Source organism: Bufo gargarizans, chromosome 1 (assembly GCF_014858855.1).
Source record: "Bufo gargarizans isolate SCDJY-AF-19 chromosome 1, ASM1485885v1, whole genome shotgun sequence".
Lineage (NCBI taxonomy): Eukaryota > Metazoa > Chordata > Amphibia > Anura > Bufonidae > Bufo > Bufo gargarizans.
Window position 1 is genome coordinate 656,758,685 of NC_058080.1, and position 72,089 is coordinate 656,830,773.

A 72,089-nucleotide genomic window follows, 5' to 3' on the forward strand; every position below is an offset into this window, starting at 1 on the left:
ATCCCTGGCGACGAGTTCCCCGAGATAGACCCCAAGGCCTCCTGGAGCTCCGAGAGAGACAACTCCTCTTCCAGATACTCTATTTGGGCGTCACTTAAAGTAGAAAGTGGAATCCTCTCCAAGAATCGCGTCGCCAGATCGGATGAGAAGCCAAGAGAGGAGCTATATATATGAGAGAAATATTGTAAAAAAGCATCCCTAATTCCTTCTGGATCTGTTATAGTTTCCCCCACTGTGTTACGAATCGAGACAATAGATTGATTTTTCTTATCTTGTTGTGTGATTATCCTGGCTAAAAGCTTACCAGGGCGTCCAGACTCCGAAAAATATTTTAAGCCCTTAAAGAATACTCTATGGTTTGCTTTCTCTATTATATATTTCTCCAGAGAACAACTGGCCTTCTGCATCTCTTCCCTGTTATGCTCAGTAGATTGACTGGTAAATCGCTCAGTTGTGTCTGCAACAGCCTTGGCCAGTTCCTCCTCTTTTTTCTTAAATGTTCTCTTTACTGCAGCAATCTCGCTTATAAAGACCCCCCTCAGATATGCTTTCAGGGCATCCCATACTATATTGATGTCAGCAGAGGGGAGATTCACCTCCCAAAAGGAGGATATCAATGATTTAATAGACTGAGGGTTATCCATAATAGTAAGCCAATATGGGTTCAGCTTAAATCCTAGCCCCCTGTTATCCTTATTCTCCCCAATGCAAACCTCAACCAGTACGGGTGAGTGGTCCGAGACTGTTCTTACCCCATATCGTATCTTCCGGATATTGCTCAAATTGCTCTCATTGGTAAATGCTAAATCAATCCTAGACATTGCTCTGCCACCCCGGCTAACACAAGAGTATACTTTCTTTCCTCCGCCAAGATGTTCCCATATGTCCACCACTCCAACCTCCGAACAAAACTGTGGCAACGGTGATTTACATAAATTCCTCCCTTGATCTACATCTAATGTGAATCTATCTCTATTGGGGTCCATGACCGCATTAAAGTCCCCCATCAGGACTAACCGGCATTCTGGTCTCCTTTCAGAAAAAAGCATCAACTGGGTCAGTGGGTACATTGAAAAAGGCGGAGGTATATAAAAAAAGGCAAGAATGTAACTATGACCATGCAGCTTGCCATGCAGAAAGATGAATCTGCCCTGATCATCTATGTAGGATTCTATGAGGATAAAGTCCACAGAATTATGAATCAGAACTGAAACGCCCCTAGAGGAACTGCTAAAAGTGGAATGGTAAGATTGAGAATACCATCCCGTTGTCAGACGGGACACGGTTTCTTTAGTAAGATGAGTTTCTGCTATGCAAATAATTGCTGGAAGGTATCTTTTTAATGCATCCATAATAGCTTGCCTTTTGACCCTTTCCCCGAGCCCTCTAACATTCCAAGTTACAATTCTAGTGGCCATCCTTCACTACTGCGGAAACAGACACGGGACAAACAAAAAAAAAAAAAAAAAAGAACCCATACCTGCAAGGTGGGTTCCCTCTCCCCCCTCCCCTTTCCCTCCCATCCCCCCTCTCTATTGATCCGCCCAATCAGCGAACCTCTAACCTCAGGCCATTCTCCCCCTCCCCTGCTCCATCCCCCCTCCAACATTTCAATCCTAATAGTGCACAATTTCAAATACCCCTTTGCTCCATCCAATCTAACACTTGCGGTGGTGTTTCAAAAAAAAGAGAGGTCCCATTATGGATCACTCTTAATTTCGCTGGATACTGTAGGGAATATTTAATCTCCTTTGACGCCAGGCGTTTCTTTATCTCTATGAAATTTCTTCTTTTTTCTGCCGAGCAAAGTCAGGAAAAAAGAGCAGCCTAGTGCCCTGATACTCAACAGGAGTACATTCTCTTGCTCTTTTCAGTATCATGTCTCTATCAACGGATGATAACAATTTCATTAAAATTGCTCGCGGCGGCCTCCCTGGAATAGGTTTCCCTCCTGGGATACGATGAGCTCTTTCTATCTGAAACGTGGAGGAAAAATAGTCACTACCCAGGTTGTGCAAGACCACACCTTTAAGTTGTTCCTCTAAGTGTCGGCCTTCCGCTCCCTCTGGGAAGCCAATTATGCGGACATTGTTTCGCCTTGACCTATTTTCAAAGTCCTCTAGCTTATTTTGTAGTGCTTGATTTTCTGAAGCAAGAGACAAAGTTTTAGATTTTAACATATTAATATCGGTTTGCAAAGAGTCCACTATTTTTTCCACATTAAGGACTCGATCGCGGATCTTTACCAGGTTCTCTCTTATTAGAGAAATGTCGCTCTGCACAGACCCTAATTGGATGGCCATCTCTTGCACTAAAGTGCCGTTGTTCTCCACGGCAGAGAGAATTTTGTCCAGAACGGAAGGGTCATATTCGGTTCGCATCTGAGCAGATAGATCTTCCCCCCCTACTTCCTGATCTACCTCCGCTAAACCGTCCTCAGAAAGTTCATCAGTTTGGGGAGTTTTAACAGATTTTTTCAGATTAGCAGAGGATTTTGTTTTAGCAGAGTTCTTTTCATTTAGGAAGGGCGACTTCAAGAACTTATCGATTTTATTCTCTGGGGTCTTGGAACCCAACTTTGTTACAGAGGAGTCAATCGACCGTCGTTTTGGGGCCATTCCTTTTCCTTTTTCCTTTTTTTTTTTTTTCCATCTCTCCCTTCCCCCTCTTTCCTTACCTTTTTTTTATTTTAAATTTATACTCTTCTTTATATCCCCTTTACTTCTTTCCCCTCTGCTCCTATTCCTCCCTTTTTACTTCTCTTTATTGGCCCTTTCCTTTCCTCTCTTACCCCTCTATTCACCCCTTTATCCCTCCCTCTCCACCACCACACAGGGAAGGGGAACACCAAATTTCGGCTCTGTACAACCGGAAAACTTAGCCGAATAACTGTAAAGTCACAGTAATTATTTTCTCACCTGGCCCGACGAGGGGGGCGAGGATCCTCAGGACGGCAAAAGATCCAGATGACAAATAGGCAGATGGTCCAGTGGCCGCTTCGGGAGAGAGAAAAAAAAGACTGCAAGCAAAAAAAATTTCCGAGAAAAAAAAAAAAAGTCCCACCGATCACCAGCAGAGGGAGCCGGCAGCAAACAAGCCAGCAAGCTAGTGAACAGCTGAGCAGAGCGACCAGGTCCGGACACACGCCACACCACGCACCACAGAGGAGAGAGGCCAGCCAAGGAAGGAGACGGAAGGTCCAGGCGAGTCAAGACCCAGGAGCAAAGAGGAACACACCAGTAGCAGGAACCAGGGGCCAGGAGGGAACGATGACAGCCAGCAGCCAGGTCGGTAAGTAGATCGCAGGACCCCCGACGCTCCAGGGCAGCTTGAAGAGATCTTAACAACGCTGCAGCATGGCAGCACACAGAGGCGGTCAGCGCTCAGGATCGGACGGAGCCGGGAGCATGGAGGGGAGGAGGCCAGCAGGAGAGAGTGAAACGTGACGTGTTCACGTCATCACGCCCAGCACCTCTGTGGCCACCTAGATGTACATATGTCTTTTTGATTGCTTGGAATTACACTTTTTGTGATGTAAGGTGACAAAAAATATAATTTTTTTGCTCAGTTTTTTTTTTTTTTTTTTTTTTTTTTTTTACGGCATTCACCTGAGGTGGTAGATTATGTGACATTTTTATAGAGCACGTCGTTACGGATATGGCAATACCTAGTATGTCTGTTTTTTATTTATTTTTTAAACACTATTTTATAGTGAGGGTGCTCTTTTCTTTTTCTTTTTTTTTACTTGAAACTAATTATTTTAACATAAAAAAACACTTTTTTTTTACTTTTTATATTTGTCCCACTGTGGGACTTCACCTTTTCAGGGTTTGATCCCTCTTTCAATTCAGTACAATACATTATGTATTGTACTGAATTGAACTGTCATCGTCTTACACAGTGAGACGCTGACAGTTGCCTCCTAGGAGACCCAGCCCTCAGGCTGGATCTCCTGGGCTTCCGTAACTGGCAGGCTCCAATGCCTGTGGAAGGCAACGGGGCTGCCATGGCAACCATCGGCCCCCTGTCAGCCCGATCAAATCGCATACATGCACGTGAGGATGCGGCAAGAAGCCGCATTCCCTCACGTACATGTACGTGAAAATGCGTGAAGGGGTTAAGCACTTAATGAGGTTGTGTCCTTAAAGTTTTTTTTTAAACCAGCACCTGGATCTGAATACTTTTGTAACTGCATGTAATTAAAACTTTAGTATAGCCAGTGAGCTAGTCAATAAAATGTATGTGTATAGCGCCACCTGCTGTTTGTTGTTTTCCTTATTTTTTGTCCATCTCACTGAGTTGATCGATCGTGCTCAGTTTAAATCTTCAACTGCCACATGTTCTGTTACAATCTGTGACAGTTACAGGGAGAGAGCTGCAGCAGAAAGGACATGCCCCTGAGCTGCCAGGCTGAAGATAATCTAGTGGAACAATTGAAAGAGAGAATGTGGAGATCTCTAGACCCATGTGAGGTACAGGGCTGATTTTAGCTTTGTTAGAAATGTATTGTCATGTACTATATGATGTCTGATTTTCATTTTTTACATCAGTCATGGCATAACCCCTTTAAGGTGTTAAAGGAAAATAATATTTCTAAATGATGTTATGACGCTTATAAATGGAGGGTTGTCATCATCCTTTTAATCCTAGACTTGCACTGGCTCAGTCACCTCCCTCCAGCTCCTCCACATTCCTCCCTTTTCCCTTTCATTGTTCACATATGAGTGAATGATCCGGTGATAACATCTGGCACGCACAAACCTTCACTTACTGTATGAATAGAGGCTCGTGGAATCGGCTTTATAAATTAGTGATTGTGTTTTGTACTCATGCCAAGGATCTCATAGAGCGTCGCTGTATTACTAGAAATTACAGGCTGCACTGAGCATCGCGAGTGTAAAGCGCTGGTTACTGTATGATGGGGATGAATTCAATAAATTACCATATTACCTTTCAGGCTTAATGCTTGTGCTGGCTGACACGCTGCAATCACGTAATATACCGTCAGTGCTGTTATAAGACTGAGCGATTACATTGCTTACAGCCCAGGAATGACTATTATAGTCCACAAAAGAGAGGGAACCGGATATCTGTCCTGCCTTTGGCCAATTCATTTTTCAACAACTGAGGTGCAGACTTCCCCCAACCATCAGGTCACAACCATGCTTGTCTGTGTTTGGTGGCAGCGTTGCATGGGAGCAGGGCCAGGTAAGTACTACTGGTGCACAGTGTGGCCATCTCTGGAATCCCCATGTAATAGCAGAATGGGGGTTTCTTGACCCCTGTGTGGCACCCCCATAAATGAGCGGAGAACTGGTCATTCATTCATGCAGTATTATAGTCTCATTATACTTTGGAGACATTCATACACGGTCTCTTCCTTCCTGGATTGTGAATGGACATGTAGGGCACACCCATTTTCCAAATATGTGGGAGTTCTGAGAGACATTGATGGCAAAGACTTTTGATATGCCATGAATGTCTCAGATGGTAATGTGGTCCTTGAACCAGAACAGGTTATAAATATTGTGAATTTCACGTAATGAATTTCAGGAAAAATTTACTTGTGGTGTTTTTATTGGTACCATTTTAAATCTTACTCTTTATGGGTCAAGGTAACCAAAAAAAGTGGTTGTTTTGACACAGTTTTTATTTTACTGTTTTACGCCATTCACCTGAAGGGCTAGACCATGTGATATTTTTATAGAGCAGGTCGTTACAAATTCAGCGATACCTAATATGGCAACAGTTTTACACAATGAAAGCATTTTAAAAAATAAATTCATGTTTCAGTGTATCCTTTTTCTGAAAGACATATTTTTTGGGGGGGCGATTGTCTTATGTAGGGGCTCATTTTTTGCAGGATAAGATGATGGTTTTATTGGTACTATTTTGGGGTACATATGACTTTTTGATCGTTTTATATTATGCTTTTTGTTAGGCAAGGGAACCAAAAATGGCTGACAGTTCATCTGACAGTTTAGATCATGTGCTCTTTTTATAGAGCAGGTTGTTACGGATGCGACGTATATGTCTACTCTCTTTGTTTCAGTTTTACATAATATTGGGGTGTCTCCATTTTCTGAAAGGCATATATTTTCTATTTTTCTGCCAATCATCTTGTGCAGGGGCTTATTTTTTGCGGGAAGAGTTGAAATTTACATTGGTCCCCATTTTGGGTACATAATATTTTTTGAGCATTCAATATTACACTTTATTGGGCAAATAGACCAATAAAATAGGTTGTTTTGACACACTTTTTATTTTATTTTTTTACGGCATTTACCTTTTGGCGGAAGAGTGTGTGATATTTTTAAAGAGCAAGTCGTTATGGATGCAGCGATACCTAATTTGTCTATTTATTTTGGCTTTACACAATAAAAGCATTTTAGAAACAAAAAACGTTTTTCATGTTTTTATTTCTCCATTTTCTGAAGGCCATATTTTTTTCATTTTTTGGGCGATTGTCTCATGTAGGGGCTCATTTTTTTCAGGATGAGGTGACGGTTTGATTGGTACTATTTTGGGGTACATACGACTTTTTTGATTACTTTTAATACCTTTTTGGGGAAATGAGGTGGGAAAAATTTAAATTCCATCATAGTTTTTCTCATTTTTTTTAATGGCGTTCACCGTGCAATTCTATTATAGATCGGGTTGTTACAGATGCGATGATACCAAATACGTGTAGTGTATTTTTATTTTTATTTTTTTATCAATTATAAATGTGTGGCTATAAGAAGAAATGTGATATTTATTTTTACTTTTTTTGACCCAAACCCACTTGGTTCTTGAAGATCCAGTGGGTCTGATGGTTTACAATACACTGCAGTACACTGTATAGTGTACTGCAGTGCATTGTCACTCACAGTAAGGCCTCTTGCACACAAATGTTTTTTTCCATTTTTTGCGTTCCGTATACGGAACCATTAATTTCAATTGATCCACCAAAAAAACGGAAGGTACTCCGTATGCCTTCCGTTTCCATTTTTCCGTTCTGTTTAAAGATAGAACATGTCCTATTATTGTCCGCATAACGGACAAGGATAGTACTGTTCTATCAGGGGCCAGCTGTTCTGTTCCGCAAAAAATGGAATGCACACAGACGTCATCCGTATTTTTTGCGGATCAGTTTTTTGCGGACCACAAAATACTGAAAAAGCCATACAATCGTGTGCAAGAGGCCTTAGCTCCGTGGCCATATTGCAGATTCTCAATACACTGGCACCGTTCAGTGTGCATTCTGCATCATGGATGCGGACCCATTCACTTCAAATCCAGAGATGCGGAATGGTACGTAACGGAAGCACGGAACGGAACCCTATGGAAGCACTACAGAGGAAGAGGTGGTAGCAACGGCCGATCAGCCCAAGGAGGGTGGTTCCCGCTGTTGCTGCCTACTCCGAGATCTCTAATGTCGATGGACGTCACGTGGGTGCCCACAAGAGAGGAAGAGGAGGGGAGTTCAGAGGGAGCAGCCGATAGGGATGAGAAGGAGGAGAAGCAGGCAGAACTTGCAGTGCACAGGAGGCAAAAAGCAGACTGCAAATATATCTGGAGAGAGCCATCCACCAGGCACGGTCACATGTGGTGCTCCCAGGACACTGGCACATGGCTCCGCAGTGTGGGCTTTTTTTTTACGTGTCAACTGCTGACAATAGTGTTGCCATCTGCAGCCTGTGCTGTCAACGCATAAGTCGTGGTAAGCCCAACACTCACCTAGGGACGACCTACTTAAGAAGGCACCTAGCCTTCCATCACCGAGCCCAGTGGGATCAACACCGTCATAACCCACAAATCTACACTCCCGGCGCTCCATGTCCTGCCTCTTCTCCTTCTCCTCTCTCCTCGCATTTGTCCTACACTCCACTTTCCACTGTGCCGTCGTCGCATTCATCTGGCAAAAGGCAGGCTTCCGTGGCCCAAATGTTCGAACGTAAAAAGTTGATGACGCCGGATAACCCTCTTGCCCAATGGCTGACTGCCAGCTTGTCGGAACTGCTAGCCCACCAACTACTGCCATATAAACTGGTGGACTTGAAGGCCTTTAGTAAATTTGTGGCCATTGGAAGACCGCAAAGGAAGGTCCCCGGAAGGAAATATTTCTCCCAGAAGGGCATCCTAGAGCTATATGGCCATGTTCAGCAGCAAGTGAATGTATCTCTGGCACACAGTTTCGGTGCCAAGATATATCTAGACACGTGGTCTAGCAAACACAGGTAGGGAAGGTACATAACTTTTACTGCCCACTGGGTGAACGTTCTGACAGCTGTCAAGCATGGAACCCGTGGCACCCGTGTGGATTTGGTGTTACCGCCTGCCTCTTCTTCTCCTCCTCCTAATCCATCCTTCATCTCCTCCTCTTCCACTGCTACCGCCTCTATCGCTGCACCCCCCCAGCTGCCCAGAACCTATTCGATGTGCCAGGCGAGACGTTGCCATGCTGTGCCTCTGCTGTTGTGCCTGGAAGCCAAGAGCCACACTGGTCCTACACTTCTTTCAGCTCTGCGGTCACAGGCCGATCAGTGGCTAACCCCTCTCAATTCTGACAGTTGGTAAAGAGGTGTGCGACAACGGTGCCAATCTGCTGAGCGTGCTGAAACAGGGCAAAATGACACACGTGCATGGCACATGTCCTGGACTTAGTCGTGCAGCGATTCATTGCTAAATACTCTTTTGGTCCAGGACGTCTTGCAGCAGGCCATTTTAGCAGCCATGGCTCACCTTGCTGACGTTCAGTGGCGACACCACTTGCCTGTCAGACGTCTGATTGGTGACAGCCCGACGCGCTGGAACTCCACCTTGTATATGCTTGATAGGCTGCTGCAGCAAAAACGTGCCATTAACGACTACCTGTACGAACTCTGCGGAAGGACAGGTTCTGGGAGCTTGTTTTTTTTTCACCACTCCAGTGACTGCTGATACACAAATGCAGACTTCTGCCGCCATTTCATTAGATCAAACTGGTCAGTCGCAGCCAGGGCACCATCAGTGACATCGCACCTTATGCCTTCTTTCCTGAGCGCACATTGTGTCATCTCATTGATCAAGCCGTTGAGGAGCAGGAAGATGAGGAAGTCGCAATGCTGAATGAATTCCCAGAGGGGGCTACTCCATCTGAGACAAGTCAGCAGGAGTCTGAAGAGGAGACAGAGGAGGATGGTGCCTGGGAGGAGGAGTAGCAAGAAGAGCAGGCTTTAAACTTTTCTGGGATCCCTGGTGTTGTCCGTGGATGAGGGGAGGAGACCGAAGACGGCATTCTCCTGGGCGATGAGCAAGAGCCAGTCTGCTCCACCGCTTCCAATTTAGTGCAAATGGGGGCCTTCATGCTCAAGTGTTTGAAGAGGGACCCCTGCTGTATAAAAAGCATAAACGGCAAGGACCATTACTGGGTTGCAAACGTAATTAGACCCCCGGTACAAACATAAAATGGCGGACATGTTACCAGCATCACAGAGGGCTGTCAGAATGCAGCATTCAGGCCTTGCTTCAAGAGATGCTGCATTCTGCTTTTGCGGGCGCTTGAAGAGGAATTTCCACCCATAGTGAAACAGTTGTGGATACGAATCCTACCGCGCATGCAAGAAGAGGGCGGTTTGAAGATGTGTTGGTCACTTCGGATATGAGATCATTCTTACAGCCGCCCTCCGGATCCAGCCTCAGGGAACGCCTAGACTAACAGGTGTCCGACTACATCGGGTTAACGACCGATGTGGATGCTCTGAGAAGTGAGGAATCCCTTGTCTCTTGGTTGTGCAGGCTTGACCTGTGTTCAGACCTGGCACAATTTGCCATAGAAGTTTTGGCTTGCCCCTCGAGTGTCCTGTCCAAAAGGACGTTCAGCGCAGGGGGGTCGTGACCGATAAGCACACTCGCGCCTAGCTCACGGCAGTGTGGACTAACTCGCATTTCTAAAAATGAATGAGGCTTGGATCTCAGAGGAATTCAACACCTGTGACAACCGCGTTAAATTGAATTTCACCTCTTACCAATGTTTTTTTTTTTTCAAGTTGGGGGATTTCGTTAGCCATGTTTTTAATCCAATTTTATATTTTTAGTTCTTTTAAACATATGTATTTGTACAGCTAATTATTAGGGCAATGTATGTTAATATTTATTTGAGGCAGTTTAGTATTACACACCTTAAAGAGGAAAGTACCCAAGTCCCAAACTTCCCTGCTAACTAATTAAATGGGCTTAGAGGGAAAGGGGGTAATACCACTATGTACTATTATATAAAGTATTCACCCCCTTGACTTTTTTTTTGTATTTTGTTACATTACACCCTTAAATTCAATGTTTTGTTAATCTGAATTTTATGTGATGGATCAGAAAACAATAGTCTAAGTTAGTGAAGTGAAATGGGAAAAATATATAAATAAAAGTATTGTTTAGAACTAGAAAACAGAAAATTGTCATGTGCGTATGTATTCACCCCCTTTGTTAGGAAGCCCATAAAAAGCTCTGGTGTAACCATTTACCTTCAGAAGTCACATAATTAGTGAAATGATGTCCACCTGTGTGCAATCTAAGTGTCACTTGATCTGTCATTACATATACACACCTTTTTTGAAAGGCCCCAAAGGCTGCGACACCTAGGCAAGAGGTATCACTAACCAAACACTGCCATGAAGACTAAGGAACTCTCCAAACAAGTAAGGGACAATGTTGTTGAGAAGTATAAGTCAGGGTTAGGTTATAAAAAAAATATCTAAATCTTTGATGATCCCCAGGAGCACCATTAAATCTATCATAACCAAATGGGAAGAACAACAGTAAACCAGCCTCGAGACGGCCGCCAACCAAAACACACGGACCGGGCAAGGAGAGCATTAATCAGAGAGGCAGCACAGGGACCTAAGGTAACCCTGGAGGAGCTGCAGAGTTCCATATCAGAGACTGGAGTATCTGTACATAGGACAACAATAAGCCGTACACTCCATAGAGTTGGGCTTTATGGCAGAGTGGTCAGAACAAGGCCATTACTTTCAGCTAAAAACAAAAAGTTGAGTTTGCGAAAAGGCATGTGGGAGACTCCCAAAATGTATGGAGGAAGGTGCTCTGGTCTGATGAGACTAAAATAGAATTTTTCGGCCATCAAAGAAAATGCTATGTCTGGCGCAAACCCAACACATCACCCAAAGAACACCATCCCCACAGTGAAACATGGTGGTGGCAGCATCATGCTGTGGGGATGTTTTTCAGCAGCCGGGACTGGGAAACTGGTCAGAGTTGAGGGAAAGATGGATGGTGCTAAATACAGGGATATTCTTGAGCAAAACCTGTACCACTCTGTGCGTGATTTGAGACTAGGACGGAGGTTCACCTTTCAGCACGATGACCCCAAACACACTGCAGTGCTAAAGCAACACTTGAGTGGTTTAAGGGGAAACATGTAAATGTGTTGGAATGGCCTAGTCAAAGCCCAGATCTCAATCCAATAGAAAATCTGTGGTCAGACTTAAAGATTGCTGTTTACAAGTGCAAACCATCCAACTTGAAGGAGCTGGAGCAGTTTTGCAAGGAGGAATGGGCAAACATCCTAGTGGTAAGATGTGGTAAGCTCATAGAGACTGATCCAAAGCGACTTGGAGATGTGATTGCTGCAAAAGGTGGCTCTACAAAGTATTGACTTTAAGGGGGTGAATAGTTATGCATATTGACTTTTTCTGTTATTTTGTCCTTTTTGTTGTTTGCTTCACAATAAAAAACATACAAACATCTTCAAAAGTTGTGGACATGTTCTGTAAATTAAATTATGCAAATCCTCAAACAATCCATGTTAATTCCAGGTTGTGAGGCACCAAAATACGGAAAAAGTCAAGGGGGTGAATACTTTTGCAAGGCACTGTAAATGTACACAAATGTAGCTTTTAGAAGTTAGGTTGTTATTATACTGTATATTGTGTACATAACTAATAATAAGGGAATTCCGTAGCAGAACATGGAAGCTGTCTCATCATCCTGTTCCTGAGATATACTCCTAATACATTTATGAAGTTCATTCAAACTGGACTTACCAGCTTGGGCTCATTCTTATATAGTACTAATAGTACATAATGCTACCTGGAATATCTGGTGAGAAGACTGCAGAACTTTTCAAAAAGGACCAGAGATCCCCTTCAATGAAGGTGTGTATTTATATGATATAATGATATAGCCACCATTTTCCTTTTTTCTTTTCCAAGTGTTTTTAGATAAACGTCTTGTCCCTGCAGTTCCTTCCATGTAAATGAACTATTTGGACTTGTGTGTTAATATCTATTAAATCATTTCATGAATGGCAGGCACTATAAAAATATTACATGCTCCAAAAAATTGCTATAAATGTCTTAACTACATTCTTTTCCCTGTACAGCTACAGCTTAACTACATTCTTTTCCCTGTTCCCTTTTCACATGATACAAGAAAGCGGAATCTTCATTTTGGCAAAAATGCAGAACATTGCCGAAGCAGGTTAAACGCTAATGAATCTACTTACGAAAAAGTCAGCTTTGCCAGGGAAGCGACAGAAAAATAAGTAATTCCTATGAAGTTTGAATAATTTAATCCCAACATTTTATATAAATTATAGTAAATTCTTATATTATGGTAAACGTCTTACTGTATTACAAATATAAAGATCTGAATTATAGTTCTGACCTTTCTTACCTGGGATATATTGTTTCTCACTAAAGATATTGATGGCATATCTCTCTGGAAATTACTTTCAGTCGGTGGGAATTCAGATGACCCCTGCCAGTTGCTAAGCTAGGAAACTGCTATGCCGCTGTGTGTGTGTTGGGAGGGTGGAGGTTCATATGAATTTCTGGTTTCATACACCAAACTTGATCTAGTTTGCGCTGGAGTGATCAGGCCTCTTAATAAATTAGACGCATCTTTGGCCCTCTGTGCCGGAAACACAAATCTACGATAGCTAACAAAGTATAATTTATAGTTAATTTGCTGCGCTGTGGGAGATCACACCCCTCCCCTAAGCCCCATACACTTTTCAGGAAAGTGGTTAGCGCAATATAAACCCCCAAAAACTCATAACTTATTTTTTGTGCAAATGGTACTTGTGAAAAAAATTCTACTTTTTGCCGCCACTTTACTTGCGCATAGAGTTTGATAAATTCCTTCCCCCCTTACGTAGACATATTTCGAATTTTAAATAGCAGCAGACGTCTGGCCGCATTATTCTTTTGAAAAGAAAATAAATTACTGAAATTAGATTATGTATAGGCTAAAACCCCCATTCTAATATGCTAAAATCTGAGATTTTTAGCCAATATCATTTGATCTAAACACATCTGTGCCTGCCTACCACAGCAAGGTGATCTCAGTCAGGCAGAAACCAACTCTATTTAATACCTGTCTCTATGCCAGTGGGCATCTACATTCAGGATAGCATACCCTGCATAATGTACTGCTACTTGTTACCTCTATGTGCATTCGAGCATCCAATGAAAGGAAGAGCAAACACAGCTAAAAGTCCTAACCAAAGCAGTCTGTGGAATATGCGCACTGGAGACAGCCAATCCTTAGGTGGGATAATAGGAGTGCATTCAGTATATACCAATATTTTTTTTTTTTTCATTATTCTTTTGAAACCAACCTTATAGTCAACCAACAAGCATGCAGCTTCGTAATCTGGAGCCTCACACTTCTAGCTTTAATGTATTCTTTCTGTAATTTGCTACATTACATACTATCGCTAGCTTTTTCCATACTGCTGTTATTCTGCGGGCCATTTGCTGAATTTGTCATGCAGCATGCATTTTCATCTCCGCTGCACACAGGTTGGCTGCGGACTGTTCTGCTCAGATTGGATATGTTCCCAAGTCTTCCTGTTCATCTACATATACTGAATATACAACTGAACAGAAAGACTCCGGAACGCATCCGGTATACAGTATGCAGCTGAACAGTAAGTTTGGGAACACATCCAGACAGGAACTGACTGGAAAAGCCCACAGCCAGTCTGGTCAAAGCAGAGATGGCAGCAGCTCATCAGATGGGTAAGTACCGGAGAAACAATCTTTCATCCACAGGTGAGAAGACTACAGAACTTTTCTATATGATCTAATGATATAACCACCATGTCACAGCAACCATTTTCCTTTTAATCTTTCTTATCTTTTTAGATAAAAGTTTCATGTAAATGGACTATTTAGACTTGTTTATTAATATCTACTTAATTGCTTCATGAATGGCAGAGGCTGTAAAATGTTTCCTGCCCCATAAAATAGCTTTAAATGTCTTAGGGTGCATTCACATCACTGTTTAGCTTTCTGTTCTTCTGATCCGTGGGAATCCATCGGCGGACGCTACTTCCACCAGCACCTGCATGCCGCGGACACAGGTCGTGCTACATCATTATCTGGCCATGTATTTTTCATATCTAAACGCGAGTACAGATAATTATCTGACCACATCATGTATTGAGGGCTATATTTGCCTCCTGATTATTCAGTTTGTGATTGAATTTACTACAAATATACATGTCCGTCATTCAATTTTAACAGGTGTCTGTTAACATCTCTTGATAACCATATGCCGACATCCTTAGTGAAATTGTGCTCTCTTCCTTCTTTTTTTGCTATTGGTAGTGGACTACTTTCTCTGTATCTACAGATCTTTAGGTCCCCTGATAAGCCCTGAAACTACTGGGTGAAACGCGCCCAGAGACATGGATACTATCTGATATATTCCACAGACTAGCTTCTTTAGCCGACTCTCCACATTATTCTCCATTTCTGTAGATCTTATCCACCTTTCTTTTTTCTTGTTTGATCCATTTTGGCATAATTTCTGTTTATTATTTTTGGTACCATTTGACACATATGCGTTTGGCTACTAGTTATTTTTTACCAATGTAATCATTGGATAATCACCCCGATATCAGGGCCATCCCAGGGATCATAGGAGGTTCGAGACATGGGTTCTCCCCTATCGGGGTGGCTATTCCGTTTATAGGTAGGGTATCAAGTACAGGGTGATAAATAGGGATAGCACCCCATACATTCATCTCTCTACCATTACCCACCTATGTCCAACAACAGTCGGAAGTAGCTTGTATTTATTATTTTCTTTTGATTTTCATTTTTTCTATTATCTCGTATTGGGGGTTATTGTTTTAGTTAAGATATTAAAGGTTATATTTTATAACGGTGGTTTTCTGAGATTCTCCAATTGTAATGGCCATACTTGATAATTGTACCCTCTGACGGGTTACTGTTCTAGCTGTGAAGTCATTCTTCTGATCCATCAGAAGAATAGAGAGAGGAAAAAAAAACAGGATCCAGTAACATTTTTTATCCTGTTGCCTTAGTTGTCATCCGTTTGAGCCATTTCCGTCTGAGATCCGTTTTTTATACGGGGAAAAACTGCATTCAGTACTTTTGTTTCCATTAAAAAAAAAAAGGATCTCAGATGGAAATGACTCAAACGGATGACAACTGATGCCACAGGATCCGTTTTTTTTACTGGATCCTGTAAAAAAACAATCCTATGCAATCCTATGCATAACTGATGCAACAGGATCCGTTTTTTTACAGGATCCTGTTTTTTCTCTCTCTCTTCTTCTTACGAATCAGAAGAATGGAAAGCTAAACTGTGATGTGAATGCACCCTCAGCTACATTCTCCTCCCTGTACAGCAGATTCACATGATAGAAGAAATCTTCATTTTGGCAGAAATGTAGAACTTTGCCGGAGCAGGTTAAACGTTAATGAATCCTCTTACTAAAAGTCAGCTTTGCCAAAGCAGCGGAAGAAAAAGAATTTGCAGTGAAACTTAAGGGAAAAAAGCCTTTACTTGGCTCTGTGCTTATAACAGTACCTCCTGCTGCTAGAAAGTGTTTGATGTAAGATAGAAATAGCAGCTGCAACCCGTGTGGTCTGTGCGCTCTTTAATGTCCTTGACATCTATAGCAGAATCTTATCTTATAAAAATTTTCGTAAAGGACTCAGCCCTGCATGAATGGAATAGACAGATGTGTGGGACAACCAGTAATAGAAATAGACTATGTACATGATGATGGTATATACTGCTACCTTCCATTCTGTCATTAATACTACTTATTTCCTATTAATAATTGATGTGATATATATAAATTAGCATAAACTACGGTACTTCTTTTGAGGTCTAGTTCCTGGGACAACTAATAGCACTAATGGCAAGTATGGAATTATCAGGATTTGTTCCGTGTGTTTACCACCTGATACGTATACCCATCAAAAATTACCAGACCACATGAGATATAGATATAATTTATTAACACAATTCATAATTAACAATCCATACATAAAAATAAGTGCAGGGAAAAGGCGACATCCACATCAGGAGACACAAATGGTGACTCAATTCCACACATGAACAATAATAAAGTGCAAGTGCATATTGCATATAAATATCAAATCTATATAATGCAAAGAGTCTATTTACCCATTATGTGTCCCCTCTGGGATGGCGCCAGCCCCGACGCTCGTTTCGGCAAACCTTTGGGGCCGGCGTCATCTCCAAGGGACACACATTAAATGCAATGACCAACCAATCCTGAACCCCATAACCTAATTAAAAGATATATAACATCTGAATACATGGTGCTAGAACGAGAGGGAAGGAAAGGATGGAGGCGCATTAGTGAAACACGAAGTATCGCGCGATGTCAGCGGTGACGTTACAGTCACATGACTACCCGTCAAAGCACGTGATATCCCGGCAAACCCGCGATACTCAGATCGCGAAAATGCCCATGGGCTCAAGCATGGTATAACGCATGCGCAGGCCCAATGCATGTCAACATTTCAAGCAGAATGGTAGTAGTTGGAATATCATGATCGAGCTTAGTGGGTATATCATAAAGCACATTTTCGTCTCCGCTTTTCACCAAATAGTCTCTCAGATTCTTAGATCTCCTTGCCACCAGAGAAGGGCCTGAAGAGACATATTTCGCCATGACCGGGTCTGTTAAAAGAACTGGCCATAACTTCTCCAAACACAGTCTCATTTCATGCCATCTAGAATGGTAATCTGTTTTAAACCTTGTTTTGTTATCCTCTGGTCTCATCTTCCTGGAATAAAGTAGGTGTGAACGGGTACACGACTTTTCCCTTTTATATGCAGTCTTGATAGAACGTTGGCTGTATGCCTTGTTAGAGAAAAGTTGCCTCAATTCTTGCGCACGTTCTTTAAATGTATCTTCAGTAGAACATATCCTGCGCACCCGTAAAAACTGCCCAACTGGAATAGATCTAATAATCTGTGGGGGGTGAGATGAAGAAGCATGTAAATACAAATTAACTGCTGTAGATTTCTGCTAAAGACATTTGTCTGAATCAAACCGTCTGTTGCCCTCCAGAGTTGTACATCTAAAAAATCTATGACATCTTTATAAAATTTGTACGTAAGTTTGATGTTCTTCGTTTTCTCGATCAAAGTAGCAAAGAATGTCTGTAACTGTAGTTAATCACCCTGCCAGATCAGAAACACATCGATGTACCGCGCCCAAAAAATGGCGCGGTCCATCAATGGATGCTGGTCTGACAGGAAAAGTCTCTCTCCCACAGCCCCAGGGACAGATTAGCATACAAGGGCGCACATGGCGCCCCCATCACTGTCCCCTGAAGCTGTAGGTAGAAGGACCCGTCAAAAATAAAAGAGAATTGAAGATCAGGGTGCGCAAACATGTTCAGGATATTATATCTGCTAGAAATGAAACAGATGAGTCCAAGTTGAAACCAGTTGCTAGGCATTTCAAATTCCATCATTGTTGTGACCCGGCCGGGTTAAAGGTTCGTTAGAGAAGTGGACGTGCCTAAGGCTCAAGAAAGTGCACAATAGGGTAGTACGTTCGATTAGATGGTAACAAAGGTGTACACTAAAGGCTCACCTTGTGGGGTTGTACTAATATAGGCACAACCCTATTGAAGGCTTGTCAGTGTCACACAAGAGTCGGTCCTTGGGTGTTTCCGCAGGTCGGGGTTCCTTCAGTAGGGATGTCCATTCCCTCTGGAAAGGTGCTTTAGGTAAAAAGGAAATCCTGCTCTGGTGCTTAAAACCCAATTCTGATAGTCTTGAATGTACAAAGGTTTCTTTATTCCATAAAAAATGTGCAGAAGTAAAAACAACGCATTTTGGGGAGTTCAGATCCCCTTCATCAGGTGGACATTAATAGCTGATATAGTGTAGGGTATATATACACATAAAAACTGCCAAAAACTGCACCAGTAGATGTGGATACCTAGTCATGGGACCACCCACAGGTGCTGTGCTTTCAGGATGCTATTGGCGAGAATATTTATCTAATTACCCACTGTTTGACATGTTCTAGCACAGCGGTGGTGTAACATGCCACATGTCCTTGTCCGAAGGTATATGTAGGACTCACCACAAGAGAATTGAAGATCAGGGTGTGCGAACATGTTGCTAGAGATGAATCCAAGTTGAAACTAGTTGCTAGGCATTTCAAATTCCATCATTGTTGTGACCCGGCCTGGTTAAAGGTTCGGGCCATCGATTACGTTTTGAAGAACATGCGCACTGGAGATATCTCAAGGAGATTGGCTCAATTGGAATGCAAGTGTATCTGGAAGTTGAATATGTTACGTCCTAATGGTTTAAATGAATTATCTGGCTTTTCATCCTTCTTATAGGCATTCTTCGAATCTGCATACTGTTTGTTTTAATATATTTTAAGATATTTTAACCATTAACTTTTTATTTTCACTGTTATTTTCACATTTGAAAATCCGAGGAATAAAGATTTTCGTTATTTTTGGTATGTATCACGTGGGATCACTTTTTTTCTTTATTATTTTTTATTATTATTTTTTCTTAATTTTTTGGTCATCCAGTGTTGATCTCCGTACTGATGTAGTAAAGATAAAGGGAAGGAGGGAGGGAGGGGTGGGAGGTAAAGTATAAGAAAGTGAAAAGTGGGAAGAGAGAGAGGAGAAGAGAAAGGAAAAAAGAAAAAGTATCTTAAGAATATTATTTCTTTTATTTATTATATATACAGTATATATATATATATATATATATATATATATATATATAATTTTTTTTGTCACCAGTGCACTTTGTTTCTTATGTACGGCATACATATTAGGACATCCTCAGACATTATCCACAACTCCCTCCTCCGTCAGGCAAAACTCCCTCCTCCGTCAGGCAAAACTCCCTCCTCCGTCAGGCAAACCTCCATCAGTCCTCCTCCCTCAGACCAAACTCCCTCCTCCATCAGACTAAACTCCCTCCTCCGTCAGCACAAACTCCATCAGTCCTCCTCCCTCAGACTAAACTCCCTCCTCCGTCAGACTAAACTCCCTCCTCCATCAGCCAAAACTCCCTCCTCCCTCATCCAAAACTCCCTCCTACCTTAGACGTCAGCCAAAACTCCCTCCTCCGTCAGGCAAAACTACATCAGTCCTTCTCCCTCAGACTAAACTGCCTCCTCCGTCAGGTTAAACTCCCTCCTCCATCAGCCAAAACTCTCTCCTCCTTCAGACGTCAGCCAAAACTCCCTCCTCCTTCAGACGTCAGCCAAAACTCCCTCATCCCTCAGACATCAGTCAAAAAATACCTCCTCCATCCGCCCTCAGCCCAAACTCCATCAGCCGTCAGGGGTCAGACATCAGGTGTCAGCCCTCAGCCTGAACTCCATCAGCCGTAGTAATAGAATGTAAAATATGTTTACAGCAAGCGCTGGCACCACAGACCATTGTCTTCACACATTATATATATATTATGGACACTAATACCAGTCACCAGTACTGGATACAAGTTTCCTTGGTGTATAATGGAGGCACGCCGTGTTCAGCTAGTGACATACATGGGCTTCTCTCCAGCACACGTTACATCAGCAGCCGCTAGAGACTGGTTCGCCTACAAGTTAATGAGTTTCCTTTGCTTTCTTTTCCTAACAGCAGATGGTTCCATAGTTCAGGGGTTAGCATGCTGGCCTTGTAAACCAGAGGTCATGAGTTCAAATTTTGCTGGGACCTTCGCAAATTTTTTTTTGTCTCTTAATATTTGTACTATTGCTTATTCGGTTTAGTAAGCAAAGAACATTTTAGCGCAATTTATCATATGAAATATGCTTTCTGTTATCATATAAATATGACAGGTCTGCTTACACATAATTCAGGATAGATAGAAAGATGAATGATAAATGAGATGATGGGGGTAGACTTATGATGGGTGGATGATGGCATATATGTCATGATTTGGTTCTTTTACTGTTCTGGGGGCACAAATCAATGCATGCCTCCATTATACACCAAGGAAACTTGTATCCAGTACTGGTGACTGGTATTAGTGTCCATAATATATATATAATTTGTGAAGACAATGGTCTGTGGTGCCAGCGCTTGCTGCAAACATATTTTACATTCTATTACTACGGCTGATGGAGTTTAGGCTGAGGGTTGACACCTGATGTCTGACCCCTGATGGCTGATGGAGTTTAGGCTGAGGGATAACAACTGATGTCTGACCACTGACGGCTGATGGAGTTTAGGCTGAGGGCTGACACCTGATGTCTGACCCCTGACGGCTGATGGAGTTTAGGCTGAGGGCTGACACCTGATGTCTGACCCCTGACGGCTGATGGAGTTTAGGCTGAGGGATAACAACTGATGTCTGACCACTGACGGCTGATGGAGTTTAGGCTGAGAGATAACAACTGATGTCTGACCACTGACGGCTGATGGAGTTTAGGCTGAGAGATAACAACTGATGTCTGACCACTGACGGCTGATAGAGTTTGGGCTGAGGGCTGATGGAGGAGGTATTTTTTGACTGACATCTGAGGGACGAGGGAGTTTTGGATGAGGGAGGAGGGAGTTTTGGCTGACATCTGAGGTAGGATGGAGTTTGGGCTGATGGAGGATGGAGTTTTGCCTGACGGAGAAGGGAGTTGTGGATGGTGTCTGAGGATGTCCTAATATGTATGCTGTAATTATGTCATTTATCATGTATAAATGCATTAAGTCATTTATCTTCACAGGTATTTGATCATTAGCACACTTCATGCATCATGATTTGTTCACATTTACATATGTATTTTTTAAGCTAATAATATTTATTATCTAATTATTATTTTTTATTTTATGTTTGTTTATTTAATTATTTCTAAGACATTTTTGTTTGTGAACCATGTATTATATTGTTTTGTTCACACTGCACATTTTTGTTTGTAGTGCACCGCATACATCTTTCAACCCATTTATACACATTCATATATTAATTTTTTCACACATTTTCTTACACATTTTGTCACTTAGGTTTAAACACTCTTAGATCATTTATTTTATTACTTCAAGATTATGTGCTTTATGATATATCCACTAAGCTCGATCATGGCATTCCAAATACTATCTATTCCATTCTGCTTGATATGTTGATATGCGTTGGGCCCGTGCATGCGTTATACCACGCTTGATCTCATCGGCATTTTCTCAATCTAAGTTTAGTGGGTTTGCTGGAGATATCACATGCTTTGATGGGTGGTCACCACTGGCCATGCGCGATACTTCGTGTTTCACTAATACGCCTCCATCCTTTCCTTCACTCTCGTTCTAGAGCCACGTATCCAGATGTTATATATCTTTTAATTAGGTTGTGGGGTTCATGATTGGTTGGTCATTGTATTTAATGTGTGTCCCTCGGAGATGACGCCAACCCCAGACGAAGGTCTGCCAAAACGCGCGTTGGGGCTGGCTCCATCCCAGAGTAGACATATAATGGGTAAAAAGACTCTTTTCATTATATGGATTTGATATTTATATGCAATATGCATTTGCACTTAATTATTTTTCATGTGTGGAATTGAGTCACCATTTGTGTCTCATGTGGATGTCGCCTTTGCCTTGCACTTGTTTTTATGTATGGATTGTTAATTATGAATTGTATTAATAAATTATATTAATATCTCATGCGGTCTGGTAATTTTTGATGGGTATATGTGCATGCGTTTTTGCAATAGGCATGTGTGGATTGAGCACTGCATGGTATTGATATCTATGGGCGGTTGCTCCATTTTCGATGATTCAGTGGTTTCAATTTTTGGGGGTTTATCTGATATGTTTATGGTAAACTAATCACAGAAAAAAATACCCATTTAACACATCTCCCTGAACCTGTTGATCTTGAGCTAATTAGAATTAATCTTCTAATTACCGCCCATCGATGTACTTAATGATATGTAAGTGATATGTACTATGATAACTAATTGTAAAATTGATCTACAGATCTAGCAGGGTTAGCACTCCAGCTCTTAACTCTAATTTCTTAACTCATCGTGTTATCTTGTGACAAAAGCCATTGAAAAGCAATTGAAGGTGTTTTCTTAGATTAGATAACACAACTCAGAAATCTCAGAAAACAGGAGTGTTAGCTCAACGCCATCCGTATGTAATACTAACCCTTACAAGATCTTATTTCATCTGCATTATTGCAATAGTGCAATTCTACTATTGTATTTACAGCCCGAGAGGCAATATCTGTCATATAATAAGATATTAATTATATTTACCATCTATGTGCATATAATTTGATAGAATTTATTGTTCTAATGACAGTAACTGCCCATCCAACCTAGATGTTACCAGTTTTTCCATCAATATCTGATCGTGGGGGTCTGACAACGTGCATCCACCGGTTGGGTGGTGTTGGGCACCCACCAATCAGATCTTGATGACCCATCACTATAAAAATACTGGAATATTCTCTTAAATTTGGGAAATAATAGGTTATCAGGGCTCTACAGCCTAGCTGCAACTATCAGTATCCTCTCTTGTCCATGAGCTATGCCTGGAATCGCAGTTTAGCCGATTGAAATGAATGGTGTGGACTTTAAAGGGTTTCTGTCACCTGAAAAATGGGTATTAAGCTGGCTGATAGTAGCGATGTGCTAATGTCAGCTGAACATAACTATATTAGTGCCATCTCACTGGCTGCCTCTGTTATTGAGAAAAACAAACTTTTATAATATGCTAATCAGCCTCTAGGAGCGGGGGGGGGGGGGGGGCGTTGCCCCTGCTCCTAGAGGCTCCATTCTCCCACCTCTGGCCACACCCTGCTACACTAGATTGCCAGGACCAGCATCGTTGGTCTCCTACCTCCGGCCCTGTCTGCAGTGTAAATCTTGCGCCGTTCAGTATTTAGCGCAGGCGCAGTGAGTGAAGGGCGCTCGCCGGCTGCCAGCTTCCTCACTGTGCCTGCACCGAATACTGAACAGCGCGATATTTACACTGCAGACAGGGCCGGAGGTAGGAGACCAACGATGCCTGGTCCTGGCAATCTAGTGTAGCAGGGTGTGGCCAGAGGTGGGAGAATGGAGCCTCTAGGAGCAGGAACAACGCCCCCCCCCCCCCCGCTCCTAGAGGCTAATATTATAAAAGTTTGTTTTTCTCAATAACAGAGGCAGCAGTGCTGTAGATGGCACTAATATAGTTATGTTCAGCTGACATTAGCACATCGCTACTGTCAGCCAGCTTAATACCCATTTTTCAGGTGACAGAAACCCTTTAATACCAGATACAGCCCATGGACAAAATAATAAAAAAAAGCTGACTTTTTATGTGTTCTCTAAAGAACAATGAAGCCTTCAGTCCTACAGAGCCATTTATTAAGCATTTTTATTTCCTAACATATAGACTGGTTTCAAAAGTTGTGTGAATCTCCAGAGGAAGAAAAAACATTTCTAAATATTAGCGAGCAGAGGGCAGATGAAATGTGGTTGTGTCCTGGTTGTACTGGGAATTATACCTCTTCTCCATTGTTAATGAAATCAAAGTTATAGTTCCATCAGGTTAAATTATTGCCTTATGATTTAACTGAGAAAAATTCCAAGAAAGGCAAGTTCATCGTGACTTTAACAACTGTTGTTTTACCTCAGGTGTCTCAGTATTTGCAAGACTTTGTATTAGTAAAACATTCTGGCCGACAGATTTCATAGAATTGTGTGGAAAACAATCTTATTTTTGGTGGCAGATTCAGATGGTACATTTTCAAAACAGTGAGTAGGATGCATGGGCAGAAATCCTGTGTGTGTATGCTACTATATTGTGATCATCTTGGAGGGGATTGTATATGTGGTATCCTCCAGAGTCCGTATCTATACTATATGCTCCCATGTTTATCTAGGAATGCATTGTATATGCGGTATCCTCCATATCTATATAATATCTTCTCCCATGTTTACTGTATCTAGGAAAGTATTGTATATGTGGTATCCATCACATCTAAACTATACCATCTGCTCCCATGTTTATCTAGGAAAGTATTGTATATGTGGTATCCTCCATATCTATATTATACTATCTGCTCCCATGTTTACTGTATCTAGGAAAGTATTGTATATGTGGTATCCTCCATATCTATACTATACCATCTGCTCCCATGTTTATCTAGGAAAGTATTATATATGTGGTATCCTCCACATCTATACTATTCTATACTATCTGATCCTAATGTGTGTTTATTTTGGAAGTTATTGTACATGTGGTATCCTCCACATCTATACTATGTGCTCCCATGCTTCTTTTCTAATGTATAGAATATGTGGTATCCTCCATATTCTATACGATCTACTTCCATGATCATCTAAGAAGGTATTGTATCTGTGGCATCCTCCACATCTATACTATACTATCTGCTCCTATGCTCATTTTGGAATGTATGGTATATGGGGTATCCTCAACATGCATACTATACTATCTTCTCCCATGTTCATTTTGGAAGGTATTGCATTTTGGATCCTCCATATCTATACTATAGTATCTGCTCCTATGTTCATCGTGGATTTTACCATATATGTGGTATCCTCCACAGCTATACTATAGTATTTGTGGTGTCCTCCACATCCATACTATAATCTACTCCCATGTCAGCACTGCTGCCTTGCAACATATATATGGAGTGTGTATTTTTTTGCACTATTTGTCTGGGTTTTCCCTGGGTACTCTGGTTTCCTCCCACACGCCAAAGACATACTGATTGGGGACAGCCAATGATCATGGTGTTTGAGCCTTCTTAAAAGAAATAGGATCCAGCACTTGTTAAAAATCTTTGTTGCGCTTTACTTTATTTCGTAGCAGACGACTTACAAGAACATGACACCCCACAAAAGCTTTTGTTATAATTCGTCATTGGTTATGTTTGAGCCTTCTTCATACGCATTTAGTGGCATAAGTCACCTCTAGACATCCACGTTAAAATACTCTACATAGAAAAGAATATTCAAGAGAAAGAATGAACTTTAGCCACATTAAGTATTATTTACAGTCAGGTCCATAAATATTGGGACATCGACACAATTCTAACATTTTTGGCTCTATACACCTCCACAATGGATTTGAAATGAAACAAACAATATGTGCTTTACCTGCAGACTGTCAGCTTTAATTTGAGGGTATTTACATCCAAATCAGGTGAACGGTGTAGGAATTACAACAGTTTGCATATGTGCCTCCCACTTGTTAAGGGACTAAAAGTAATGGGACCGAATAATAATCATAAATCAAACTTTCACTTTTTAATACTTGGTTGCAAATCCTTTGCAGTAAATTACAGTCTGAAGTCTGGAAATAGCAAATAGCACACTCGAAATGAACTCTGGACCTATTATCTGCTCATTGTAATTGGGATAATGAGGGAATAACACACACCTGGCCATGGAAGCCATTTGTCCTATTACTTTTGGTCCCTTAACAAGTGGGAGGCACATATGCAAAGTGTTGTAATTCCTACACCGTTCACCTGATTTGGATGTAAATACCCTCAAATTAAAGCTGACAGTCTGCAGGTAAAGCACATCTTGTTTGTTTCATTTCAAATCCATTGTGGTGGTGTATAGAGCCCAAAATGTTAGAATTGTGTCGATGTCCCAATATGTGTGGCAGTTTTAGGGTACAGAGGAAGGTAGACATATACTGATAATGTAATGTTTGTTGTCGCGTTGTAATACAGTCAATAAAATTAAAGGGATCCTGAACCGAACATAAAGAGACAAGAACCTTACTTATGCTGAGTAAGGCAACTGTTAGCTGCCATAGTCAGGCAGGCAATGAGTGAACACCTGGCATAATAATAATAATATATTTATGTAGTTCCAACATATTCAGCAGCGTTTTACAATGAGGTTTATGGGTCTCTCTCTAAAACAGCGGAGTAAGCATAAAAATAAGAAAACCAGCTCTCCATTTATTTTCTGCCTGGATGCGGCAGTCACCTTGCCTGATAAAACAGAGTGCACAAAGTGGTTTGGACTCACCCATGGTGCACTTCACTGCACATTTGAATGCAATTTAAAATTAGTTTTTCTCCAGAATAAAATAACAAAGCAGTGAATTTCCTGGTGACAAACTCCCTTTAAAATATAATGAAATAAACTTTCGATGTGACTATCTTCGGGTGCATGAATTCCATGAGGTGGAAAGTGGTTATCCTTGTTGAAAGACACAGACATAGACACAGATGACTTTGAAGGATGGGAGAAGATGGATTTGGTGGAATCAAACTAAGTTGGAATATGTGACACTTTTAGACCCCTATGACTCTGTTGTACCTAGCAACTGGTGATTGAAAGTCCAACTGAACCCTCCTATACTTCTCTTTTTTGGGGGGGGACATTGTTATTTTTTTTTTGGGGGGGGGGGGCATTAGTGTTATGGATTTAACACACATGCTTTATGAGACATGTTATCTAAACTAAATGCATCTAAATGCGTTAAACAATTGCTTAAAAATCAAGGGGGGGAAACTCTGTAATGACGTAAGTAGTATTAAGGATGAGTTTATTGGTTATTACTCCACTTTATACAGAGCATCATTGGACAGTAAAGCTGAGGAAATTAATAATTTTTTTTATCTGAGATCATCTTTGCAGTATGCTTAATGAACCTATATCAGCTGTGGAGATTCTGATGCTCTGAAAACTGGGTATCTTCCGGCCACAATGGATGAGTCAATTATTATATTGATCTTGAAGAAGGGTAAATTGGAGGTGGACATGGAGTCCTACCGACTAATTTCATTAAGAAATACCAGCGCTAAAATATTTGCCATGGTTCTGGCAATTAGGTTAGCTAAGATCATCCACTCTCTGGTGGGAAAAGATATAACATAGCCGCAGCGTGCATGCTGCTTCATACAGCAGGCACCTACGGCTAATGTCTGCGACCGGCAGTAATGCCGATCGCGGACATTTAACAATTCAGATGCCGTGGTCAATCCTGAATGTTGAAAACCCGGAAGCTTCTGGGTGTGCTCCGCCTCCCCCTGGTGGAGATCGGGAAAGCCGGAACTTGTTAGCAACAAGTAGCAGGGCTCCATAGAAATGCAGTAAAATGCTCATAAACACCAATGCTAATGCATTGGAGTCTATGAGAAAAGCAATCCAATGATTGCTTGTTATAGTTCCCTATATAGTTCCATTTTGGAAACTACCCCCTCAAGGAATTCATAGAATTTAGAAACACATGGCTGTGAAAATGAAAAATTGACTATTATTTCCAATATAAAGTTGCTTTAGCCCCCAATTTTCTATTTTCACAAGGGGTAGCAGTAGAAAATGCACCCCAAAATTTATGCATTTTTTCCTGAATACTGCAACACCTCATACGTGGTCAACCACTGTTTAGGGGCATGGTAGAATTCAGAAGGGTAAAAGCGGCATCAGAGCCAGCACAGAGAACATCGCAGCAGGGGGCGATGGGGGACAATGGGGGGGGCAATGACCACATGTGGGGGACACTTTACTTTATCAGGGGTACTGGGGGCAAGGTGGCAGTGATGCCTGATTTCAGGCTGTGATCTCCAGCGTGGAGATCACAGCCTGAAACCGGCATTTTTTTCAATGAAGCGCTCTGATTGGTTAGTCTGCAGAGAGGTCCCTTGCCGGCTTCCCCGGTGTCTCTGCTCTCCGGGAGAGCGGAGACTCCGGGGCTGTGACACTTTATAGAGTCACAGCCCCGGTAAGCAGATTGGACGTGACTGTACATCTAAATGCAGTAAGTTGCTTGCAATTTGATCATGCAGTTCCGTCCAAATGCGTGAAAGGGTTAAAGGGGTTGTCTCTCTTCATTAAACAGCATTAATCATGTAGAGGGAGTTAATACAAGGCACTTACTAATGTATTGTGATTGTCCATATTGCCTCCTTTTCTGGCTTGATTGATTTTTCAATCACATTATACACTGCTCATTTCCATGGTTCTGACCACCCTGCAATCTAGCAGCAGTGGCCGTGCTTGCACAATATTGGAAAAGTTGCTGACCTATGCGCACGTCCGCAGTCCTGGCCACCAGAGAAGCCTACTCTTTTTCCTATAGTATGCAAACACAACCACCACTGATAGATTGTAGGGTGGTCGTAACCATGGAAACAAGCAGTGTATAATGTGCTGGAAAAATAAATCCAGCCAGCAAAGGAGGCAATATAAACAATCACAATACATTAGTAAGTGCCTTGTATTAACTTTCTCTATATGGTAAATGCCACTTGCTGAAGTGAGACAACTCCTTTAATATAGTTCATCGTCTTTACTATTCTCCTATGATGTTAAGAAAAATTGGTAAATGGCAGGTTTCAAATTGTACAAGATGTTCTTCCCCAGCAGCATCATCATTTCTGCATATTATTTGGGCTTGTCCTGTCATCTATAGTTATTGGCTCCAAGCCTTTGACTTTATAAATTATAGATTCTCCTTATTTTTAAAGCCAAACTCTCTATCTGCTATATTTGGCTGTTAGATGAGGATCTTTCTGGTAGAAACAGATCCCTTATTCAAGAGGCATTATTTCTGGTGCGACTCCTGAATGTTCGCATATGGTTATCTAATAGGGTCCTGGTGCTATACATCTTCTATCTCTTATGGATCTGGTTAGGAGCTATGAAAATCTATATGAGGTAAAATATCGATCTGGTAGGACAGTGACCTAGATTGGGGCTTTTTTTTCTTTCCCTCTTTCCCTCCCCTTCTTCCCCTCCTCTTAATGGGAAAAATCCCCCAGGGCCCTTGCACAAGTAGGATAGGTTGGGATTTGAAATGTATTTATTGATGACTACATTTCTTTCCAGTGATTTAGAATATAATAATAAAATAAAAAAAATGTGACAAGCTTCATATAAAAAATTAAATTTATATTCAGAGCAGTGATTTACCTAATATAGTAATTTATCATCTTTCTTTTCACAGTTCTTGGGGACACTGAAAAGATATTAATTATGGATGAAGCAGTTGAAGTTACAACGGAAGGTAACTCTCTTATTAAGGCAGTATACCAAAGTAGACTACGTCTAACACGACTCCTTTTGGAAGGTGGAGCTTATATCAACGAAAGCAATGATCGTGGAGAGACACCACTCATGATTGCTTGTAAAACAAAACATGTTGACCACCAAAGTGTTAGCAAAGTTAAAATGATTAAATACCTTCTGGAAAACAACGCAGATCCCAATATTCAAGATAAATTTGGAAAAACAGCTTTAATGCATGCTTGCTTGGAGAATGCTGGATCAGAGGTGGTATCTATGCTTTTAGAGAGTGGCGCTGATCCCAGTCTACAGGACCACACTGGATTTTCTGCCCTTGTTTATGCAGTCAACTCAGAAGATAAGGAAACGCTCAAGATTTTGCTAAATGCTTGCAAGGCCAAGGGAAAAGAAGTTATAATCATTACAACAGATAAGTCTCCATCAGGAAGACAGACTACGAGGCAGTATCTAAATGTCCCACCGTCTCCAGGCATTGATCACTGTTCTCCTACACCATGTACATCACCTTCTGAAATTGAGCTAAATACTTCCCCAACACCAATATCAAATGCTTTTGAAGCAGAAAAGGAACTGTTTAACTTTAAAGAGCCTGATTCATGTATTGATTTAAAAGGTTCCTCTGAGCCAGGATCGCCAATAAAAAAGCCTCATATGATGCATTATGGGGCAAAGTTGCCACTCCTTCAAAGATTGCACTCTGAGCCCTGGTTGAAGATTCCTCCATCGCTGCTCCACCAACACAAAGTGTCTTCTCTTCAAGAGGAGCTGCAAGATATAACTCCTGAAGAAGAGCTCTCCCTTAAAATGAATGGCTTAGTATATTCAAAGCGTTTTTTCACTCGACATCAGAGCATTGATGTGAAAGATACTGCTCATCTTCTAAAAACACTTGACTCATCTGGTCCAAGAAAACTGTCATATGATGAAATAAATTCCCAAACACTTTACCCTGAAGGAACACCAAGCAAGACAGAAATCCCTGTTGACCAAGACTCTGATTCAGTGCACACAATTTCAGTTTCAAGCCTAAGGAGCATAGTTCAAAGAAGAAATTTAGGTGCAAACCATTACAGTTCTGACTCCCAGCTGACAAGAAATCATGGTCCGACTATAACAGAGGACAGTAAATCTCTTTTGGAAAAAAAGAAGATGTTTTCTCCCCCATCCTTGCTGTCAGGCTCCCGAGAGTCTCTAGAAAATGTATCTGTCACAGCATTGAGTAGAAGGAACCATGCTCTTCTAGAAAGGCGTGGATCTGGGGCTTTACTTTTAGATCACATAAGCCAAACTAGACCAGGGCTTCCTTCCACCATTGAATGTGAATCCCCATCCACCTATTCCAGACATCAGCTGCCATAGTAAATTATCCAGTGTTGTTTTCCCAGGCTCAAAGCCCCTTGTCCCCTCTGCTCCGCTCTTTCCAAAAGAGTCAAAAAGCAAGAAAATGCTTCTCCGAAGGCATTCAATGCACACAGAACAGATCAAACAACTTGTAAACTTTGAAGAGATACTTGGCTAAAGAAATCCTTCAAATACAAGTACTGGAACTATCTCACCAGCTTTCTCCAGACAGCACCTGCTGCACAAAATGCTTCAGTCCTCTTCTGCAAAGAAAACAGATCTGTTTAGCTTATGCTGGATAAATTATTCAAGCAGTAAAATACTTGGTAGTTAGCAGTAATCACAGTTTTCTCTACAATATAAATGAATTGCTGCCCTACATTTGCAGCCTTTTTTTAATAAGCATAGCAGGCTGTAAAGAACGAAGACGTATGGAGAAGTAATAGATTCGAGACTGAGCAAGAACATAAGAAACCAGTGGATGGCGCTTTGGAAACTCGACAGTTCAGGTTTATGATTGAGGAGACCATTTGTGATTTTTCTTGGACATGCAGAACTTAGATTTCTTGTGTTTATTAAAGGGGCTATGAGCAGCCTCAGGAACCTTGTAGAAATGTTGCTGACCATTCCTGGGAAGTAGGAATATTTGAAAACCAAGGTGTAGAATGTATGCTGTTAAATAACATGGTCTGTGTTAATGTTCTTCAAAGTTGGAAATGCTGATACGGCTCTTATATTGGTACAAAGTGTGTTTCGGATGGGTTTTATGTTATTTGATGTTTACTGTCATTGGATCGAAGATCATACTGCTTTCTGGGAAAGGCAGATATTTTCTTTTCCTTTTGCATGTGGATACAATGCTAGAATATAATGTCCTCTGTCAGCAACACAAGGGCTAATATATAGTAGTCAAGGTAAGGTCAACAATGTGAATGTTGGCGATCAAGTTTGTCACCAGTAATTGTACAAAAAGCTAGAAACGACAGCGCTGTGAACTTAAAAGACCAGTCCTAATACACTGCGAGCATAATTGGTGACTCTGTGTGTTACCAGGTTACATGCGCAGCAATTTATTTAAACCAAAGACAGTTAAAGGTTGTGAATACCAAATATATCATCAATATATCAGCACCAGTGTGTTGAAAAGATAATTTATTTGTCACAGGCTCTGTTCACTAGAATTATTTCCATAAGTTATTTTGTAAATTCATTATATTTTTCATCTTTGACTAATTCTGACTTGTAGCCTGGTCCCGAGCTGCATTCATGAATCCATAGGCTGCAAGAGCTGAAAGCTTCTAGCATTTGTTGCTGAATCAACGTCTGCTCAGAATTTGCTGTAGTGATTTGCATGCTGGGAAATATAATTTTTACAGCCAGGATGTTGCAAAGAATAACTGTCCTTCTATATGATAAGCCATTAGAAATGTATCTGTATGTACCACTGTGGGCAGCTCAAACCTAAGCATTGGGCAATGCAATTTATTCACAAAGTTAATTAACTTTTTATGTAAATTAGATGTGTATATATATATATATATATATTGTAATATTTTAAGTAAGATTTTATTGTGAGACTAGAAGAAGTGTCTATGAGGCCTCATGCACACAATCGTACTTTTCATGCGTGTGGCGGATAGTACTGTGACCCTTTCATTTCTATGAAGCCATGCACACATCTATACTTTTTGCAGATCTGTGTGACTGTTCAGCAAAGTATAGAACAGGTCTTATTCTGGTCCATATTGCGGACTAGTCCTTTCTATTGATGGGAGTGAGAAAAATGCCGGATGCACACAGAAGGTATCTGTATTTTGCAGATGGAAATACAGTCACGATCTTGTGCATGAGACCTTAAAGAAATGTTATTTATCAGCTGTAGTTCTTTTAAGTTAAGGCTCTATTGTGAAATCAGAGATGCAATGGTCTTTCTTGGCTGTTTCTTTTGTTAAATGAAGTAGATCAGAGGCAGTTACTCAAGTAAATTGCTTGTATAATGTCATCCAGAATTAGGTCAACTTTTGTACAACAATAATTGACCTTCACAATCACATAATCCCATCATTTCTTTATTTACGGTATATTGTGTAAATTACAAAGTAACAAGCACTGTGCAATGAAGAAGTTCCTTTGAATCCCTTTGTCACGCCCCACCTCCTCATTACCTACTCTACACTAGGCAGACCATGGTAGATTCACTTTCCCTGGAGTGTATCTCTAAAGATTCAATGTTCATTTTTCTTTCTTTTTTTCTTCGAAAAATTTGGGATCTCTCGATGCCGTTAATCCATCCACTTTGTCGTTTACCATTACTTCACCTCATATTCTCAAATCCCCCAACTGTAAAATGCCTTAGGTGATGCCATTGCACGCAAGTTCAATCAGTTTTGCCTGCGGATGCGTTTTGTGTTTTTGTTTTTTTCTGCACAGATTCAATCAGTTTTTGATGCATTTTTCATAGGTGTGAAAAAAAAAAAAACCTGAAGAATAACACTCAACATCTCCTACCAACCATCAGTGAAAAATGCATTGCATCCGGATGCCTTCCGTTTTTTCACACACGCCTCATTCATTTCTATGGGGCCAGGGCTGCTTGAAAAATGCACAATGTAGAATATGCAGCGTTTTTCATGCAACGCAGAACTAGAAATAAATGGGTCAGGATTTAGTGCGGGTGCTATGCGTTCACGTGACGCAGTGCAGAAAACACGCTCGTGGGAAAGTGGCCTATTTCCCTAACGCAGAGATGATCAGTGACAAACAATGCTCATGTACACAGGCCCATTGGAATTAATGGGTTAGGATTCAGTCCAGAAGCGCTGTCAGTTCAAGATTAAAACACACCGGGGATAGGGGGGGGGGTTAATAAATTATGGGGTACTCTATATTTGCTCCATAATTGGCGAATTTCTCTGCGACCCACAGGATTTGTTATGAAGTTATAGCTCAAGTCTCCATTAGCCCATAGCTGGCACGGATTTGAGTTTCTGGTCCACGCAGCGCTAGAGGAATCTGCCTCTTAATAATTGAAGTGCATCTCACTATTGCCAAGATTGGCATATCGCAACGCAAGTCTTGATAAATCTCTTGCACAGTTTTATTTTACTATGTTAGTATAATAAATCTTGTGTGTTCTCAACCTTGAACTGATGGTGTTTCACTATAGGTCTTGTGTCACTGCTTTCCTCTAAAGGGATTTCACTCTCATGGGACTTGAGGATATCATCTGGAGGTGAAGTAACCACTAGCAATGTAGTGGATGGATTAACGGCATCGAGAGATCCCATATTTTCGGAAGAGAGATCCAGGATTTGCTCATTACTTGGTCTGATTGTTCTTTTTGGAATTATTTTCGTGACTTTATGAGCAGCGCAAGTTTATTATTTTATTGTCTGGTGGAAGATCTCCTCCTCTCTTGCTGCGCTCAGCTGAACACTGACTTTTCCAAGGACTTTTTTCAACTTTTTATTATTTGAAAAATGTATTGATTTGAAGGAAATGAAGATGCAATGTTATCAATTCTGTTGATGCAGAAAAACTTTGATCTGCTGTCTACGAAGTTAGTACTAGTTGGCTGCAGAGAGCGACTGTTTTGTATTTCTAATAATAAAATGCATATTAATTTATTTATTTATTGCTCTATGGCATCTACAGTATGTATATATAGTATTTATGGCTCTATTTTGCTGTAATATGTATTGATCGATGATACATATTTGTATTATTATCATTGAGATTCTGATTATAATTGAGATCTGACATATCAGTTTTCATGTCATTAGTATTACAGATGGTCATTAGGCTTACCACTTTAGAGCTTAGCCATGCACAGTTCCTGTATAGTTCTCTATGTAAAGCATATTAGTGCTTAGACTTAGTGCAATTCCTTAGCTGTGTAGGCTTTATGGAGTATGTGTTTTATGAGCACAATTAATATAACAAACCAGATTGCTGCTGTGTATAGTTATCGATGGAACGCACCTTCTCCTGTTTGGTCGTCTGATAATCAGCATATTCGGCCGAACAAAACCTTTCACACCTACTAATGTGATATTGTTCTTTTACAACGTGCTCCACACTGGATGCTGTCAAACATACTGTAAGTGGTTCAGATTTTTATTGAACCAAGTAGCACAAATTCCAAAGTGATTAGTCTATAAGTGGTTACAAGCCTATAGATGGATATCACAGTATTATACTAGTGCACGCATTTGTATTTATGGGTAGCAAACAGAATGCACTTAAAAGCTTTAGAAATGACAGCATTCTATTAAAGTCAAATTGATCTGTATTAGTTTGTATTAATTTAAAAGATGAAGGTACAAGATATTTTGTTAAAAGGAAATTTATGTATTGTAATAATTATTTATTAATTAAAGGGGGTCCTCCGTGAATAATGATTTTTTAGCAAGTGCTGGCAGACTGCCTTTCTAAACAGAAGATTCCTACTTACCTGCTCCCCGCTGCTCCGGTCCTATGCACTGCCCAGGCTGTGTCCATATTCCTATCCCTGCAGTGTTGATGTATGGTGCAGCATGGACATGGTCACATGATGTGATGCAGCCAATGACTGGCTTCAGCGGTGACGTGCTACTGGTGGCCATATGTGCTGTATGTCAGCACTGCATGAATCGCAACGTGGACACAGCGGAGGCAGGATGGAGGACCAGAGCGGCAGGGAGGTATAAATCTTCTGGTTAGAGAGGCAGGCTGCGGGCACATGCTAAAACTCATTATTTGCAGAGAACCCCTTTAAGCATTTTAAGGAAACGAAGCTGAACTCAGTAAATTCTTGCTGGTGTAGTATGTTCAGCTAAAGGAACACTCCGGAAAAACGGATACACTGTGTTACACCTAGGGCAGGGCCTGAGGGAGCCAATGCGCAGAGATTCGCTCTTTGATGTTCATTAAAGGGGTTATGCCATGACTGATTAAAAAATGAAAATCAGACATCATATAGTACATGACAATACCTTTCTAAGAAAGCTAGAACCACCTCTGTACCTCACATGGATCCAGAGATCTCCTCATTCATTGCTCCAATTGCTCTGCTACATTCTCTTCAGTCTGTCAGCTCAAGGGGAGGGGGGGGGCATGTCCTTTCTTCTACAGCTCACTCGATGCAAGGCAAACCGCGGATCCACAAAAAACGGAAGCTGCCTGTGTTGCCTTCCGCAATTTGCGGAACAGAACGGGCGCCGGCAATATAAATGCCTATTCTTGTCCACAAAGCACGGACAAGAATAGGACATGTTATATTTTTTTAACGGGGCCACGGAACGGAGCCACGGATGCGGACAGCAAATGGAGTGCTGTCCGCATCTTTTGCGGCCCCATTGAAGTGAATGGGTCCGCATCCGAGCCGCCAAAACGGCGGCTCGGATGTGGACCCAAACAACGGTCGTGTGCATGAGGCCTAACAGTCACAGCTTCCAACAGTAGATACCCCTTGTGACAGTTGGAACTGAACATGTGTGACCACCTGAGTAGGTGGACATGCACATTACTAAATAGATAAACACCAAGGGGTGCTAGTATAATGAAGAAAAGAGATTATCTAACAACTGGAGCATTTTTGTAACAGAAAGTAAATATGAAACGTGTTTTTTATGCTGAATTATAATAAATGACATTTAATGTTTGGGTAACCCCTTTAAGTCCCTGTGAAATGGATCACCCCTTCAAGGCCCTTACGAGGAATAATACAGAGCTAGTGTTTCTTTCCTTCATTATTGATTTTGCTCAGTCTAAATGGTCAATATATAGATCTGATGAACAAACCTTATTATACCCTGAAATAGCATGGGTCTTATATATATATGACAATTCCTATATGTACACAGTAAATGACATGTAACATGTTCTGAATATAGTTGCGTTTATTGCTTTGCTCTAGTTATCGGAGAAGCAAATTCCTGCTTATAGCCCTCACTGTGTGAGTGACCGATCTACTGTTGTCCGGTAAAATCTTTCAAAAGGAACATATGATTAAAAATGTCTTTTATATAAGTATGGTCATGTGATCTGCCGTTATTCCATTCTACTGGATTGTTTTGTGGTAATATGATGTATTTTGTGCTTTTACGGATATAATATAATTTATAATAAATTGAAGATGTTTGTGCATCACTTTACACATTGTCCAGGCATTTAAAGTATTTTGTGGCCTTAACCAGTAATCATAATTTCAACCCAAAATGTTGTCAAATGGGGTAGAACTAAATGAAAATGGGGTCCTCACATTCTGCCACCTTATACCTTTCTCAACATCTGGGGGCATTTGGGCCTAAAACTTGTTTTACCCTTTACCTTTCTTTAGCATATATGGCAGATAGCTGATCTCTTTTGCTTGTTATGCTACTTTCACATATGTGGTGTGTATTCTAGCAGGGAACAGTTTGCCGGAATCCTCCGGTTCCAGCACTGCCGGATGAAACCGGAATGCCCGCCAGCCCAATTTAGTATAATGGCGTCTGGGGGAGATCCGGCCGCATTCCAACAAAAATGGCGAGAATTGGCCGTACACAACCACTGCACGCTGCGCTTTATAGCAACTACGTAGGTTACCGTTATGGTACAAACATCCATGAATCTGTAGACTTGTGTTTTAAGTGACATGTTTTGCCTATATAGTGCTGACATATTCCACAGCGCTGTGCAGAAATCTTCAACACTCACCTCATTCCCAGTCTCCAGGGCCATAGGGCTTACAATCTAATTTCCCTATCTTCAACACACATAATAGGGCCATTTGTCAGCAGATTTGTACTTATGAAAACCTATGAACCTATGCGTTTCAGCTGGACCATCTCCTTACAAGCCCACAAAATGATCCTCTCCATTTTATTAACATTTTAAATGCTGGCAAAATATTTCTTAAGCAGGCTGGATAGATTAAAGTATTTCAATATGTTAATCTAGTACCAAGAAAATCCAAGCGTTCAGATGTAGCGTGGTGTAATATGTAAATGATGCATTCCTAAAATATTAATCGTGTACAGAGATGTATGTAACATATCATTTACTGAATTAGACAGGCTCCTGTTTAAAGCTGAAAAACTGTGTTCAGTTCTGGAGACCTCAGCTACAAAAAGTCCTCGATAACATAGCACAGGTCCACAGATGGTGGCAGGTCGCCAGCATGAACGTTAGCAGGAGAAACTTAAAGAACTGAAAGTTTAGCCAGTTCTTAATTTGCTCCTAAATGCTCCTACAGTGCATAAATTGCACCTCATTGCTCGAGGGTCCACGGCCCAGGTAAACAGGCCTGAGCCCATGCCATCCCATCTATGATGCCCAAGATGGCAGCGCTCATGTGACTGCTTTCCTGACTGTGTTCAGCGGCATCATCTTCTGCACAGGCACTGGAGCAGTTCAGATAAAACTGGTAAGAATTGGCCAACCTATTTCATTTCTACAGCCTGGAGGAAAGAAAGGAAAGGGGCAACATGATTGAAACCTATCCTCAGGATAGGTCATCAGTATCTGATCGGTACACCGGGACACCCGGAAATCAGCTGTTTGAGAAGGCACCAGTGCTCCTGTGAGTGCCGCAGACTTCTCCTTGCTCACCAAGCACAGTGCCATACATTGTATAGCGGGCGTGCTTGGTTTCACACTCGCCCTGTTCACTTCAATGGTGCTGAGCTGCGGACCTAGGCCATGTAACCGATGGATGTCAGAACAATGGGGCACAACCTGAAAATCGAAAATAGAAAATGTTACTGAAAGAGTAGTAGATTCTTGGTACAAACTCCCAGCAGATGTGCTTGGGAAATCTACCATACGTTAAACCTGGGATAAACATGTATGTATTCTAAGAGTAAAATAATAAGGAAATAATATAATGGAGGGATAAATGGACCAGGTCTTTTTCTGCAATCAGTTTTCCATGTGGTCATAAAAGAAATGAACCTGACACCACCAGACATGCACTACATTACAGTATACTACTGGTCAACGATTTACTGGGAATTTTAACTATTGTCGAGCTGAACCCGGACATACCCATATTTTCACCCAGGCAGCCCCCAGGCAGCTAGATCGCGCAGGGCAAGGGCTCTTTTGTTTACATATAACGCACTGCCAGGTGGAAGCTTCCGTCCGGCAGTGTGTTCGGTGACGTCACCGGATCTGACAGGCGTGCTTTAGCGTTTTACTGGGCTTCCTGGCAGCCCCATGGTGAGCCAGGTTTGTCACCGGAACTCCTGAAAATGCTTTTGCCCTGCACGATTTAGGAGAGCATCGGAGCGTGAACTGCTCCAATGCTCAAGTCAGGGGGGCTGTCTGGTGGAAAATGGAGGAATGTCCGGGTTCAGCTCTGAACCTGGACAACTCCTTTAATTTGTATTTAACAAGGATAATATTACCGTTTCTGTCGAACCTGTAGGGCGAGGGTTGACTAGGACTGCATTAAAAATAAAAAACAAGGATCCTGTTTGGTAGTTCCCTCCTCCCCAAAGCATCCTTTTTTAGAGCCACCCCTTCCACAAACTGCATCCAAGCCTTGACAGGATTTTGCAGTTACAAGGTTTACTCCTCATTCAGTTTTAGTCCATACACATTTGATTGTAAGCAGATCTTAGTTAAACTGACATTATCCAATGACTCCACTTTAAAGGATTTGTTCAGTATAGAAAAAATGGTTGCCTTATTCCAAGAACAGAACAACCCCTGTCCACGGGTTGTGTCTAGTAATGTCAATGGGGCTGAGCCGCAATACCACACAAAACCTGTGGACAGGTGTGGTGCTGTTTTTGGAAAAAAACTTGCCATGAAAAAACTTATATGTACTGTATGGCTGGCTGAAAACTCAGTACAGAAATACAATTCCACCATTCTCTTATATAACAATTACCGTACGAATCAAAGACTTGTAGAAAGAAGAAATTGTCTGGTTTGCCCACATTCTCACCCCATAGAACTAGTGTATTCTGTGTCTGTGGCAGGAACATCACTGGAGGTATCTATGGACTTATTACATAGGTTTATGTGACCTAAGTAATCTAAACATCCTCCCATATATCCACAGAGAGTTCAATATTCAGCATGTCTAGTACTCTTATTATCTAAAAATACCAGTATTGCCATAATGACATTGTATGACAGTTTGATATAACATTGTATGACAATATAACATTGTATGACAATATGACATTGTATAACGCTATGATATAACATTGTATGACATTATGAAATTGCATGAGTATATTATATGACATTATAACATTATGGCACTGTATGATGGTATGACATTGTATGATGGTACATTATATGACTATGACATTGTATAACAGTATAACATTGTATGACTATGACATTATGACATTGTATGACAGTATGACATTATAACATTGTATGACAATATAACATTATGACAGTATAACATTATGGCACTGTATGATGGTATGACATTGTATGATGGTATATTATATGACTATTACATTGTATAACAGTATAACATTATATGACTATGACATTGAATAACAGTATAACATTGTATGACTATGACATTATGACATTGTATGACAGTATGACATTATAACATTGTATGACAATATAACATTATGACAGTATAACATTATGACGTTGTATGACGGTATGACATTGTCAGTTCACGCTACCATAAGAGCAAATAAGATCAAAGCTTTCAATATTATACATGAAATGTATATTTTATCGTTCGAGTTTAACATGTTTCCTCCTGCAACACATTCTGTAGATTTTTGCATGTTCTCTATATGTTTAGATACCATGAACATTTTGTATTATAACCAAATGGTGAACAGTCTGAATACATTATACCATGCTTCCGCTGAGACAGATATTGTAATATTGATCTGATGTTGTTCCCTGCAGACCAGTATATTGCAGAAATAGACAGTGAAATGTAGCTTTATTGTGAACCTGAACAGGAGCCTTTTTGCGCCTGTGATATTAATTCTCAGTAAATAGTATTCTGTAAGATATCACTGTTCTTATGCCATGTTCTGTCTGCAGAAGTCCTAATTTACATGCTGTTACATTGTTTGCACATGTGGATACTTTTTGTTACAATAATAATATTTCTACAAAAACACCATAAGAAAACATTAAGATCCAGACCTCAGGCATGGCAAAACCAGGTGCACGGAGCATGTACTGTATGGTGTGATACGTGAGTTACATGACTCAACAGAGGTTATTTGCCTTGACTGACTCTTCAATAGAAAGGAATGGAAATATTGCTGTAGCTCCAACTCGCTTATAATGGAGTACCGCCATTTCATTTTTTCCAGTTGACATCAGAAATTAAAGCAAACATCACATGGCCAAAGACATCAAGCACCGTACACCAAAAACTGTGTAATAAAAGCTGTTCCACTGTTGAGTATAGATTATAATATTCAATGTCAATCACATCTCTGTAGGAGAAATTGGCTTGATCAACAACCATATCTATGGGCAGACAAGTGACGAGTCATATAGTAGTTCTGATCTTGGCTACACTTGCCACACCGCATACATCAGTGGTATTTTTAGAGTGATAATGAAACTTTTAAGGCCAATATTACATATGGTCTGACTGGACACATCACACTTGATTCTTGATACTGTTTTGCTTTTAAGTTAGAAGGTATCACCAGTGGCGTAGCGTGGGTTGCCAGCAGCCGGGGCAAGCCAAGTATTGTGCCCCCCCCCCCCTCCCCAACCTGTGGCCACGCCCCTTTTTTATATAGCTAATGCAGTAGATGTCACCTGCAGTCCTATGTAACACCACAGATAACACAGTGATAACCCTCTGTGTACAGATAATGTAGTAGATATCACTTGCAGTCATATGTAACACCACAGATAACACAGTGATAACTCTCTGTGTACAGATAATGTAGTAGATGGGTGTGAGCCCCCAGAATTCAGAACACGCACAGTGTGCACCTTTGATGTAGATGTTCTCTTTCCTCACCTTCTCCTTTCAAACCTTCAGACCAGACCACCAGTTTTCAGCCATTTCTCGTCTCTGCAGTTTGACAAAAAAAATACTTTTCCATCATTCTCCCATCTTCTGGACAAATCATCCTACCACCCCCAATACTGTGCCTCTGTGCTCCCCAACATTATACTGCAGAAACAGATAAACCCCCTGAAAATACTAGTACCATGCAGATAATGCCCCCTTCAATAGTTATTGGCACACAGTGACCCTAAAATAACTGCTCCCAGAAAATAGTGCCCCTGACACTAATAGTGTAAACATAACGTCCCCCAAAAATAATTGTGGTAAGCTGATACTGTGCCAAGGTGCCCCCACAGTAATAGTGCTCCCAAAGTCCCACCAATGGGAATAATTCTCTGCTAGAGCACACATGGTAGTAATAATAGTGCTCCTACAGTGCCCCCAACATGTCCCCACTGTGACCCAGAAGTAATAATGCTCCCATAGTGCCCATACTAGTAATCATGTTCCCCATAGAACCCCAGTAGTAATAAAGCCCACCATAATGCCCCCAGTAGTAATAATTCTTCTTATAATGTGACAGTACAAAAAATGCCCCTTATAATGTGCGCCAGTGAAAAAAAATACCCGCTTTTAATGCCCCCAGTTGAGCTAATGTACCCATAGTGCCCCCATAATGTGCCAGTATAAAATACCCCTATATAGTGCCCCCATTAAATGCTCCATAGTGCTTCTCTCCCCCCTTCGTCCTAGTGCCCCCATAATGTACCAGTATAAAATGCCCCACATATAGTGCCCCAGTAGATGCCCTCAGTGTCCCCCATAATTTGCAAGTATAAAATACCCCTTCTTAGTGCCCCCGTAGATGACCCCATAGTACTCCTCTCCCCCCTTCCCTAAAGTACCCACCACAATGTGTCCCAGCATAAAATGCCCCAATACAGAGTCCGCCATAAAATACCCCTTCTTTGTGGCCTCAGTAGAAGCCCCCATAGTGTTCCTCTCCCCCCTTCCTCCATAGTGCCCTCGATATAAAATATCTCTTCTTTGTGGCCTCTGTAGATGCCCCCATAGTGCACCCAATAATGTGCCAGTAAGAAGTGCCACCCAATAATGTGCAAGTAAGAAGTGCCCCCCAATCATGTGCCAGTAACAAGTGCCACCCAATAATGTGCCAGTAACAAGTGCCCCACAATCATGTGCCAGTAACAAGTGCCCCGAATAGATGGCCCCCCAATCATGTGCCAGTAACAAGTGCCCCCCAATCATGTGCCAGTGACAAGTAAACACTTCTACTTACCTCCATGGCACACTCAGTGAAGAGGTGCAGGCCTTTTCCGGCCTGTGTCCCGCGCTGTACGGCTCAGGCGGCGCGATATTGCGCCGGCTGCACCGGACTCTGATAGGCACTAGGCCTGCAGCCTATCAGAGGAACGGGGAAGGGAGACGCCTCTCCCCTGCCACGCAACATCCATCTGTATCGCTGTCCTGAGGACGGCGATACAGATGACTATGGGGATGAGCGCTTCCACTATGGAAGCGCTCATCTCCCTGTGCCCTGCTACTGCCCCACACTTGGGAGCAGGGCCGCGCCACCTGGGGGCGATCACCTCACTTCGCCTAATTGGCAAAGTGACCCCCCCCCCCACGGTACACCACTGGGTATCACCATATTCTGAATGGATGAAGTAAGATTTGAAGACCATTTGAGAAAACTGCAATGTTTGTGAAATGCTTTTCAACTAATGGAACCTGTGTAACAGAAATTATTTATATATATATATAACATTTATAAATAAAGTGGCATTTTGTGGCCTTTTATGTTTTGTTTTTCTTATGAGGAGCCAATGTCACCTACAATATGACAATGTAATGAACTGATAACACACACTGTAACAAATGCCAATAGTGCCCCCCCCCCCAAGATTAAAGGGGTATTCCCATCTAAGACATTGGGGGCATATCACTAGGAGATACCCCCATTGTCTGATAGGTGTGAGTCCCACTGCTGGGACCCGCACCTATATCGAGAACGGAGCGAGCAAAGTGGTGGCTGGAGGATCCAGCCACCACCAAGCGATCTCCATGTAGAAGTGAATGGGTGCACACCGCGCATGACTGGCCACCACTTCCATTGACTTCTATGGGTCCGACGCAAATAGCCGAGCCGGTGCTCGGCTATTTTCAGCAGCCCCATAGAAATAGATGGAGGGTCGTTGCGAATGCGCAGTGCGCCCCCCACCATTTTCGGGGCTCCGTTTAGGAGATAGGTGTGGGTCCCGCATCTATCAGACAGTGGGGGCATATCCTACCGATATGCCCCCATTGTCTCAAATGAGACAGCCCCTTTAAAGCCAGCCACTCCTACATTTTACAACTCAGCTGTCTTATATATCACAAATCCTAATTCTAAATCTCAGTATGACATAGTAATTGGAGTATGAGGGAGCACTGCTCATCAGGTGAAGCAAGCACATTGCCTAATGTGGTATCCTTCTGTGAAAAGGCAACATTTTACAAAATATGCAATCTTTCTCTGCACTTTCCTATCAGTAAAGATCAACAGTACACAGAGATCAGCGCCGAAACCCGATATTATATTTAACAAGCACTGATAGGGCGCTGGTATGTAACTCTCTGGCTAGCGGTTCTAATGGGGCTGCGCTATTACATTACCTGACCAGTCATCTTGGCCTAAAGGCTTCTTATTACATATTAGAAAATTAGACCCTTCTGGCCAATAATTGAAAATGGCATAAATGTTCCCAACTCAGCCTGTTCCACAGGCTTAGTTCTACTGTGGCTCAGCTCTGATGGATTTGCATGTTTTTAGGTAAACTTCACATACCCTTTCTCTCAGTTGCCAAATTACATGTTTCCCTGACACAGCTTGATCCAGATCCACCCAGTATCTTAAAGGGAATATATCAGCAGAAAAATTAACATTGAATCATGTGTATTATTTAATGCAGGCACATACTAGTTTACTATTTTGTGGTGGTGAATGAAAAAAATTTTTTATGCTATTATGCAATATTCCAGTTTTTACATGGTTGAACAGAACAGTCACAATTCCTTTTCATTCACCTGAAAGCTCAGGTCACCTAATATATGGAAGCATGTTTTAATCACAGTGCTGAAAATATTGTTTTATAGTTCGCACCAAACTAGCCCCCGTGTTTTCATACATAGGGCAAGTACAAAGTACAATGGGGAAGGGGCAGCTGTGCTGGGGAGAAAGATGGCTAGAAGGTTGGAGGAGTGTTTAAACTAGGGACTGGGGGAGGGTAATTGCATTATAGGAGGGAAAGATAGTGCAGATAGAGACCAGGGGCGAGGTAGTGGGTCTGGGGGAGGAAATGAAAGGAGGGACTAGAACAGTTCAGAAGGAAAGTTATAGGGTAAACAATATCCATAAACCTCTTAATTGTATGTATACTAATGCCAGAAGCCTGACTAATAAAACTGGGGAACTGGAATTAGTGATGTGTGACAATAGTGGGAACTATGACATAGTGGGAATAACTGAGACATGGCTGGATGATAGCTATGACTGGGCAGTTAATGTACAGGGTTACAGTCTGTTTGGAAGGAATCATCAAAACCGGAGAGGGGGAGGGGGTCTGCCTATGTAAAGTCTTGTCTAAAGCCCACACTCCGGGAATATATAAGTGAGGGACAGGAACATGTGGCGTCACTCTGGGTAGAGATACATGGAGGCAAAAACAATAATCAAATCCTAATAAGAGTTTATTTTAAGCCACCTAATATAACAGAGTCCACAGAAAATATACTTACTAAACGAAATAGACGAGGCGGCAAATCATAATGAGGTGGTTATTATGGGGGACTTCAACTACCCAGATATAGACTGGGAAATTGAAACTTGTACATCTCATAAAGGAAACAGGTTCTTGGGAATAACCAAAGACAATTGCCTTTCCCAACTGGTTCAGGACCCGACTAGAGGGACGGCCATTCTGGACTTAGTATTAACTAATAGGCCTGACAGAACAACAGACGTGCAGGTTGGGGGACACCTGGGAAATAGTGACCATAAAGTAATAACCTTCCAATTATCATTCAAAACAGTGTTTTCTTCAGGAAGGCACAAAAGTACCAAACTTCAAAAAAGTTAAATTTAGCCAACTAAGAGAGGCCATTGGCATACCTAACTGGGGCAAAGTCCTCAAAAATAAAAATTCTGCCACAAAATGGGATATTTTTAAAAGCATCCTAAACTCTAATTGTGAGAGGTACGGGAATAAAAGGTTAAGGAACAAGAAAAAGACAATGTGAATAAATAGAATTGTAAAGAAAGCAATAAATGACAAAAAGAAAGCATTTAAATAACTAAAACAGGAGGGTAGTAAGGAAGCAGTGAAAAATAATGAGGAAAAAATAAATCTGAAGGTGTCAGCCCTTTGCAGAGTGATGAGGGGGGAGTTTGAGAGAGCGATGAGAAGAAAGCAAAACTATTAAATAATTTTTCTCCACTGTATTCAATGAGGAAAATAAACTGTCAGATGAAATGCAGAATGTAACAGTAAATTCACCATTAAAAGTGTGATACAGAACTATTGTTGTAAATCATACAGTTGATTGATTGATTGATTGAAAGATCACATGTTCAAGTTCCCTGAGAGGACTTTCAAAATACTGTAAGTAACATAAAAAAAAGCAAAAGCAACAAAAGTTTCCCATTTATTTATTTTACTCACTTATATAGCGCTGACATATTCCGCCGCGCTTTACAGACAATATCACCACTTGCTGTCTCCAATGGAGCTCACAATCTAAGTTCAGTATGTCTTTGGATTGTGGGAGATAAATTGTGGGAGATAACCGGGGTACCCAGAGGGAAGAATAAAAATAAAATAACATAATAGCTTTCTATGTCCAAAATGTTAAAATATGTTATTTATCACACTCGGTAAATGCTGTAAAAAAAATTCCCAATACCAGAATTGCATTTTTTGGGTCAGCTTTCTTTCCCCCCAAAAAAAGGAATAAAAAAAATTAAAATGTAATGATAATGAGATGACTCTGCTCATGGTGTCCCAGTCTGTACATCAAAGGTGACAAGTGATGTGGAAAACAGAATCCAGGGAAACAAAATACAAAAGAGGCAGGCACCACCAAAATAATAGTAGGTTGCTGTTCTGTGTAGTATCCACCCAAAAAGACAAAGTACACAGTTAATAAAAGCACACCAAAAAGTATGTACAAAATCACAATAGTTTATTAAGGAGGTAAAGAGAAGAGAAGCAGAAGAACATTAAAAACTATTAAAAAGCATCCATAAGAGGATGCACTAATCCCCCACCATGAACAGCACAAATTCTAAATAGGACAATATAAGAAGACCAAAAGTGCAGGACATTCCAAAAAATACAATAAATAAAGTCTTATAGGACATGTGTTATGGGGATGGAAGAGTCCCCACATGTATCGCCGTCCAGCAGCTTCGTCAGGGGTAAGATCCAAGGGAACAATGTTATCACTGCATTGTATAAACCATTTTATGATAATAACAATTTACATAAAGCGCCAGTACAAGTATGGCAGGTGAGTGATGGGTAACTGACCTTTCAGCAATTTTTACTCTCCATTTAGCAATTTTATTTCAGGGTTAAGAGATTACAGGAAAGATACAAGTTGTTCCCCATTACTGTGGATCTATGAGACTCGTTTGTTATCAGCAATGAGTAAATGAATCAGAAGCTCGGAAACACAACAGGTTTTATACATCTGCTACCAATGGAAATGAGGCCTGAATTCCTGCGTTTCTAAGTGCTGCCCAACAGGCGCTTCATTCTCTGCCTTGTTTTGCAGGTGTTAGGAGATAACGTCAAGTAGGTTCCATTGAGCAGTAAGTTCAGAGAGAGACCAATCTACAGTATACCAACGACACAAAAGATTTGAGATTGAGACAGCTGGTTGGGGATAATTGTGTTTAGAGATTTGTTTTTTTAAGAACAATATTTTGTCGACCGAATTTGCATTCTAATGAATACTGCAGGAAAGACAGAAGCATTTAGTACAGTTGCAGTAGAGTTTTTTTGCCATAGTCCTATTTCTTAGAGGCCAAAAAGGAAAACGATGAGAGCTCTTGACACTGACACGAGCTTGGTGTGAACCTAAGAAATAGAATGGTAAAATCTGACTTTGGAACAAAATTGAAGGATACACAAACATATTTGGCTCTCCCAAAGATGGTTAATTTTTTCTGCTTTAAAGCTATGGAAACCTTTGGGAATATTTTTTAATTATTATTATTGGATTGTACTCATCTTCAGCTAAACATTCCTTTTTCAATTGGTCTTTATTAAAAATGTTTAAACCTTTTCTCTGTACAGCCATGAGATTCTCTAGTAGCCTACGCCATATGTGTATTTTGTTCCATCAGACATCTCAACTGATGGCTCCTTATCTCTTACCTTATAAACACTCATTACAGCTCAAGTCTTATCTTACTGGTAAGAATGTGGCTTAAATAAGTGTTTATGACCTTTTAGTAATTTATTGAGAAAGGTTAGAAGGCACAAAGTGAAAGTATGATTCTCACAACTAGACAGTTAACCCTTTGTGACAGAATAACTAAATATTTTTAATAAAGACCAATTAAAAAAATTATTTTTACCCCAAGTTGTACAACCCAAGTAATATCATCAAGGGTGGATACATTTGGCAACTCATATACGGGGAAATTATATCATATTAGTGAGAGGTATATTTGTCGCTCTATTTATGTTGTATATATGCTTCCATGCAGGGGCGTAACTAGAGGTGACTGGGCCCCACAACTAATTTTTGTATGGGCCCCCCCCCCCCCCCCCCCGTGTAAACCCCGCTCCTTTGGCTAGTCACAATCTAGACCAGACTAGGCTGCCATGCTATCCTTTTCCTATTATATATATTATATACATACACACACCCTATCTGTCATGTAGTGTCATTCTATCATACTGTTGTGGGGGCCGTGTCAAAGTCTTAGGCCCCTTTCACACGGGCGAGTTTTCCACGCGGGTGCAATGCGTGATGTGAACGCATTGCACCCACACTGAATCCGGACCCATTCACTTCAATGGGGCTGTGTACATGATCAGTGATTTTCACACATGACTTGTGCGTTGCGTAAAAATCGCAGCATGCTCTATATTCTGCGTTTTTCACGTAGCGCAGGCCCCACAGAAGTGAATGGGGATGCTTGAAAATTGCATTGCATCCGCAAGCATTGCGGATGCAATGCGATCTTCTCGGATGGTTGCTAGGACATGATAGGGACCCGAACTTTATTATTTTCCCTTATAACATGGGTATAAGGGAAAATAATAGCATTCTTAATACAGAATGCATAGTAACATGTGGCTTGAGGGGTTAAAAAATAATAAAATAATTAATTATTCACCTCATCCACTTGATCGCGCAGCCCGGCTCGTCTTCTTTCAGGACCTGGCAGGAAAAGTACCTTTGGTGACGTCACCGCGCTCACAACGTGGTGAGCGTGATGATGTTGGAGCAGGTCACCACGCTCACCACCAGGTTGCTAGGAAATATTGTTTGTAAACTTTTAGTTTTTTATCACGTGCATGAAAAACGCATCAAAACGCATTGCACCCGCGCAGAAAAAACTGAACAACTGAATGCAATCGTAGACAAAACTGACTGAACTTGCTTGAAAAATGGTGCGAGTTTCACTGAATGCACCCTGAACGCATCTGGAGCCAACCCGTATCGTTTGTGTGAAAGGGGCCAACCATTCCCGTATTGCGGACCGCATATGCGGATCAGCAATAAATGGGCACCCTTCCGTGTGCATTCCGCATCACGGATGCGGACCCATTCACTTCAATGGGTCCGCAAATCCAGAGATGCAGAAGGGTGCGAAATGGAATCACAGAACGGAACACTACGTAAGCACTACGCAGGGCTTCCATTCCGCAGTTCCGTTCCACCAAAAGATAGAACATGTCCTTTTTGCGGAATTGTGCTTTCCTGGGTAATATACCCGGAGAGGTGAACATGACATCACACTACACTGTATGTACAGAACAGTATGACCCCTGCTGTAGCATAGGCGCCCATTCTATGTATTGCTGCAGGGCTGACATTGAATGTAGTCTGTTCCCATGGTCTGAGCCCCTGGTAACCAGTCGAGTAGCTAGAAATTTTTAAATGGGCAGGCAGGCGTCATACAGTGGCATTTGATTCTTTAATATACATGTGTTTTTACTGGACTATGACGTACACGATACAAAAATGCTGTACTCCACGTTCTTGTATCCTGCACAATCCGTTAAAAAAAAAAAAAGGATTTTTTATTTATTTTTTACAATGAAACTCTATGGTGAACGGATGTCACTGTCATGGCATCAGTATGAGGCATCTGAATACTTTTTTTGTATACGTTAAACAGATGGGAAAAACGTGATGTAAACCCAGCCTTAAAGGGGTTGTCTGGGTTCAGAGCTGAACCCGGACATCCCTCCATTTTCACCCAAGCAGCCCCCCTGACATGAGCATCGGGAGCAGTTCATGCTCCGATACTCTCCTTTGCCCTGCGCTAAATTGCGCAAGGCAAAGGCATTTTTTTGGAGATCTGGTGACGTACCGGTGCTCTCCATGGGGCTGACAGGAACCCTGGTGACGTCACCGGCACTGATGGGCGGGACTTAGCTCTGCCCTAGCCAGTAAAACGGCTAGGGCAGAGCTAAAGCCCGCCCCTCAGAGCCGGTGACGTCACCGAACACACTGCCGGGCTGAAATTTCTGCCCGGCAGTGTGTTATTAAAAACAAAAGAGCCCGTGCCCTGCGCGATTTAGTGCAGGGCAAAGGAGCGCATTGGAGCATGAGATGCTCCGATGCTAGCCTCAGGGGTGCTGTCTGGGTGAAAATAAGGGTATGTCCAGGTTCAGCTCTGAACCCGGACAACCCCTTTAAATGTGGGACAAAAATGTGATGTGAACTAGTGGTGCATTGTACAGTTGTGGAAAAAACCATACTCGCCTGCTCCCCGCCGCTCCGTGATCTTCCAGTCCCCAAGCTGCACATGGGCGCCCAGAGGAGTGTGGCATCAGATGGATAGGGGGCCTAGAGGGCAGGGCATCATATAAGTAGGGGGCCCACAGGACAGGACTGGGGGGGCTTCTGAAAGGACAGCAGATGAATGCAGCTGGGGGGGCTACATGAGATGCAGGACAGCTAGGGTTGGCAGGCATAGGCCTGGAATGTATGGGCTCCTGATAGTGACACAGCATCTTCATTCTGCAGCACTTCCAGTGTCACTATTCAGTCTCCCCTCTCCCTCCTGTTACTGCCGACTACAGAGCAGTCTCTGTAGCAGAAGCTGGGCTGTACTAATAGTCAGGAGAGGGAGGGGAGACAGGATCTCCCTGTAGCACACTGTACTGAGCCCTGGCCACACTATTAAGCAGCCAGGCTCCTCTATTAATGGTCCGTGCTGATGGGCGGGGCTTAGCTCCCTGCTCTGCTCCGAGGACATTCTAAAGCAGCAGTGAAGTGAGTGTAGAGGGGGGTGTGGCCAGTCTGTTTACTACTGCTCCGGGCCCCTTGTCAGCCCGGGCCCCGAAGCAGCTGCTTCCCCTGCTTCCCTGGTAGGTACGCCACTGCTTCCATGTAGTTCGATGGACGTGGGAGACAACAATGGAGATTAGAGAGAAAATGAGCAATCATAAAAGTATAATTAAGAAAGCTATGATGGATTTACCGATAGCTTAGCACTTTATATGATCAGATTTATGGTTTTATTATATGTTTCTAATACACGGTTGGACACAGATTTTCTGTTTTAATGAGATGAAGAAGGACGGATGGGGTTGCCATCCAAAATCCCTACTAATGGATATGGGGATGCTGAGGTCAAGATCTGTCCAATGCAATTGATCATCCTTTATTACTATTGCCTGTATAAGAGGATGTATATGATGTTATTCATAAACTAGTGTTAACTTTATGTTATTCCAGGGTACTTGCCCTCCCTTTTTGAAAAGGGGTTTTCCGGGTTTAGAGCTGAACTCGGACATAACTCTTTCTTCACTCATTCAGCATGAATAAGTGGCGTATAGGAGAATTTCATGCTCAGATGCTACCCCTTGCCCTGTGCTGCAAGGGCAAGGGCTGTTTTGATTACATTGTCACACTGCTAGGCGGAGGCTTCAGCCTAGCAGTGATCCCGGGACTCATGTTTTACAGGCTAGGGTAGTGCCAAAGACTGCCCATTAGTGCTGGTGATGTCACTGGGCTCACTGCTAGGCAGAACCCTTTGCCTAGCATACCCATGAAAAGCCCAGTAAGTAACCGAAGGTAAAGAAAAAGCCCTTGCAGGGCAAGGGGGAGCATACTCTATTCATTCATGCTCAATGAGTAAAGAAAGGGTTATTTCCAGGTTCAGCTCCACCACTCCCAATTGATAATGCTGTGTGCCTCTGCGTGACCCTTCTTCTACAGAATCATAGTGACAGCATTATGTCAGTATGATTCTGTAACAGAAAGGTCATGCAGAGGCACACAGCATAATCAATCATGATTATGCCCTATGTTTCTGTAAGTCGAGAACGCAGGGTCCCTCTCTCACACGGTACACGATTCCCGCAAGCAACATGCTCATGTGAAAGAGCCCTAAATCCTGGTTTTAAAGGGGTTCTCCGGGCTTTGAATATTGATGACCTATCCTCAGGATAGGTCACCAATATTAGATCGACCGGGGCCTGACACCCGGCACCCCTGCAGATCAGCTGTATGACAAAGCAGCAGAGCAGGAAGAGACGGTAGACGGCACGTGCACACTGCGCTCAACGTCTCCTCATACAGCTGATCGCCGGGGGGATGTCAGGTGTCAGACCCCCGCCGATCTGATATTGGTGACCTATCCTGAGGATAGTAAGACATCAAGAAAAAGCCACAAGGCCAAGAGAACCGTAATAATGTGCACATCCATGTAATGTAAAATCAATAAAGCAATTTTATTAGACTACAAAGACATACAGACACTTATTTAAAAATTGTATACAATAAATCATGTGCTGATACGGGCAAGACCAAACACAAACACAGTATCCACCAAAGAAGGACACAAAGTGTATAGTCCGAGACAATATCAGATACAAATCCAAAAATAAATAAATAATATGACATCAAATAACATAGAATAATACCAGAATTGCAATATAAGGCTCGGACTATACCGTATGTGGGTGGACCTGAGTCAATGAAAAAGAGCCCCACGTGTATCGTTGGTAAGGTCCAGCTTCCTCAGGGGTAAGGATCTGTAAGTAACTGAGTCCTATATATACAGTGGAGGAAATAATTATTTGACCCCTCACTGATTTTGTAAGTTTGTCCAATGACAAAGAAATGAAAAGTCTCAGAACAGTATCATTTCAATGGTAGGTTTATTGTAACAGTGGCAGATAGCACATCAAAAGGAAAATCGAAAAAATAACTTTAAATAAAAGATAGCAACTGATTTGCATTTCATTGAGTGAAATAAGTATTTGAACCCTCTAACAAAAAAAGACTTAATACTTGGTGGAAAAACCCTTGTTTGCAAGCACAGAGGTCAAACGTTTCTTGTAATTGATGACCAAGTTTGCGCACATTTTAGGAGGAATGTTGGTCCACTCCTCTTTGCAGATCATCTCTAAATCCCTAAGGTTTCGAGGCTGTCTCTGTGCAACTCTGAGCTTGAGCTCCCTCCATAGGTTTTCGATTGGATTAAGGTCCGGAGACTGACTAGGCCACTCCATGACCTTAATGTGCTTCTTCTTGAGCCACTCCTTTGTTGCCTTTGCTGTATGTTTTGGGTCATTGTCGTGCTGGAACACCCATCCACGACCCATTTTCAGTTTCCTGGCAGAGGGAAGGAGGTTGTCGCTCAGGATTTCACGATACATGGCTCCGTCCATTTTCCCGTTTATGCGAATAAGTTGTCCTGTGCCCTTAGCAGAAAAACACCCCCAAAGCAAAATGTTTCCACCCCCATGCTTGACGGTGGGGACGGTGTTTTGGGGGTCATAGGCAGCATTTTTCTTCCTCCAAACACAGCGAGTTGAGTTAATGCCAAAGAGCTCTATTTTGGTCTCATCAGACCACAGCACCTTCTCCCAGTCACTCTCTGAATCATTCAGGTGTTCATTGGCAAACTTCAGACGGGCCTGCACATGTGCCTTCCTGAGCAGGGGGACCTTGCGAGCCCTGCAGGATTTTAATCCATTGCGGTGTAATGTGTTTCCAATGGTTTTCTTGGTGACTGTGGTCCCTGCTAATTTGAGGTCATTAACTAACTCCTCCCGTGTAGTTCTAGGATGCTTTTTCACCTTTCTCAGAACCATTGACACCCCACGAGGTGAGATCTTGCGTGGAGCCCCAGAGCGAGGTCGATTGATGGTCATTTTGTGCTCCTTCCATTTTCGAACAATCGCACCAACAGTTGTCACCTTCTCTCCCAGCTTCTTGCTAATGGTTTTGTAGCCCATTCCAGCCTTGTGCAGGTCTACAATTTTGTCTCTGACATCCTTGGACAGCTCTTTGGTCTTTCCCATGTTGGAGAGTTTGGAGTCTGCTTGATTGATTGATTCTGTGGACAGGTGTCTTTTATACAGGTGACTAGTTAAGACAGGTGTCCTTAATGAGGGTGACTAATTGAGTAGAAGTGTCTAACCACTCTGTGGGAGCCAGAACTCTTAATGGTTGGTAGGGGTTCAAATACTTATTTCACTCAATGAAATGCAAATCAGTTGCTATCTTTTATTTAAAGTTATTTTTTCGATTTTCCTTTTGATGTGCTATCTGCCACTGTTACAATAAACCTACCATTGAAATGATACTGTTCTGAGACTTTTCATTTCTTTGTCATTGGACAAACTTACAAAATCAGTGAGGGGTCAAATAATTATTTCCTCCACTGTATCAATGTAATTGATAATGATGAAATAATTAAGAGTAATCACCTGTATGTAAAAAGAAATATAATGATGTGCTCAATGGCATCCCAGGACATACACCGCATCTGCGCAAAATGGGCTAAAACCAGAAATGTAGAAAAACATGTGATCGCAAACAGGAAATGGGTATGTAGGAAAATGGAACGCATGTGCGTTCCACGCTGAGCGCAATAGTATACTAATGGAGTCCAAGTCGTATACTGCGCCTGCGCCAGATAACAGCAAGTACTAAGAGACATCTGATCACAAGCAAGTCATGTGTATCCACATCCAGAAAAACACCCATATACCTTAAGATAATATACATCCATAACAAGACTAATATAGCAGCAATTAATTATTGGACTACACATGATTAATCACATAAAAAAAAAACATACATAATTAATGGCAAATATATAGAATACATACATAATTATAAAATACTAAATAATATCATGATTAGCCATAGCTTCATGTGAAAATGTGATATAGGATAATACAATAATTAATTATTTAATCTCATAATACACACCCACACCCCAATTTTTTAAAATAAATATGTATATAAAAATATACTATATTGTAATTTATTGGCCAATAAATACTTATGAATTCATATTATAAATAAATATCTAGTGAATGACATACCAAATAACCAAACAATATAACTTAAAAAATCCCCCAAATTCATACACAAAAGTGCTACAAAAAATTATGAGACACCAGGAGTAAAAAAAAAAAAAAAATTATAATTTTACAAAGATTTTTTATACAATATAATACAATAGATATGGTATATATGAGGAGCGGTCACAGGAAAAAGCGTCAGACATGGAGGGAGCTCCAGTGGATCTATTGTGACGTGAAAAAGGTTGATTCCTAACCCTTCGCCTCCCCTTCCTTCCCTTTCCCTTTGATATGTCTCTTATTCATGTCTATGCCTATTCCCTTCTATCCTCCCCTAATTCCCCCTGATGATGTGTGAAAGAAACTAAAATAATAAGCAAAAAATAAAATAAAAAAACAAACAAACTTAAATTACCCATAAAAGCCTGTGAAAGTGAGTTCTTCATTCATCCCATTTGGTGCCAAAAAATCAAGATCAAAGATCCATCTGGATTCAAGACGTAGAAGCTGTGAAGTAATAGAAATTCCCCTCAAATTGTTACGTATCCATCCCAGTCCAACAACTTTTAAGCCAGTAGTATTACATTGATGGCAATCGAAGAAATGTGCAGCTACAGAAGTCAGTGGCTTTTCTCCCTAGGCCCTATCACGACATGCCAACGCAATATTTGATAAATGCTTCTGAATGCGTTTACGTAATTTCTGGCTAGTTTGGCCAACATTCAATTTACCACACCTGCAAATAAGGCCATAAATGACATTCTGGGTGCAACAATTGATATATTGTTTAAGGCAGATCTTTTTAGAATCCTTTGGATTGACAAAGAAGTCCGAGGCAATCATAAACTGGCATATATTACAATTGCCATAGGGATAAGTACCCTGTAATCTGGTGCCTGTCTTTAGATTCTGGGTAGGTCTTTGAAAGTGACTGTGGACCAATTTATCATGTAAGTTGGGAGCTCTGCGTGCAATAATCTTGAGTTGTAGATCAACATGATTTCGAAGTTTGGAGTCAGAAAGTAAGAGATACCAATGTGTGTTCAATAATTTATATAAATAATTTTACTGGTAGTTATGAGCGGCAGGGGTCATATTCGAATTTGCAATATTTCACGAACATTTCGTAGTATATTCGTCGAATATTCGCAAATTTGAATATTCGTTAGTAAGTGTTGATTGCAAATTTTTGTAATGAGAATTTTCGTAATGCGAATTTTCGTAATGAGAATCAATGAGATCGTGAAAACTCAGACCCTATGGTATATTCTAACCCCCAGGCGTTCCCATGGTGACGGGAACGCTTGTCGGGGAGGAGTATGCCAAAGTGGAACAACTGTAAAGATTTTTTTTAAAAAGACGAATATTCTAAAAAAAGAATATATTTGTTTTGTAGAATATATAGCAATATAGCGAATATTCGGGAGAAAAAACTAATGTAGAACAATTTAGCTAATATAGTGCTATAATCAATTTTTTTAATAGTTGTCATTTTTTTCCAATCTGAACATCAGATGAGAAAAAAATTACAACTATTAGACAAAGAAGATTATAGCACTATATTAGCTAATATGCTCTATATTAGTTTTTTTTCCGCATATTCGCTATATTGCTATATATTAGTTTTTTAGAATATTCGAAATATTCTAAAACAAGAATATATAGCAATATAGCAAATTATTATATTACGAAAATTCGCAATCAACACTACTCACAAAGTGAAAGATATTGCAACCTTCTCAGGGATCATCTGTAGTGATTAAAAAAATCTTGAATATTCGCTATATTGCTATATATTCTTGTTTTAGAATATTATGAATATTTTAAAAATCGAATATATAGCAATATAGCGAATATTCAAAAAAAACTAATATAGAGCAATTTAGCTAATAAAGTGCTATAATCTTCTTTGTCTAATAGTTGTGAAGTTCAGATTGGAAAAAAATTACAAAAATATTATAGCACTATATTAGCTAAATTGTTCTTCATTTGTTTTTGTTTTTTCAAATATTCGCTATATATTCTTGTTTTTGAATATTACGAATATTCTAAAAAACTAATATATTATTTTTTTTTGAATGTTCGTCTTTTTTTTTTTTTTAATCTGTACAGTTGTTCCACTTTGGCATACTCCTCCCCGACAAGCGTCCCCGTCACCCTCCTTCTTTTGCATCAGCACTGGTTAATCCCTATGGAAATTCTCCATGACAGTAGGCTAGTGCATTGAATTGTAGGGCAGGGCCGGTTCTAAATAAAATGGGGCCCTGGGGTGAAAAACAACAAGGGCCCCTGCCCCCCCCCCCCCAACACGGCACTTGGTGACTTTAACATCCCCCCCCTCACTACAGAAATACAGCGCCCCATACCTCTTACATCTATTGACGTTTCCTTTGATGTAGATGTTCTCTGTCCTCGTCTTCTCCTTTCAGACCAGACCACCATTTTGTCGCCATTTTCTGTCTCTGCAGTTTGACAAATAAAAAAAATCTACTTTTCCATCATCCTCCCATCATCCTACTACCCCCAATACTGTGCCGCTGTGCTCCCCAATACTATACTGCAGAAACAGATAATACCCCTTATAATACTAGTACCACACAGAGCCCCCCATATAAAATACCCCTTCTTTGTGGCCTCAGTAGAAGCCCCCATAGTGCCCCATAATAATGTGCCAGTATCAAGTGCCTCTCCATGCCCCCCATGTGCCAGTAACAAGTGCCTCTCCATGCCCCCCATGTGCCAGTATCAAGTGCCAACTCCCCCATGTACCAGTATCAAGTGCAAAGCCCCCCATGCGCCAATATCAAGTGCCTCCCGCTCCCCCCATGTGGCAGTAAAAGTCCAGTATAAAAAAAACAAAAAACACTTATACTTACCTCCATGACAGAGATGTGATGCAGGCCTCTTCCAGCCTGTGTCATCATGCCGCCTGTAGCGACCTCTGATAGGCTGCGGACCTTGTGTCGGCAGCCTATCAGAGGAACAGGGAAGGGAAAGACGCCTCTCCCTCCCCTGCCCCACAGCACAGGCATCTGTATCTCTGTCCTGAGGACGGCGATACAGATGACTATGGAGATGAACGCTTCCACAATGGAAGCATTCATCTCCCTGTGACCTGCCGTTGTCGGGTGGTGGGCTTGGAGGCCCCCCTTGCCTCTATGGAAGCACTGGCCCTGCCGGGGTTGCTCATCCCTATCATCTCCTAGCCATCATGCGTGAAAATCGCACCGCATCCGCACTTGCTTGCGATTTTCACGCAGTCCCATTCATTTCTTTGGGGCCTACGTTGCATAAAAAACGAACGCAGAATATAGAACATGCTGTGATTTTCACGCAACGCACAAGTGATGCGTGAAAATCACCGCTCATCTGCACAGCCCCATTGAAGTGAATGGGTCCGGATTCAGTGCGGGTGCAATGCGTTCACCTTACACTTTGCGTCCCCCATAAGGTCATACAAGACCTCTGGGGGACATTTAACTTCACTTTTTTTTTGTTTTTCACTAGGGATTTTTCCTGTAACTGGGGTTGGCATAGTAGCCCCAGTTACAGGGGAAATACACCCCCCAGAGAGGTTGTACATAGTACATGTCTTCCATAGACCTCGATCAGCCCTGCACTCTCCCAGCCCTGGCGGTCACATGACCACCGGGCCGGGACAGCGATTCCTTATCTGTATACACAGCACTCGCTGAACGCTGTGTATACAGTGATCTAGAAGGCAGGGACACCTGGGAACTGTCCTTGCCTTCTCCCTGGGGTGCCCTGCTGTCACTGACAGCGTGCAGCTGCCATCTCTGAATGGACGTTCCAGAATGTCCATTCAGAGATAAACATCCACCCATAGAAAGTTTTTATTGTTAGGTGGTTAAAAACATATTATAATATACACCTCAGCTGCTGCAGAACCACTTTTAGTCTTCTAGTTTAGCACCTAATTGTCTGGACCACTCTTCTGTAAATGATCTCTACTCAAAGTCTGAAATCAATCAACATAACAATAAAAATCATTTAAAGATATTTTATTAATGGTGGCATTATTTCCTGTAGATGACTTAGCGCCAATATATTCTGCAGCACTTTACAGGACATGACCACTATTCATATTCGGGACAATTTGGAAGGAAGTCAATTAACCTATCAGTATATTTTTGGAGTGTGGGAGGAAACCGGAGTACCTGGAGGAAACCCACGCGAACACGGGGAGAACATACAAACTCCATGCAGATGTTGGTACTAGTGAGATTTGCATCCTCAACCCCAATGCTGCATGACAACAGTGCTAATCACTGAGCCACCGTGTTGCCCAAGAGATTATTCGAAGACCATATTTTGTTGGAAAATGGAGTTTTGACTTTCCACAGGTCTTCTGGATGACTTAATATACGTGCTGCCATCTTGGCTGGGCTGATGTTCTGACTGATGATGGGACATGATGGTCACTGATGTTTTTTTCAGTTGTACTCTACAAGAACCATCTTGTTGTAACATGTGCCACACACAAACTTCTCAGTGTCGAGAGAGGCCGTCCAAAGTCCAACTCTAGAGTGGGAAACAAAACCTATATTAAAGACAAATACTAAATGCACAAACATAGCCAAAGTCAGTTACAGAATCCTCTTCATTCCGAAACTAGAGAAGCAATCAGTGGTGGTAACTAGAATATCCAACATACTATAATAATAACGCAAGAGGCCAGAAGTACAAGTACACAATCTCCCTGCCAGCATCAGGCTCTAGTCTGTTCATGGTTTATGTACTAAGCACTTTGTTGTACCTGAACTCGCAGCCTGAGCATTGGTAGATCACCGGGTAGTGGATTTCAAAGCTGTGTAATACAGTGATCGGTGGGAGCTCAGGGAGAATCTGCATGGCCTTCTCACAATAGGACACCCATAGTGGGCTGTGGCCAAAGTCTCCATCTCCATCAATGAGCCAGCAGGCAGCATGACACATCTCATGAATCAATGTGTCTCTAAGTCGATCTAAAGAAAGAAGAGGATACACATACAAGCAGCATTTCTCTGAAGCAAACATATAAATCGTACATGATGTGAAACCTACCTGCAGAATCGCAGATTTTATCAGAAAGCTGGATGATGGCAGAGTGTTCCCCATTATTCAGAAGGAAATTTGCACTCACATATTTATGGCTAGGATATGTCTATAGACCATGTTAGGACTGGAATTACTCTTGGGCACTGATATATGGACATTGCTACTGAAAGCCTCCCAGTATGGGCACTGATATATGTGGGTGGTCACTTTGGAGGTGCAGGCAGGGCTCTGGTCTGCCCAAGTTACCCCCAGTCTGATAATGGTGTAAGGAAAGGGATCATAGAAGTATATAAGGTTTGTGTCCAGGTTCCTAGATATAAACTAGAATATTGTTCTGATTGTGAGGATGTAGTTAGGCTTCAGATTAAAGTGTGATATGAAGACAACTTTTTCCAAAGGCAGCTACCTGGTGATCATTGCCGCTGTCATCGGTGTCAGATTCGATTATGAAGTGATGTTTGCGCTTATTTTTAGACATTTTGCTCAATGAAATAGCAAAACCCACACTCCACAAATTCTATCACCCTCAGTGTGTGTGGCCAGAACCAGAACTTTTATCTGCTATCCATTTTGTGACATCATCATCATTCTATTTAGTTTGTTACAGAACATTGGTATTGTGACATCACTATCAGAGAAGGTACTGATGTTCATAGATACTGTGTATATGCATAAGGTGTATAATATATATATATATATATATATATATATATATACCGTATATAGATAGAAACATGAAATAAATGAGTAAATATAATAGATCTAGACTAGATACATTACAGTATCTCTTAGTAGCTTAATATTAGTGTATTTACTTTAAGTATTGGTCAGTACTAGGCCCAGTGATATAGTTTGGGATGTGCTGGTGTAACGTGCCAGTCCACAGGTGTAGAACACGTGAGGTTCACGGTGGGCCGAAGTGTACAAACAGTTCATCGGTTACTCGCGGTTTAGTAGACGCCTCCCTGGGCCAGCAGTGCAGTGAAGGGGAGAACAGCACTGGATTCTCCGGGGCACACTCTATTACAGGGGACACCGGCCAGGTGGTGATCGAGGTGCCCTTGATTGTGATTGGGTTGCTGAGTGCTTGTGCGGCTGGGCCCCTGACTTAGGTAGTGTCGTGACGCCAGCACTTTGATGGTGCAAAATGTTGAGAGTAGTAGTAGTATGGAGATAGAAGAACGAGGCAGGTTTAAATCCAACTGGGAACTTTACTATAACCAGGTTCTTGATAACAGTTTACATTCAGTTATTAAACAGTCTCTAATATACATGCAAGTTGGATGTGATTAATCCCAGTAACAGGCTGTGCTGGTGGTAATGTGTCAGGCTAGGGTCAGTTGAGGTAGTTCAAGTCTTTATCCTCTACACACAAGTGATGCAACAGAAATCTTATCTGTCCAGAAAATAACGGTGAGTCTGCCGGAAGCTAATAAATCCTTCTCGGCGGTGGTTGCAGAGACACTGCAGCATGTAATCGCTCATGTGTGCCAGGCTGCCCAGAGGCAACGAAAAGCTGTCCTCTGTGGGAGGTGTATCATCTGTGTCCTCTGTATCCCCACAGCCATACACCAGTGATGGCCATGAGCTGGTTTGGGTGCCACCCTGCTGTGAACATGGTTCCTCCTCCTCATCCTCCACCTTGTCATCCTCCAGAACTGTGCCCTGGCTGGACAATTGTGTACCTGGCGTTTGTGGGGGCAGGAACCCACCCTCGGAGCCACTTGTAAATGACTGGCCGGAAACCCTATGAAATTATCCCTCTTCCTCCTCCTCCTGTGCCACTTCCTCTTCCATCATCGCCAGCAGCGTTTTTTCAAGGAGGCATAGAAATGGGATAGTAACACTGAGAACGGCGTTCTCAGCACTGGCCATGTTGGTGGAGTACTTCATACGGTGCAACAAGGAACACAGGTCTCGCATGGAGGCCCAGTCATTGGTGGTGAAGTGGTGCTGTTCTGCAGAGCGACTCACCCATGCGTGCTACAGCTAAAACTCCACTATCGCCTGCTGCTGCTCGCACAGTCTGGCCAGCATGTGCAAGGTGGAGTTCCACCTTGTGGGCACGTCGCATATGAGGCCGTGAGCGGGAAGGCTGAAGTTACGCTGCAGCGCAGACAGGCGAGCAGCAGCAGGGCGAGAAAGCCGAAAGCGCGCACAGACGGCCCGCGCTTTCTGCAGCAGCTTTGACATATCGGGGTAATTTTTAAGGAACCTCTGCACCACCAAATTTAGCACATGTGCTAAGGCAAGGGATGTGCGTCAAACTGGCTAGTCCCAGAGCTGCTACGAGATTTCTTCCATTATCGCACACCACCAGGCCGGGCTTGAGGCTCACTGGCACCAACCACTCATCGGTCTGTTGTCCAAGGCCCGTCCACAGCTCCTGCGCGGTGTGGGGTTTGTCCCCCAAACAGAGAAGTTTTAAAACTGCCTGCTGTCGTTTACCCCGGGCTGTGCTGGAGTTGGTGGTGAAGGTGTTACGCTGACCGGATGAGAAGCCAGTAGAGAATGAGGAAGCGGAGTAGGAGGAGGAAGCAACAGGAGGCAAACTGAAGTGCCCTGCTATTCTCGGTGGTGTAAGAACCTGCGCCAAACTGCTATCCGCCTCAGGCCCAGCCGCCACTGCATTTACCCAGTGTGCTGTTATGGAGATATAACATCCCTGACCGTGCTTACTGGTTACGTATCTGTAGTTAGGTGGACCTTGCCACAAATGGTGTTGAGCAGTGCACACCTGATTTTGTCCCCCACTTGGTTGTGCAGGGAAGGGATGGCACACCTGGAAAAGTAGTAGGCAGCTGGGCACAACGTACTGTGGGACAGCCACCACCATAAGGCTTTTAATACTCTCCATCTCCACCAGACGGAATGACAGCATTTCAAAGGACAGTAATTTTGAAATGCCAGGGATCGCGGGTGGGTAGGGGGGTACTTCCTCTTCTGCTCCAGTGTTTGGGAGATGGAGAGCTGAACGCTTCCGTGGGACATTGTGGAGATGCTTGGTGACCCAGGTGGTGGTGTTGCTGGCAGATCCTCTGTTTGCGGTGTGGCAGGTGCCACTGTCATTCCAGAGGTGGATGAAGAGGCCGAGACTGCAGCAGAAGAGGAAGCAGGAGGAGCCAGAGACCTTTCTTGGTTTTTGAGGTGTCTACTCCAATGCAGCTCGTGCTTTGCACTTAGATGCCTGGTCATGCAGGTTGGGCTCAGGTTGAGAACATTTATGCCTCGCTTCAGGATCTGATTGCACAGCGTGCAAACCACTTGTGTCTTGTCATCAGCACATTGTCTGAAGAACTGCCACGCCAAGGAACTCCTTGGAGCTGGCCTTGGTGTGCTCGGTCCCTTGCTGCGGTGGGCAGTAGCAGACGTACTGTCTAGGGGACGGCCGCTCCACTTTTGCACCCTGCTCCCTCTTCTGCTGTGCTGGTGGCTCTGTGCGATCACTGCCTCTTCCTCCGAACTACACAGGTCACTCGCATGACCTTGATTCCTTGTGGGGTCAAGGACCTCATCGTTCTCCACATCATCTTCCACCCAGTCTTCACCCCTGCCCTCCTTGTCGGTCTGCACACTGCAGAAAGTCTCAGCAGTTGGCACCCGTGTTTTGTCATCATCCGAGACGTGCTGCGGTGGTTGGTGTTGCGAAAAACAAGTGGTTGGGCATCGGTGCACTCAATTTCTTCCACTTCCGGGGCAGGGCTAGGTGGATGGCCCTGGGAAACCCTGCTAGCAGAGTCGTCAAAAAGCAGAAGAGACTGCTGTATGACTTGGGGCTCAGACTGCTTGGCTAATTTGCAAAGGGGTGAGGTGAAAGACTGATGGACATCGGCTGTAGGTGTCAACTATGATCTTTCAGCAGTAGACTGGGTGGGAGACAATGTAAAGGAATTGGAGGCACTGTCAGCAACCCAATCTACTATCACCTGTACTTGTTCTAGCCTCACCATTCGTAGAGTCGCATTAGGCCCAACCAAATACCTCTGAAGGTTCTGTTGCCTACTCGCACCTGAGGATATGTTTTACTTGTGCGTGTAGCAGGCACAGATCGACCACGTCCTCTCCCTGCAACAGGAGCTCCACCATCAGCACCACGACTGGGGGTACGTCTCTTATTTGACGCTCCTCATATTTCTCAAATTAAGGATCTTGCCCAAAAAGGGTGTTTTTTTAAAAACAGAATATGACAGCAGTATATAATGCTTGAATTTCACACTGACAGATGCAGACAAGGCCGCAAATTAAGTATTTTGCCCAAAAAAGGTGTTTTTTTTAATAAGAGAATATGACAGCAGTATATAATGCTTGAATTTCACACTGACAGATGCAGATAAGGCCGCAAATTAAGTATTTTGCCCAAAATGGGTGTTTTAAATAACAGAATAGCACAGCAGTATCTAAAGCGTGAATCTCACAATGACAGATGGTGCAAGTGCTGTAATATGTACTATTTTGCCCAAAAATGGTGTTTTTTTAATAGAATATGACAGCAGTATCTAAATAGTGATGAGCGACAGGGGTCATATTCGAATTCGCGATATTTCACGAATATTTTGTAGTATATTCATCAAATATTTGCAAATATTCGTTAGTAGTGTTGTTTGCGAATTTTCGTAATGCAAATTTTTGTAATGAAAATTTTCATTATGAGAATTGTCATAATAAGAGTCAAAGAGATCGTGAAAACTCAGATCCGATGGTATATTCTAACCCCCAGGCGTTCCCATGGTGACGGGGACGCTTGTCGGGGAGGAGTATGCCAAAGTGGAACAACTGTACAGATTTTTTTTTAAAAAGCCGAATATTCTAATCTACGAACAGGAATACTGTCACGGACGGTGTACAGGAAACAAGACAAAGCAACATGCATATATGACTCACTGGATCCAAAGCTAAGGAACCAAAGGGAGACCCCTGCACAAGACCTGAGACTTTCCCTGGCTGCTCAGCCTATGCAAAGATCCCAGAGGTGGATGGTTGCATATCCACGTACCTCGACTATATAACCCCTGAACACCCTACAATAGTGAGGGGACACGACCACCGGCTCCCTACACCAGACACGGAGGGAGTCAGGGTCACCTGGGATCCAGCAAACAGAAAATAACAGATAAATGTTCAGCACTTAATTTGTAGCAGACTGGAAAACAAGATCAGCATGCACACACACTCCAGGAAGTAATGTAAGCCGCCCAGTAATGCATTATGGGGCGGAATTTAAAGGGATGCAATCAGTCCAACTACATGACAGCTGAGAGAGGCTAACGAGATGAGGAACTGAACATCACAACAAAGAAACTCAAGGAGGAGGTTCTGAAAGGCTTCTATCAGAGCTTCTCAGCTGTCTGGTTGTGACAGTACCCCTCCCTCTATGAGTGGACTCCGGACACTCAGAGCCCACCTTCTCAGGATGGGACCTATGGAAAGCCCTGATGAGACGAGAGGCCTTAATGTCCGTCACTGGGACCCACATCCTCTCCTCAGGACCATAACCCTCCCAATGAACAAGGTACTGGAGAGAACCGCGGACAAGCCGAGAATCCACAATCCTAGAGACCTGAAATTCAAGATTCCCATCAACCATAATCGGAGGAGGAGGCAAAGGCGAGGGTACAATGGGTTGAACATAAGGTTTCAATAAGGACTTATGAAAAACATTATGGATCTTCCAAGTCTGAGGAAGATCAAGACGGTAGGCAACAGGATTGATGACAGACAGGATTTTGTAAGGCCCAATAAACCTAGGACCCAACTTCCAGGAGGGAACCTTCAATTTGATATTCTTGATAGACAACCACCCCAGATCACCAACATTCAGGTCCGGACCAAGCACACGTCTCTTATCTGCCACACGCTTATATCTCTCACTCATGCTCTTTAGATTATCCTGAATCTTTTGCCAAATAGATGACAAAGACGAGGAGAATCTGTCCTCATCAGGTAAACCAGAAGACCCCTCTCCCGAGAAAGTCCCAAACTGCGGATGAAACCCATATGCACAAAAAAATGGTGACTTATCAGAGGACTCCTGACGACGGTTATTTAAAGCAAACTCAGCAAGGGACAAAAAAGAACACCAATCCTCTTGATTCTCCGCCACAAAACAGCGCAGATATGTCTCCAGATTCTGATTGACGCGCTCTGTCTGGCCATTCGACTGCGGGTGGAAAGCAGAAGAGAATGACAACCGAACGCCCAAGCGAGAACAGAAAGCCTTCCAGAATCTGGAAACAAACTGCGTGCCCCTATCAGAGACTATGTCTGAAGGAATACCGTGAAATTTGACAATGTGATCAATAAATGCTTGCGCCAGCGTCTTAGCATTTGGCAAACCAGGAAAAGGGATGAAATGCACCATTTTTCTAAAACGGTCCACCACCACCAGAATCACAGTCTTCCCTGAGGAACGAGGCAGGTCCGTTATGAAGTCCATGGACAGATGTGTCCAAGGACGGGAAGGAATGGGTAAGGGAAGGAGAGGACCTGATGGCCGTGAATGAGGGACTTTGGCACGAGCGCAAGTCTCGCAGGCTGCCACAAAACCCTCAACCGACTTACGAAGCGCAGGCCACCAGAATCTCCGAGCGATGAGATCCAGTGTGGCTCTTGCCCCCGGGTGCCCAGCAAGGACCGTATCGTGGTGTTCCTTAAAAATCTTGTGTCTTAAAGCGATAGGCACAAACAACCTCCCAGGAGGACAAAGATCAGGAGCCTCTGACTGGGCTGCCTGCACCTCTGCCTCCAATTCAGAAAAAAAGAGCAGAGACCACCACACCTTCAGCCAAAATGGGACCCGGGTCTTCAAAATTCCCGCCTCCCGGAAAACAACGTGACAGGGCATCTGCCTTCACATTCTTAACTCCAGGGCGGAACGTGACAACAAAATTAAACCTAGAAAAGAACAAAGAATATCTGGCCTGTCTCGGGTTCAGACGCTTGGCTGACTCCAAGTAGGCCAGATTTTTATGGTCAGTAAATACGGTAATAGGGTGTCTGGCTCCCTCTAGCCAATGGCGCCATTCCTCAAAAGCCAACTTGATGGCCAACAATTCCCTATCTCCCACATCGTAATTTCTCTCTGCGGAGGAGAGTTTTTTCGAGAAAAAGGCACACGGTCGCCATTTGGCAGGACAGGAACCCTGACACAAGACCGCCCCCACACCCACCTCAGAAGCATCAACCTCAACTATGAAGGGTAAAGAAATATCAGGTTGCGCCAAGATGGGAGCGGAAGCAAAACTCTCCTTGATATTAGAAAAAGCCTTACGCGCCTCTACTGACCAAGAAGAAAAATCTACCCCCTTTCTGGTTATATCAGTGAGTGGTTTAACAATAGAGGAATAATTCAAAATAAACTTCCTGTAATAATTGGCAAAGCCCACAAAACGCATCAGCGCCTTCTGATTCTCAGGAAGCTCCCACTCAAGCACAGCGCGGACCTTCTCGGGGTCCATGCGAAAACCAGAAGCGGAGAGAAGAAACCCCAGAAATTGAATTTCTGGAACCGCAAACACACATTTTTCCAGTTTCGCATATAATTTATTCTCCCGCAGGATGAGCAAGACCTGACGTAAATGTTCCTTATGAGTTTTGAAATCAGGAGAAAAAATCTAAATGTCATCCAAATACACTAATATAAATTTTCCCATCAAATGATAAAAAATGCTGTTCACGAAATGCTGAAAAATGGCTGGGGCATTCATCAAACCAAAAGGCATAACCAAATTCTCAAAATGGCCCTCAGGGGTATTGAAGGCTGTCTTCCATTCGTCTCCTTCTCTGACCCTGACCAGGTTGTATGCCCCTCTTAGATCTAATTTGGAAAAGACTTTAGCCCCAACAACCTGGTTAAACAGGTCCGGGATCAGAGGAAGTGGATAAGGGTCACGAATAGTGATATTGTTCAGCTCCCTGAAATCCAGACAAGGTCTTAAAGAACCATCTTTTTTCTTAACAAAGAAAAAAACTGTGGCAACAGGTGACTTCGAGGGTCGTATGTGTCCTTTTCTCAGACTCTCAGAGATATAAGCACGCATAGCGATCCTCTCAGGTTGGGAAAGATTGTATAAACGAGATTTAGGCAGTTTGGCACCTGGGATGAGATTAATAGGGCAATCGTACTCCCTGTGCGGGGGCAAATCCTGAACTCCACTCTCAGAGAAGACATCCGAAAATTCTGAGAGAAAAGATGGTACAGTCTTAGTAGCAACCTCAGAAACAGATGTCGTGAGGCAATTCTCTCTGCAAAAGTCACTCCAACCATTTATTTGCCTCGCTTGCCAATCAATGGTGGGGTTATGTTTAGTGAGCCAGGGTAGCCCCAACACTAGAGGAGTAGGCAAACCGCTAAGGACGAAACATGACACATCCTCAACATGAGCATCACTCACAATTAAACGGATATTGTGAACTATGCCCTTTAATGATTTCTGAGAAAGTGGAGCGGAATCAATAGCAAAAACAGGAATATCCTTTCCCAAAGTGCGCACCTGGAAACCATGAGTTATTGCAAATTGATTATCAATGAGATTGACAGCTGCTCCACTAGCCACAAAAATCTCACAAAAAATGTTCTTGCTCTCTAGCGCCACCCTAGCCGGCAGGACAAAACGGGAACTACAAGCAAACGGAAAACCTTCAATCTCCACCTCAACCCTGCCAATAGTAACAGACGGAACATTTTTAAAAGATTTTTTCCTGTTTGTTTCTTTATTACTCCCAGAAAACTGCCTGAATCTCCTAGAAGGACAAACATTTGCCAAATGATTTATACCTCCACAACAAAAACAAACCCTCCCATGCGAGCTGAATCTTCTATTGTCAGAAGCAATCAACCCCAGCTGCATGGGCTCCTGCTCAGCAGGGGCTGACAGCGACCGAGACCCCTGCGCACAGAATGAGACCGCTGCACTGTCCTGGGACTGAGTATGACAGGAAGGGGACATCTCTCCTCTCTCTCTAAGACGCCTGTCAATACGAACGGCCTGAGACATAGCAGAGTCCAAAGAAATAGGCCTCTCATGAAAGGCAAATGCATCTTTCAATCCCTCTGAAAGACCATGGCAAAATTGACTTCGGAGTGCAGCATCATTCCAACCAGTATCAGCTGCCCATCTCCGAAATTCTGAGCAGTATATTTCTGCGGATTGTTTACCCTGGCATAATAGACGTAGTCTAGACTCAGCCAGAGCAATACGATCCGGATCATCATATATCTGACCCAGGGCTAAAAAGAATTCATCCACTGAACGGAGAGGCCGTGCCCCCTCCGGCAGCGAAAAGGCCCAAGACTGAGCGTTACCCCTGAGCAGCGATATAATGATCCCCACCCTCCGTTCCTCACACCAGAGGAATGGGGAAGAAGGCAAAAATTGAGTTTGCAAGCCTCTCTAAAACGCACAAAATTCTCACTACCCCCGGAGAACGTATCCGGGAGTGAGATCTTAGGCTCAGAACAAACTCCATGAACGCAAGCTGAACCGGTCACTTGAAGCTGAGAAAAAGTCTTACGGAGATCAGCTACCTCCAATGAAAGACCCTGGAAGCGTTCAGCCAAAAGTGAAACCGGATCCATGCTTGAGACGGTTTTGGCGGCTTATAATGTCACGGACGGTGTACAGGAAACAAGACAAAGCAACATGCATATATGACTCACTGGATCCAAAGCTAAGGAACCATAAGGAAGACCCCTGCACAAGACCTGAGACTTTCCCTGGCTGCTCAGCCTATGCAACGATCCCAGAGGTGGATGGTTGCATATCCACGTACCTCGACTATATAACCCCTGAACACCCTACAATAGTGAGGGGACACGACCACCGGCTCCCTACACCAGACACGGAGGGAGTCAGGGTCACCTGGGATCCAGCAAACAGAAAATAACAGATAAATGTTCAGCACTTAACTTTGTAGCAGACTGGAAAACAAGATCAGCATGCACACACACTCCAGGAAGTAGTGTAAGCCGCCCAGTAATGCATTATGGGGCGGAATTTAAAGGGATGCAATCAGTCCAACTACATGACAGCTGAGAGAGGCTAACGAGATGAGGAACTGAACATCACAACAAAGAAACTCAAGGAGGAGGTTCTGAAAGGCTTCTGTCAGAGCTTTTCAGCTGTCTGGTTGTGACAAATACTTAAAGGGGTATTCCCATCTTAATGATCACTGTTAAATCTGTTAATGATTTAACAGTGATAATTTTTCTAAATATATTTAATTAACATATTCCCATGTTCTTTTGGTGATGTGCAGTTTTGTTTTTGCACCAAACATATCTTTTGGATTTATGGCCAAAAAGTTCAACCTTGGTTTCATCAGACCATTACACCTTTTTCTATGCTGACTCCTATTTAACATGATTTTGAAAGTGATTGCTTAATTCTGAACACAGCTACATTCCCAGTTATAAGAGGGTGTGAACACTTATGCAACCACATTATTTTAGTTTTTTTTGTTTTCTTCCCTCCACCTAAAAGATTTCAGTTTGTTTTTCAATTGAGTTGTACAGTTTATAGGTCACATTAAAGGTGGAAAAAGTTCTGAAATGACTTATGTTTGTTAAATTTAACAAGGGGTGTGTAGACTTTTTATATCTACTGTATATGAGTGTTTTCTGTGTTTTCAGCATGCATTCCATTTTCCTACACACCCATTTCCTGTTTGCGATCACATGTTTTTCTCAGTTTCTGGTTTTAGGCCATTTTGCACAGATGCGGTGCATGTCCTGGGATGCCATGGAGCACATCATTATATTTCTCTTTACATACAGGTGATTACTCCTAATTATTTCATCATTATCAATTACATTGATATATATAAGACTCAGATACTTACAGACCCTTACCCCTGAGGAAGCTGGATCTTACCGGCGATATGCGTGGGGCTCTTTTTCACGGACTCAGGTCGACCCACATACGGTATAGTCCGAGCCTTATATTGCAATTCTGGTATTATTCTATGTTGTTTGATGTCATATTATTTATTTATTGTTGGATTTATATCTGATATTGTCTCAGACTATACACTTTGTGTCCTTCTTTGTGGACTTTAGTGGATGCTGTGTTTGTGTTTGGTCTTACCCGGATCCAGCACATGATTTATTGTATACAATTTTTAAATAAGTATCTGTATGTCTTTGTAGTCTAATAAAATTGCTTTATTGATTTTACATTACATGGATGTCCACATTATAACGGTTCTCTTGGCCTTGTGACTTTTTCTTGGTGTCTTAGTATCATATTTAAACCGTTAGTGCACTCCTTTTCACTTATAGTGTGTCCCCTTCTTTATCAGTCTATCCTGAGGATAGGTCATCAATATTAAAAGCCCAGAGAGTCCCTTTAACGTCATATCTTCCATCCGATCTCTTTCCTCATCCGTTACCCATTATCACCCATGATGTTTTCAGAGGATTGTGACTACTATGAGTCCAGTTGCTGTAAACTCTCGCGCAGTCAGTGGTTAGCCTGGCATTTAGTTTAGGAAGCCTGTGTGCTGTTCATGCTAATTTCTTCAGGGATTTAGTCATAAGGCACGGCGTATTCTCATCAATTACATGTTTAATGCATCAGATAGCAATGTGAGTGATTATGTCTTGCGGGGGCTGGCAAGGTCAGCTTCAGAAATCCACACAACCTTGATGGAGGAAGAAGAAAAGAAGAGAAATCAACAACCCCAAAAATAACGGTATCTGTTTTCAGATTATGGACATTTTAAAGGGGTTCTCTTGGTTACAGATATAGATGACCTATCCTTAGGAGAGGTGATCGATATCAGATTTGTGAGGGTCTGACCCCTGGTATCCCCACTGATCAGCTGTTTTTGGCATCCGTGGCACTGGAAACTATACAGAGCGCTGCCCGGTACTGCAGTCCAGCTCCCATTCAAGTGAATTAGAATGAACTTTCAATAC

The 72,089-nt window shown here is 42.2% G+C and overlaps 1 protein-coding gene across 1 annotated transcript; it reads left to right on the forward strand.

Moving 5' to 3' along the window:
• Positions 1–3,074: 3,074 nt before the first annotated feature.
• On the forward strand, positions 3,075–35,857 carry ANKRD34B (ankyrin repeat domain 34B). The gene is given in 3 exon segments (XM_044276027.1): positions 3,075–3,291; positions 29,187–30,559; positions 30,561–35,857. Coding segments are annotated over 3 exon segments (1,620 nt in total). The 5' UTR covers positions 3,075–3,269; the 3' UTR covers positions 30,786–35,857.
• The last annotated feature ends 36,232 nt before the right edge of the window (positions 35,858–72,089 follow it).